Raw genomic sequence first — 72,089 nt, 5'->3', positions numbered from 1 at the left:
GTGATGTGTTGATGCTTTCCACACTGTGTTACTTTCCTCCAAATAATAGCGGTGATGAGATGGGTGTCAGATGCGGTGGTATCAAAGGCAATGCGCCGAGGTCGATCTGTGCTGGAGAGGGGATGCATTGAGTCTGATCCACGCAATGGGACCAAAGCGCTGGTTCCGATCCACACAACAGCGGCCATGTGATGGTTCTGATCCACACAGAAGTGGTGATGCATTGGTTTGGACTGGAGCAGCACTTTATAACCACTTGGAAGGGCCCAGGAATGGACTGCCACCACTTGGTAGGGCAGGACTCACAGTTGGCAGAGTGTGGGTGCTGTGGCAGGTAAGTAGGAAGTCTTTTGTGTCCCTGAGTCTTCAGAAAACACGAGGCAAGCCAGCAAGCCATTGGAGTCACTTTGATCTGGGTTGGAGAGAAGCAGGTCCAGTCCTTCTCACTCCCAGGCAAGGAGGGCAGCAAGCAGCAGGTCACCACAATAAAGCAAAAGTCCAGCAGAGTGGCAGTCCTTTCAGCCCAGCAGCCCTTCTTCCTAGCAGAGTATCCACAAGTCCAGAAGTGTACTGAGTTGGTGATGTCTGAGGTCCAGTACTTATACCTAGTTGTGCCTCTGAAGTGGGGAAGACTTCAAAGAGAGGCCTTTGAACTCCACAGAATCCTTGCCATTCCTGCTGTAGCTCCGGATGCACTGCAGAGAGGTATGCAGCCCTTTGTGTGGGGACAGGACACACCCTATTCAGGTATGCCAGTTCCTCCCTCCTATCCTTCCCAGGATTGGCCCATCAGGCTGTGGATGGCCATCAGCCACATCTAAGCTCCCTTTGTATATGGCTGTCTAGAGCGAATGCACAAAATCCAGCTGTCACCCATTCCCAAACGTGTCTTCAGAGACAGGTATAAGGCACCAAATGGTTCAAGAAAGACAATGCCAACTTTCTAAAATTGGCATTTGCAAAATTTAAATTTTAAATTCGACTTCCCCCTTACGCTGTGACTTTAAATTGTGATTTGAGAGACACCAAACTTGGGGTCCTATCTCTTCCCACGTATAAAATATAAAAAGGTAATCCCAATGTTATCTTACAGGAGAAATAGGCCTTGCTGTAATGAAAAATGAATTTAAGAGTTTTTCATTAATTGGGCATGTAATACTTTACAGGACATGTCCTTCTTTTTAAATACACTGCACCCTGCGCTTGGGCTCTCCAGGCCCTACCTTAGGGAAATTTTATAAGAATTAAAAAGAAAGGTTTGGGCTTGGCAAGAGAGTTAATTTGCCAGGTCAACATGTCAGTTTAAAACGGCACACACGGGCTCTGCAATGGCAGGCCTGAGACATGTTTGAAGTACTACTGAAGTGAGTGGCATAATCAGTGCTCCAGACCCACTAGCAGCACTTAATTTACAGGCCCTAGGCAAAGGTAGTTTACTTTCTGAGGGACTGATGAATAAATTAACTATGCCAATTGTAGATAAGCCAATGTTAGCATGTTTTAATCAGAGAGCACATGCAGTTTAGCACTGGTTAACAGTGGTAAAGTACCCACAGTCCTACGGCCAGCAAAAACGAGGTTGGCATGACAGAAGGTCTGAAGTCAGGGGATGCCAGGTCTAACAGGTAAAGTTGAGAGAGATCTGTGGGTTCAGTGTATGGCCCTAACAAGACCAATACAAGTGGTTTACCAATACCATGCACGCCCTTTAAAGAGTGCCCCACACAATTTGGGGTAGGCAGGGAAAGAAAGTCAGAAGAAAATGCCAAGTCAAATAAAGGCAAAAAAATGTGAAGGGAATAAGGAAAGTAAACATAATAAAGTGGAGTCAGTGGTAGTGGATGGAAATGGTAGGGGTGACAAGGGTACCAAGAGTAAGAGTTTGCTTTTTATTGGCAAAACCATGCCACTTGGTGCACAATTGTTGCAGTACACTAAAACTACGAAATGAAAAGGTGAGTCTGTAGATGTTTTAGTTACTACATAGAGAGAAATATAAGCAAGGAGAACTCCAACAAAGAGGAGTGGGAATTGGCCAGAAAACTAGGGTTGCCATGACAGTGGAAAATTGGACATCTGCCTTTTTAATATATGCAAGTGTATACTGCAAATGGATGTTTTGCAAAGAGTGCAGACAGATTTCATGGGAATTTCTTGGCTTCAATATGATGAGGAGTGTAGGGTGGGAATGATGGCTAATCCCAAGAAACCATGGGGTCTTGTTAGAAATTGGGTTTCTGATTTGCAGAGGTAATCAATTTGTACAAGCAGTAACCAAACAGACACACCCTACATTAACCTGAGCACCCCCTCAGGTAGTTTGGCACAGAGCAGTCAGGCTCATTTTAAGAGGCAATGTGTTAAGTATATGTGCAACACTTCAAACACCACACAAAAATATACCACACCTGGTTAGAAAACTATAGCTTAATTTAATAATTAAAACCTGACCCAAATGGCAAAAATCTAATTGGTAGAGTTTAAGTTATGAATTTCTAAATAATAAACTGTAAGATAGTGCTAAGAAGCAAGAAACCCCAACAAATTCAAGAGTTCTGGCCGAACGTGATAAAGCGCAGGCCCCTACAAGGACCTAATGAGGCCCACTGAATAAAAGTACCTTAATCCTCATTGCATCGATGACAAGAATTCGGGAAGCAGGCTGAAATTATGTGTCACTGTCAATCCCTGCAGTGGAGGTGATGTGTTGATGCTTTCCACGCTGTGTTACTTTCCTCCAAATAATAGCGGTGATGAGATGGGTGTCAGATGCGGTGGTATCAAAGGCAATGCGCCGAGGTCGATCTGTGCTGGAGAGGGGATGCATTGAGTCTGATCCACGCAATGGGACCAAAGCGCTGGTTCCGATCCACACAACAGCGGCCATGTGATGGTTCTGATCCACACAGAAGTGGTGATGCATTGGTTTGGACTGGAGCAGCACTTTATAACCACTTGGAAGGGCCCAGGAATGGACTGCCACCACTTGGTAGGGCAGGACTCACAGTTGGCAGAGTGTGGGTGCTGTGGCAGGTAAGTAGGAAGTCTTTTGTGTCCCTGAGTCTTCAGAAAACACGAGGCAAGCCAGCAAGCCATTGGAGTCACTTTGATCTGGGTTGGAGAGAAGCAGGTCCAGTCCTTCTCACTCCCAGGCAAGGAGGGCAGCAAGCAGCAGGTCACCACAATAAAGCAAAAGTCCAGCAGAGTGGCAGTCCTTTCAGCCCAGCAGCCCTTCTTCCTAGCAGAGTATCCACAAGTCCAGAAGTGTACTGAGTTGGTGATGTCTGAGGTCCAGTACTTATACCTAGTTGTGCCTCTGAAGTGGGGAAGACTTCAAAGAGAGGCCTTTGAACTCCACAGAATCCTTGCCATTCCTTCTGTAGCTCCGGATGCACTGCAGAGAGGTATGCAGCCCTTTGTGTGGGGACAGGACACACCCTATTCAGGTATGCCAGTTCCTCCCTCCTATCCTTCCCAGGATTGGCCCATCAGGCTGTGGATGGCCATCAGCCACATCTAAGCTCCCTTTGTATATGGCTGTCTAGAGCGAATGCACAAAATCCAGCTGTCACCCATTCCCAAACGTGTCTTCAGAGACAGGTATAAGGCACCAAATGGTTCAAGAAAGACAATGCCAACTTTCTAAAATTGGCATTTGCAAAATTAAAATTTTAAATTCGACTTCCCCCTTACGCTGTGACTTTAAATTGTGATTTGAGAGACACCAAACTTGGGGTCCTATCTCTTCCCACGTATAAAATATAAAAAGGTAATCCCAATGTTATCTTACAGGAGAAATAGGCCTTGCTGTAATGAAAAATGAATTTAAGAGTTTTTCATTAATTGGGCATGTAATATTTTACAGGACATGTCCTTCTTTTTAAATACACTGCACCCTGCGCTTGGGCTCTCCAGGCCCTACCTTAGGGAAATTTTATAAGAATTAAAAAGAAAGGTTTGGGCTTGGCAAGAGAGTTAATTTGCCAGGTCAACATGTCAGTTTAAAACGGCACACACGGGCTCTGCAATGGCAGGCCTGAGACATGTTTGAAGTACTACTGAAGTGAGTGGCATAATCAGTGCTCCAGACCCACTAGCAGCACTTAATTTACAGGCCCTAGGCAAAGGTAGTTTACTTTCTGAGGGACTGATGAATAAATTAACTATGCCAATTGTAGATAAGCCAATGTTAGCATGTTTTAATCAGAGAGCACATGCAGTTTAGCACTGGTTAACAGTGGTAAAGTACCCACAGTCCTACGGCCAGCAAAAACGAGGTTGGCATGACAGAAGGTCTGAAGTCAGGGGATGCCAGGTCTAACAGGTAAAGTTGAGAGAGATCTGTGGGTTCAGTGTATGGCCCTAACAAGACCAATACAAGTGGTTTACCAATACCATGCACGCCCTTTAAAGAGTGCCCCACACAATTTGGGGTAGGCAGTTTTGGGAGTGGACAGTTACTGAGAAATGGTGCATACTGGCCATTTAATAAAGGGGTTATACTAGCACACAATGTAAGTTTGTACAATGTAAGCATGACTGGCAAGTTGCAGTGGGAAACACCAAATCATGCAATGGTTCAAACAATTATCTTGTGCAGAACATAACACTATAATGGTTGAGCAAAACAAACCATGTTGGGGAAAGGAGCATACTCGAGCTAGCCTAAAAGTGCTGTATTAACAAATAGAGTATAATCCATGTGGAGAAGAAGCTAAGGCATTTTTCTGGGGTCTTAGAGAAAGTTAAAGGTTATGCAATCAGTGGCCCTGGCTAATGAGATGGGCAAAGAATTTGAAGTATGTCAAGACAAATATGGAAGAAGTACAGAAAAAGCTGTTTAAGGAGGTACAGAAACAGGAAAATTGGAGGTCCTTTTCAATTTTGATATTTGGAGAAATAATTAATTCTCCTTTGGATCTATTTTCAAACAAACAGCAAGGTGGGTTCAGACATACACAGCTTATCTTAGCCTGAAGGCAACTCAATTCACTCTTGTTTGGTTGCCTAAAATTTAATATTTTGTTCAGGACAAGGTATGTACATGGGACAGACACAAACATCGCAGATGCATTATGTTGTTCACAGTGGCTAAGGTAATGTGAGCTGGCAAAGGGAGCAGAGTGACTGAAGACTAGGGGGGTTATTACAACTTTGGAGGAGGTGTTAATCCATCCCAAAAGTGACGGTAAAGTGATGGATATACCACCAGCCGTATTATGAGTTCCATAGGATATAATGGACTCATAATACGGCTGGTGGTATATCCGTCACTTTACCGTCACTTTTGGGACGGATTAACACCTCCTCCAAAGTTGTAATAACCCCCTAAGATTTTATAAGTCTGAGGAGAGACCATGATGTGGCTTTACAGGATAAAATAAGAACTTGGATGCAGAAGAACAAAACTATTCAGTTATTTATTGAAGGGAGAGGAATTTGTATTGAACAGTTTGCCTGATGAATTGAGCTTCTCTATGAAGGGTTGGCACTCACTTCTATAGATGAAAGGTGCATTTTTAAGCAAGATATTTAAACATGGTGATGGTTTGCCTTTGACACAATATCAGGTTCACCAAGGTTTGTATAATGTTCTGCCTAGTGTGTGTTTGACTGCCAGAGATTTTGCTACACATTATTTTTGGAAGTGGGGCAGCAACAGAGACGAGTGGGTTGTGTTTCTAAGAAGAAAGGCTATAGGTTAGGTGGGTGGAAATCTCAGAGTTGCAGGAGGTATGTGTCTTTAAACAAAATATGACAGGCATGTAGGACATTTGAGCATGCATTTTGTCGGTTGTAACGTACAGGTTGTGTTGCAAGACTAAGGGCCTAATTCAGACTTTGGCGGGCGGCCGAGGCCACTCGCCAAAGTCCCACCGTCAAATGACCGCCCCGCGGTCAAAAGACCGCGGCGGCCATTCTTACATTTCCGCTGGGGCGGCGTGCGCTCTCCAAAAGAGCGCCCGCCGGCCCAGCGGAAATGCCCCTGCAACGAGGATGCCGGCTCCGAATGGAGCCGCCGGAGTTGCAGGGGTGCGACGGGTGCAGTGGCACCCGTCGCGATTTTCACTGTCTGCTCAGCAGTCAGTGAAAATCATGGTGGGGCCCTGTTAGGGGGCCCCTGCACTGCCCATGCCTGTGGCCGCCAGAACACCGCACAGCGGTCGTTAGACCGCTGCAGTGATTCTGGGTTTTCCACTGGGCTGGCGGGCGACCGCCAAAAGGCCGCCCGCCAGCCCAGTGGAAAACAACCTTCCCACGAGGACGCCGGCTCTGAATGGAGCCGGTGGAGTGGGAAGGTGCGACGGGTGCAGTGGCACCCGTCGCGTATTTCAGTGTCTGCAAAGCAGACACTGAAATACAAAGTGGTTCCCTCTTACGGGGGCCCCTGCAGTGCCCATGCCATTGGCATGGGCACTGCAGGGGCCCCCTGGGGCCCCACGACACCCCATACCGCCATCCTGTTCCTGGCGGGCGAACCGCCAGGAACAGGATGGCGGTATGGGGTGTCAGAATCCTCCATGGCGGCGCAGCGAGCTGCGCCGCCATGGAGGATTCATTTGGGCAGCGGAAAACTGGCGGGAGACCGCTGGTTTTCCACATCTGACCGCGGACAAACCGCCGCGGTCAGAATGCCCTGCGGGGCACCGCCAGCCTGTTGGCGGTGCTCCCGCCAACCCTGGCCCCGGCGGTCCATGACCGCCGGGGTCAGAATGACCCCCTCAGTTTGGACAGAGAATTCTGCACAAAAAACATAGGACAAGCCTACTTTTTTATGTGTGAGTCCCCCCTCTTGTAAATGGTGAATCAGTCCCATTGTTGGTAAAGAGGAACATTTGCAAAAAGCAACTAGGAAACTAAGACTGAACAGAGAATGATAGTGAATCACATAATTAGGGCTTTTTGTAATAGCTGTCTGTTCTGAAGTAGGTTGATATCCTTCATGAGCACCATATGCCATTTAGACAGGATGGGGCACACTTGTCCTTTTTAGGAAATTAATATTTTGTGATGGAATTGAGGTTGACTGTGGAGCAGTTGTTGGGGCTCTAATCAGGAATCAAGGGGATGAATCAGATGAGGGCAACATGGGCTGACAGGACCACGTCATGACTGGGTATCTCTGTTAGGAAAGGGCTGGTGTGCACTTGTGGTGGGTGTTTACAGGGAGGGGAGCAGGTTAGGTTTTTTAAAGGGGTCGCATATTAAGATATTTTGGGCTTCATTATGGTGTTGGCAGTCAGTGGCCTGCCACGGTGGAGGTGGCGGTCGCACCACCGCGGGCCTGGCGGTGAAGACCGCCATATTGCGAGTACTGGGAAGGCACCTGTAGAACACAACCAAGTTTCCTTTCAAATCGCCACAGTGGACTGACCGCTGCAGCCGGTGGAAGGAATCTCCAGGCTGGCAGCGAGGCTGTTTCCCATGACCGTATTACAAGGTTGCAGATCGCCAGGATTTCCAGGGTGGTCTCACCGCCATAAAAAGCCTGGCTGGAAACAATATAAAAGGGAACTCTCACCTTCAGGAACACAGGCATGTCCGTAGGCACCATTGCACACGAATTGCAAGTCTTCCCAATGCTCCTGCTGGCCATTGACCTCCAGGACCAGAGTCGCCGATTGAGACACCAACTGTAAGTACACCAGCCTAGCACACACAGGAGGGAAGGACATTAGTGCCCACATTCAGCACACACACAAAATCACACATCCAACACACATACATGTAGAAGGAAAGCCAGGACATAATTGGCACCATTGCCACCAAAGTTGCCGTGGTGCAGATGTAATCGCGGAACAAGTATAAAAAAAAAATACCTATATACAGTAGGCCAAAGGGCCAGTCCAAATGTTTCACAGTGCCCTGAGAACAGTGGGCACAGAATGACACCCCAAATTTACTCCTCACTGAAATGTGCTGACCTCCACAGGGCCGGGACATCAATGGGTCATGAAGGCACCTCAGGGATGAGGGGGGGCAGTAGGGGTGGTTTGGTCTTGGAGAGGCATTCCTTCATTCTGGACTTGGAGGGGGTCTTTGGTGGTGGATTTGCAGGGGGGGCTCATTTGACTTGCCCTTGGAAGGTGTTGGTTTAGCCAGGAGGGCGGTGGGCCTTCGCATAGCCTTTGAGGTGGAGGGAGTGTGTTTTGGCTTGGGTTCGGGAGGGGCAACTGCAGACTTTGTGGGGTGGAGGTCTCAGGTGGTGGAGGGGCATGGCAAGAACCAGAGGAGGACTGGGAGGTGGAAGGCAGAGGTCTGGGAAGGGTAGCAGGGCGCTTGGGTGGTACAGGTACTGAATCAGTAGGGGGAGCAGGGAAAACTCTTGAAGGAAATGTTTTTTAGGGGCAGAAGGTAGGTCATGGGAAAGGTGTTTGGGAGTGAGGCAGAGGGAATGGTTTAGATGTGTGTACGTGGAGGTGCCTTGGATGCAGGTGCATGGGTGGATGACATGTGTGTGCTGGGTTACTGTTAAGTGTGTGAGTGAGGGCGTTTAGGTGTACTGGGAGGAAGGGGAGGAGACACAGGGAGATGGTAGAGGAATGTGTGAGTGAATGTTGGGGTGTGTCTGCAGGTAGGGTGGATGTGCTGCATGTGGTTGTGTTGACAGTTGTGTGTGCACAAGTGGTGTATGGGGTGCATGTGTTGGGGTGTGATATTGTGGTGAGGGTGGCAGTGAGAGCACACATGGCAGGATCTGGGACTGATGAGGTGGTGACTGCAGGCGTGAGTTGTGATGTGACTGGGAGGGGGGTGGGGGTGGGGAAGTCTGTGTAAGGAGTGGATGTTGTTGGGTCTGCATGTGTCTGTTGCGTGTGTGCATGAGAGTGGTGTCTCCTATGGAGCTTGTGTTTGTCCTTGTGATCTGGGTCTGTTGATGTTGGTATGATGGTGTGCCTTGGATGGGTGATGGGAGAGGGATGTGGGAGTGGGAACAGATAGTTGGAGGGGGGACAGAAGGAGTATGTACACGAGGAGGCCAGAGCCTGAAATGATCTCTGCAGGGCAGCCATGGCACTGTGAATACCTTCCAGAAAGGCATTTGACTGTTGCATCTGGGATGCCAGTTCCCGGATGGCATTACCAATGGTTGTCTTCCCCACAGGGATGGAACTCAGGAGGTCAATAGCCTTCTCATTGAGGGCAGCAGGGCTGACTGGGCAGGGGCAGAGGTGTCTGTGGTGAACAAGATGCTCACCTTCCTGTGAGAGCAGGAAGGGGCAACTGGGTGGGAAGCTAAATGGAGGGCAGTGCTGGTAAGGGGGGTGGCGGATAAGGATGATGCAGGCAACGGCCCTGGTGAGTACACCACCGCCAGGAAGCCATTGGAGGAGGAATCCAAAGATGTTGTGGTCAATCCCATCTCCCCTGTGGCACTCCCTTCACCCTCCGTCCCACTGGTTCCCTGTGCTCCGCTGGATTCATCTACTTGGGTACCATGGGCTGCAGCTTCTCTATTCACCGGTGCCCCTTCTCCTTCGCCAGATGATGCTGAGGCACACAAAGACAGATGAGGAGAGGGAGGGAGGGAGGGTGGGAAAGAGAGAGAGATAGGGTGAAATCAGTCAATGCCAGCACAACAGTCACAAACAGTAACTACAACATCATCTAAAGCCATGCCATGACACACCATGCCCTCACTTACACATGCTACAACAATGGAACACCATGGGGGAAACCACAGCAATGCTCATGTGTACCGCTGATGATGACACTGATACAATCGTGTACATGATGAGAGGCATACCCACCACAGCAGCACAGTACCTGGCCACTTCCCATACCCTCTGAGACACACAATTCCTGGACTACCGAACCAACTGAATCCTTCATGGATAGTTGTCATGCCATCTAGACCATACACAGATTGCACTGTGACATCTTGGCCAACCTTACCTCACTACACATACACTACCTGCCTGCACATTGAGGAATCTACATTCACCCCTCACACCGTGGTTGGCAAGAACATATTACAATGGTCTGACACCCCAGATACAATGACCCTGTTGCCATGAGCTGCCAAGCTCATCTTGGTAGTGGGTGACAACACAGATACCACATTGTGGATAAGTGACCCTCAACTCACTGACTGCATGGCTTGGTCAGACATCTATGATAATATCATTCCTGGTTGTCTAATACCCATAGTGGACATGTATCACCCTAGCACCCACGCTACAGCCTTCCAGTAGTGCATATCCTGAGCCACTAAGGCAACATATAATGCAAGTGTGAGAGTGTACTCACCCCCTTGTGGCTGCTGTGCTGCCCTCCTGCCTCCATCCACCTCGGGGAATGCCACCTCCAAAATGCAGGACATAAGCGTGGTCAGGGTCCGACGGGAAGCCCCTCCCTCATTGAGAGGAAATCCCCAGCTGGGCCACCGCGGTCTACCAGGCCCAGCATCTCAGGTCCTTCCACTGCTTCAGGCAGTGGGTGCTTGGCCGGGCATGGACCCCTAGGGTCCACACTTGCTTGACGATGGCACGCCATAGCCCCTTCTTCTGATGGGTGCTGAACTGCATGGTTAACACAGACAGAAGGACAAAATCATGTAGCGTGGCAACACAAGGACAGCAGTGGACAGCACACATCTCACTTCCACACGGAATTTACATAAATCCACGTATCCTCTGTGTAAGGAAATGCCTCCTTGGCATGGTTACCCCCTGACTTTTTGCCTTTGCTGATGCTAAGTTATGATTTGAAAGTGTGCTGAGGCCTGCTAACCAGGCCCCAGCACCAGTGTTCTTTCCCTAACCTGTACTTTTGTTTCCACAATTGGCACACCCTGGCATCCAGGTAAGTCCCTTGTAACTGGTACCCCTGGTACCAAGTGCCCTGATGCCAGGGAAGGTCTCTAAGGGCTGCAGCATATCTTATGCCACCCTAGGGACCCCTCACTCAGCACAGACACACTGCTTGCCAGCTTGTGTGTGCTAGTGGGGATAAAACAACTAAGTCAACATGGCACTCCCCTCAGGGTGCCATGCCAACCTCACACTGCCTACAGGTATAGATAAGTCACCCCTCTAGCAGGCCTTACAGCCCTAAGGCAGGGTGCACTATACCATAGGTGAGGGCATAAGTGCATGAGCACTATGCCCCTACAGTGTCCAAGCAAAACCTTAGACATTGTAAGTGCAGGGTAGCCATAAGAGTTTATGGTCTGGGAGTCTGTCACGCACGAACTCCACAGCACCATAATGGCTACACTGAAAACTGTGAAGTTTGGTATCAAACTTCTCAGCACAATAAATGCACACTGATGCCAGTGTACATTTTATCGTAACATACACCCCAGAGAGCACCTTAGAGGTGCTCCCTGAAACCTTCACCAACTACCCGTGTAGGCTGGCTGGTTTTAGCAGCCTGCCACACACCAGACATGTTGCTGGCCACATGGGGAGAGTGCCTTTGTCACTCTGTCGCTAGTAACAAAGCCTGTACTGGGTGGAGATGCTTATCACCTCCCCCTGCAGGAACTGTAACACCTTGCGGTGAGCCTCAAAGGCTCACCCCCTTTGTTACAGCACCCCAGGGCACTCCAGCTAGTGGAGTTGCCCGCCCCCTCTGGCCACGGCCCCACTTTTGGCGGCAAGGCCGGAGGAGATAATGAGAAACTGGCCAGTCAGGACAGCCCTTAAGGTGTCCTGAGCTGAGGTGACTCCGGCTTTTAGAAATCGGATGTGTCCCCCTCCCCTCAGGGAAGAGGCACAAAGAGGGTGTAGCCACCCTCAGGGCTAGTAGCCATTGGCTACTAACCCCCAGACCTAAACACACCCTTAAATTTAGTATTTAAGGGCTCCCCAGAACCTAGGAACTCAGATTCCTGCAACCTAAGAAGAAGAGGACTGCTGAACTGAAAAACCTGCAGAGAAGACAGAGACACCAACTGCTTTGGCCCCAGCTCTACCGGCCTGTCTCCCCACTTCTAAAGACACTGCTCCAGCAACGCGTTCCCAGGGTCCACCAACCTCTGAAGCCTCAGAGGATTACCTGCCCCTAGAAGGACCAAGCACTCCCGAGGACAGCAGCTCTGTTCACCAAAGACTGCAACTTTGCAACAAAGAAGCAACTTTGAAACAACACTCGTTTCCCGCCGGAAGCGTGAGACTTTGCACTCTGCACCCAACGCCCCCAGCTTGACTTGTGGAGAACAAACACCACAGGGAGGACTACCCAGTGACTACGAGACCGTGAGTAGCCAGAGTTGACCCCCCTGAGCCCCCACAGTGACGCCTGCAGAGGGAATTCCGAGGCTCCCCCTGACCGTGACTGCCTGCTTCAAAGACCCGACCCCTGGTAAAGACTCTGTACCCTCAGCCCCCAGGACCTGAAGGATCCGACCTCCAGTGCAGGAGCAACCCCCAGGTGGCCCTCTCCCTTGCCCAGGTGGTGGCTACCCCGAGGAGCCCCCCCCCCTTGCCTGCCTGCATTGCTGAAGAGACTCCTTGGTCTCCCATTGATTCCTATTGCGAACCCGATGCTTGTTTGCACACTGCACCCGGCCGCCCCGTGCCACTGAGGGTGTACTTTCTGTGTGGACTTGTGTCCCCCCGGTGCCCTACAAAACCCCCCTGGTCTGCCCACTGAAGACGCGGGTACTTACCTGCTGGCAGACTGGAACTGGGGCACCCCCTTCTCCATTGAAGCCTAAGTGTTTTGGGCACCACTTTGACCTCTGCACCTGACCGGCCCTGAGCTGCTGGTGTGGTAAATTTGGGGTTGCTCTGAACCCCCAATGGTGGGCTACCTTGGACCCAAACTTGAACCCCGTAGGTGGTTTACTTACCTGCAAAAACTAACAAACACTTACCTCCCCCAGGAACTGTTGAAAATTGCTCTGTGTCTAGTTTTAAAATAGCTATATGTCATTTATGTGAAAACTGTATATGCTATTTTGCTAATTCAAAGTTCCTACATGAAATACCTTTCATTTGAAGTATTACTTGTAAATATTGAACCTGTGGTTCTTAAAATAAACTAAGAAAATATATTTTTCTATACAAAAACCTATTGGCCTGGAATTGTCTCTGAGTGTGTGTTCCTCATTTATTGCCTGTGTGTGTACAACAAATGCTTAACACTACTCCTTTGATAAGCCTACTGCTCGACCACACTACCACAAAATAGAGCATTGGAATTATCTCTTCTTGCCACTATCTTACCTCTAAGGGGAACCCTTGGACTCTGTGTATACTATGCCTTACTTTGAAATAGTGCATACAGAGCCAACTTCCTACATTGGTGGATCAGCGGTGGGTTACAAGACTTTGCATTTGCTGGACTACTCAGCCAATACCTGATCACACGACTAAATTCCAAAAATTGTCATTAGAAACTGATTTTTTAAATTTGAGCTATTTTTCTAAATTTTTAAAAGTCCTGGCAGGGCCTTGTGTTAGTCCCTGTTAGCATTTCTTTTAGAGTTTAAAAGTTTTGTAAAAGTTTGAATTAAGTTCTAGAGATAGTTTTAGATTCTTAAAAAGTATTCCAACTTTTAGAAACATAGGGGGTCATTACAACATTGGCGGTAAAAGGCGCTTACCGCCATGCAGAAGACCGCCAATACACCGCCGAGGACATCAGGAAGAGGTGGAACGACCGACGGGGGAAGGTGCGTTCAACGGTCTCCAGGCACAACATCGCGGTACAGCGGACTGGCGGCGGACCCCCACCTCCTCCCCCACAACTAACATCATGGGAGGAGCAAGTCTTGACCATCTTGCATCCTGAGGGCCTCGCAGGAGTCGGTGGAGGATGGGACACTGGTAAGTCAAATCTTAACTACCATATCCCCGACCCTACCTGCATGCTATCACACACCCCCTCCCTCACCCCCCGCTATCACTACAACTCCTCACTAATGTACCCATGACACAAACCACCCATCCCAACACCAAGCCCTGCATGACACAACTAAGCATGGACACCCATCACTAACGCATGCCCACTGCACATACCCAGTACACCCCCCCAACCATCACCACACAAACCCACACACAGGAATGCTTGCACTGGGGTACACAAACACCCACCCATTGCACACCATTACACACACACATGCAATAATCATGCTCTTATGCCCCTGCAGGAACCCGAAGGATCGTCACCACACCAGAGGGTCCAGACAACACCACTCCACCCCCAGAAGAGGCCCACAGTGACGAGAGCAGCTCTGCCCTACTGGATCCTGATGACCAGCCCGGGTCATCGTGGGCCTCGGGACAGTCGGTTCCCCTTGCATAGGCACTGCCCAACACCGACCTTCCACCCTCTGGTAACACCAGCACAGCACCCACCCAGCGGGCCAAAACCAACCTACCCAGGACAGGTCAATCAGCGGTGTGTCCACCACTACAGGGCACCCAGGGTAACCCACCACCCCAACAACAAAAGGGACCTGGGGGCAGTGGTAGTGGGCACACGGTCCAGGGGACGGAGGCACAGGAACACAGGGGAACTGGGAGGGCTGCTGTGCAACGGGGGCGGACAGGCCAAGGGAACCCACTCTCCACGAGGCCCTATCCTCCATTATGGGAGCATACCACCACTCCCAGGAGACGATAGCGACGGTCCTGGACAAGTTGCAGGAGACCCTGCGCCTGCAGGACGAACTGTATTTGGGGTTCAGGGAGGAGCTCAGGACCATCAGCTCCGCCCTGGGCACCATCGTAGGGGTGCTGAAGGACATACAGCAGACCTTGAGGGACACCATGGCACTCCAAGGGGCCCCTGACACTAGCCAGGACAATGAACTGCCCACCACCTCCGCCGGCGCTAGTGGACAGGACGCCCCGCCACAGGACCACCACACCAGCACCCCACACTCTGCAGACGGACAAATCCTCCACCTGAGGGAAAATGATGTATCTCCTTACTTGTTTCAGCAGGGCAGATAACACTCTGGACAGGACGTTGGAAAACATAGGCTGGGACATCCCTGATGCCATGGCCACAGTTGTCTGAAAAGACCCACTTGCAAGGAAATGGAGCACTGACAGCACCTGCACGTCAGGGGGGATTCCAGTCAGTTGGCGGATTGGTGACATCAGGTCTGGCTCCAACTGGGTACATAGTTCCTGTATAGTGGCACGGTCAAACCGGTAGGTTACAATGACATGTCGCTCTTCCATTGTCAACAGGTCCACCAGCGGTCGGTACACCGGAGGATTCCGCCATCTTCTCATATGTCCCAGCAGACGGTGCCTACGAAGGACAACAGCGAAGAACCAGTCATTGTTCTTCCTGGTATGTACCCACAGTCACACACAAGACTACACCACTCACAAAACCCTTCCTGTATGTGTGTTGAGTGTAGGCCTAGCTATGTGTGACGCAGTAGTAAATGAAGCCATGTGGGCCCCTGAAATGGCGGATGCCTGACCTCTAAACTGGGACAATAGGATTGTGGGGTAACAGCGCTGGCGTTACACACCGTTGCGGTAGGCGGTCGTAGACCGTGGCGCAATGCTGTATTGGTTATCTTTGGACCCTATGGGTCCCAGGAGCCAATAGACAGGTGTGCCAGCAGTGATGATGCGCACCGCCGCGGACGTCACCGCCGCGGACGTGACCGCCATTTTCTATCTGTTCAATCACTAGATACCTGACCTTCGACAGGAGAGGACCTACACTGCAAGTGCTGCTGTGACCCCGGTCTGGAAGCGACGATGGCTGCTGCGTCTGGGGAACGGGCCCCTGCCTTCACTGCCCAGGAGTTGGAGAAACTGGTAGACGGGGTCCTCCCCCAGTACACGCTACTCTATGGTCTTCCAGACCAACAGGTTAGTACAGAGGAAGCACGTTGTATGTGCTAGGCCTGGGTGGAGAGGGCTGGGTGGAAGAGGGAAGGGGGCAGAGTTCATAGGACATTAATGCATGGGAATGAATGGGCCACATGGCCAGAGTAGGGAGGGGGCCACTCACAACGACGGTGCAGTTGGTAATGACTGTTCCTCTTTCCTTGTGCATGTCATGTAGGTCAGCGCCCACCAGAAGAGGGACATTTGGCGTGCCATCGCGAAGGAGGTCCGGACCCTGGGGGCCCACCAGAGATAGGGCACCCACTGCCGTAAGAGATGGGAGGACATTCGCCGCTGCAGCAAGAAGATGGCGGAGGCTCCGCTGGGGAGGGCCTCCCAACGTGGGAGGGGTGCCCGTCGCACCATGACCCCCCTGATGTTCCGGATCCTGGCGGTGGCCTACCCGGAGTTTGATGTGCGCTTGAGGGCATCACAGCAAACACAAGGGGGTGAGACCAACCTCAGTCTGCTGACTTTGCGTGCAGTGGAGGTGTCTGGGTGGGGGAGGTGGGCTGTGGGTGTCCCTAGGCCAGGGCGAGTTCGGTAGGCAAGGCCCCTCCGTAATGTAGGCCATGTGGCACTCTACCCCACCTCAGCAGAGTGCCAAGTCTAGGTATAGTTGCCCCTGTGGCATCCATGTGCGCCGATGTCCACCATTGCCATATAGGCCATATCCCAGAAATTGCATATGCAGAGGACAGGAGCACGGCGTAATGCAGGGGGCTGCTGCGTTTGTCATGTCCGCCAACAGTAGTGGTATGCCATGCACTAAAACCCTCTTTCATCTGTCTCCCCCCCTTTTTCTGCTCTCCCTGTCCTTTTGTCCATCAGCATCAACAGGCGGAGATAGAGTGGCACCGGAGCACGAGGGAGCTGCATCCCACATGGCCATGGAGGGCCACACCACGGACTCTGAATGCACCAGTGGGACGGAGGGCGAGGGGAGCTTCACGTTGGCCACCGGATCACCAACCAGCAACACAGACTCGTCCGCCGATGGGAGCTCCCTTGTGGTGGCGGCACCATCTGTGCCCCCCACCTCTACAGGTACAGCCGCCACCTCCCCTACCAGCACCGCCCTCCCAGCAGCCCCTCAGCGTTCGCCCCGTGCCCGCTCACCCAGGAGGGTGGGCATCACCTTCGCCCCAGGCCCCTCAGGCCCTGTCCCAGTCACCCCTGCTGCCCTCAGTGAGGAGGCCATTAACCTCCTCAGGTCACTCACTGTTGGGCAGTCTACCATTGTGAATGCCATCCAGGGTGTAGAACGAGAGTTGCAACACAGTAATGCATTCCTGGAGGGCATTCATTCTGGTCAGGCTGTCCTTCAGCGAACCCTGCAATCTTTGGCCTCAGCACTGATGGCAGCAATTGTCCCCGTGCCTAGCCTCCCCCCTCCAACTTCCTCCACCCAGACCCAATCTCCTGTACCCCAGCCCATCCCAAGCACACCTACAGACCATCATGCACACAAGTCAACACACACAAGTAGCTCAAGCAAACATAGGCACTACACACACCACAAGCACTCACACAAGCCTCACCCACGTACAGACACAACAACATCCACTGCCTCCACTGTGTCCCCCTCCTCCTCTTCTCCCTCCTCCCTCCCAGTCTCGTCTACACACACTTGCATGCACGACATCTACAGGCACCATGAATCGCACCAGGACACCCAGCACCACAAGCCGCTCACCTGCACTCACCACCTCCACTGCCATTTACAAGTCCCCTGTGTCCTCTCCCAGTGTGTCTGTGACGCCCCCTCCCAAAGTACACAAACGCCGGCAATCACTCACCCAACATCCATCCACCTCACGACAGCCTCTAGTACCTGCACCCAAAACAGCTAAAGTGACACCTCCGACAACCACCTCCTCTTCCTCCACTCCCAGACCCCCTCCAGCTACCCATCCCAGTGTTCGTCAGAAATTGTCCCTCTGTAAAGTTGACCTTTTTGCCCCCACCCCACCCCCTCCAATTCATCAGTCCCGTCATAGCGCCTCAGCCAAAAAGCCTCCAATACCAGTGGTGCCTGTTCAAGGTTTTTGGAGTGCACTGTCCACCAGGCAGGCAGTAGGACCTGTAGCCAAGGCACTGGCAGCCCACCCCCTGTAAAGGCTCTAAAATTGGAGAGTGGACGACGGGACCGTGTTAAGACTCCTGGTGGGAGAACAACTGACATGGGTTCCAAGGGGATTGGAGAGTCAGCTGTGACTCCACCAAAGGTGGGGAAGGGCCAGAGGAAGTCTGCCCAGCCTGTTTTGAAGTGTCACAGCGGAGAAGTGCGCCATCATTTCTGTCGGTCGAGACACAACCCGCCAGCACCGTCGTTAGTGGTCCAGAGACCACCGCCAGAGTCACAGCCCAGGAGGGCCCAAGTATCATCACTGGTCAGGAGACCACCGCCAGAGTCACAGCCCAGGAGGGCCCCACTATCGTCACTGGTCCGGAGACCACTGCCACCGCCAGAGTCAAAGACCAGGAGGGCCCCACTATCGTCACTGGTCCAGAGACCACCGCCAGAGTCACAGCCCACGAGGGCCCCACTATCGTCACTGGTCCGGAGACCACTACCACCGCCAGAGTCACAGCCCAGGAGGGCCCCACTATCGTCACTGGTCCGGAGACCACTGCCAGAGTCACAGCCCAGGAGGGCCCCACTATCATCACTGGTCTAGAGACCATCGCCAGAGTCACAGCCCAGGAGGGCCCCACTATCGTCCCTGGTCCGGAGACCACCGCCACCGCCAGAGTCACAGCCCAGGAGGGCCCCACTATCGTCACTGGTCCAGAGACCACCGCCAGAGTCACAGCCACAGCCCAGGAGGACCCCACTATCGTCACTGGTCCAGAGACCACCGCCAGAGTCACAGCCCAGGAGGGCCCCACTATCGTCAATGGTCCAGAGACCACCGCCAGAGTCACAGCCAGGAGGGCCCCACTATTGTCACTGGTCCGGAGGCCACCGCCAGAGTCACAGCCCAGGAGGGCCCCACTATTGTCACTGGTCCAGAGACCACCGCCAGAGTCACAGCCCAGGAGGGCCCCACTATCGTCACTGGTCCGGAGACCACCGCCACCGCCAGAGTCACAGCCCAGGATGGCCCCACTATTGTCACTGGTCCAGAGACCACTGCCAGAGTCACAGCCCAGGAGGGCCCCACTATCGTCACTGGTCCAGAGACCACTGCCAGAGTCACAGCCCAGGAGGGCCGCACTATCGTCACTGATCAGGAGACCACCACCCGGAGTCAGTGCCCTGGAGGGCCCCGGCTGCCACAGCCCCGCTGGGCAATGATGAAACGTCATGCCACACACCAATGTCCTTATCAGAACCGCCATGGCAAAGCACCGCTGAACAGGGCAAAGACCGCCATGTCAAAGCACCGCGAACAGGGCAAAGACCGCCATGTCAAAGCACCACTGAACAGGGCAAAGACCGCCATGTCAAAGCACCGCTGAACAGGGCAAAGACCGCCATGGCAAAGCACAGCTGAACAGGGCAAAGACCGCCATGGCAAAGCACCACTGAACAGGGCAAAGACCGCCATGACAAAGCACCGCTGAACAGGGCAAAGACCGCCATGGCAAAGCACCGCTGAACAGGGCAAAGACTGCCATGGCAAAGCACCGCTGAACAGTCCTGAACCGCCATGGCAAAGCACTGCTGAACAGGGCAAAGACCGCCATGGCAAAGCACCACTGAACAGGGCAAAGACCGCCATGTCAAAGCACCGCTGAACAGGGCAAAGACCGCCATGGCAAACCACCGCTGAACAGGGCCAAGACCGCCATACCAAAGCAGCGCTGAACAGGGCAAAGACAACCATGGCAAAGCACAGCTGAACAGGGCAATGCACCGGGTAGGAATGTATGGCCCGCCACCTCAGGCATCCTTATCCCATGTGCAGCTGGGACAGTGACAGGACACGACCTTTCACGGGGAGACTCATCCAGTCTGGGCAGCAGTCCCCCCCAGTACCAGTAGAGACCTGCATCAACTTGAGAGACTGTGGCTTTGCACTCCCCAGGATGGTACAGTGGGCAAGCCACCCACTGTATAGACTTCAGAGACTGTGGCTTTGCACTCCTCAGGATGGAACAGTGGGCAACACACCCACTGTATAGACTTGAGAGACTGTGGCTTTGCACTCCCCAGGATGGAACAGTGGGCAACCCACCCACTGTATAGACTTGAGAGACTGTGGCTTTGCACTCCCCAGGATGGCATAAATGGGCATGGAGCCCCGTCGTGGATGTGGCTTTGCAGTCATCCAGCTGAGGTGCCCCCTCTTGCCTTCCCCCTGAGGTGCCTGTAGTATTTCTATCTGATGCCCCGTCAGTGTTCTCTCCGATTGTGGTCAGGTATCGTTTGTGGGCCTCGCCCATGCATTTTTGGACTGATGGTGCACGGACATTGTTATGTACATAAATGCACTACTTCTCGTACTGTATATAATTTGGACTGATTTTAAAATATATATCTGTATATTTTTGTTTGACATGTATATTGGCACATTACAATGTTTGACCGATTTTCGCTTTGTGTTTTCATTCTTCCGGGGGGATTGTGGGTTGTTACTGTGATTTTGGTGAATGCATTGGTGTGTATGTTGTAATATGCGAGGGTGGGGGTGTTTGGTGGGTGTCCCCCTAACTTTTGACTCTCCACTCCCCATGTCGTAGGTGCAGTACTCACCATTGTCTGCGGCGCCTACGTAGCTGTTGGTCGTAGAGGAGCAGAAAGACAAGGGCAGGGAGTATTTGTAGTTCCGGCTCTATGGATTCCTCGTTCCTCGTGGGATATGTTCAGGTGAGCGTTTTCCCATTGCAAAAGCTGTTTCTGCCGTGTTTTTATCCACGGTGAATCCGCCCCGGAAAAGGTGGCGGATTGTCAGGTTGTAATACTGTGGGCGGTACATTGTCTCCCACCTGTCTGTTGGCGGTGACCGCCGCGCTGCTTGTCTGTACCACCGTGGCGGGCGATGTGTTAAAGTGGCTGCCTTTGTTGGCGGTTTCCGCAATCGTCATAATTCCCTTTTTTTTCCGCCGGCCTGTTTGCGGTATTACCGCAGCTTTAAAAACGTCCGCCAGGGTTGTAATGACCACCATAATGTCTAATTCAGAAGAGAATGTGATGGAACTGGACATCACCCCTTACCTACATCTTAGGATGAGAGAGTTAAGGTCTCTCTGCAAATTAAAAAATATGAAAACTGGTTCAAACCCTACCAAATTACAGCTCCAGGAGCTTTTGGCAGAGTTTGTCAAAAACAACCCCTCTGAGGATGACCTCCCAGAGGAGGAAACTAGTGATGTGGAGGAAGTCCCACCTCCAGTCCTAGTTAGGGAAACCAGGGCTCCTCAAACCCTGGTTCCAAATGTAATAGTCAGAGATACTGGTTCTCTCACAGGAGGGTCCAGCAACTCTGGAATCACTGAGGACAGCCTCAGTGAAGATGACCTACTGTTAGCCAGGATGGTCAAAATATTGGCTTTAGAGAGACAGCTCCTAGCCATAGAAAGGGAAAGACAAGAGATAGGTTTTGGTCCCATCCATGGTGGCAGCAACATAAATAGGGTCAGAGATTCTCCTGACATGTTGAAAATCCCTAAAGGGATTGTAACTAAATATGAAGATGGTGATGACATCACCAAGTGGTTCACAGCTTTTGAGAGGGCTTGTGCAACCAGAAAAGTAAACAGATCTCACTGGGGTGCTCTCCTTTGGAAAATGTTCACTGGAAAGTGTAGGGATAGACTCCTCACACTCTCTGGAAAAGATGCAGAATCCTATGACCTCATGAAGACTACCCTGATTGAGGGCTTTGGATTCTCCACTGAGGAGTATAGAATTAGGTTCAGGGGGGCTAAAAAATCCTCGAGCCAGACCTGGGTTGATTTTGTTGACTACTCAGAGAAAACACTGGATGGTTGGATTCAAGGCAGTGGTGTAAATGATTATGATGGGCTGTACAATTTATTTGTGAAAGAACACCTGTTAAGTAATTGTTTCAATGATAAACTGCATCAGCATCTGGTAGACCTAGGACCAATTTCTCCCCAAGAATTGGGAAAGAAGGCGGACCATTGGGTCAAGACTAGGGTGACCAAGACTTCCACAGGGGGTGACCAAAAGAAAGGGGTAACAAAGCCTCCCCAGGGGAAGAGTGTTGAGACATCCAAAGGGAAAAATAGTAAAGAGTCTTCTATAGGCCCCCAAAAACCTGCTCAGGAGGGTGGGCCCAGAACCTCTTCACAATCCAATTTTGGATACAAGGGTAAAAACGTTGATCCAAAAAAGGCCTGGTGTCGCAGCTGTAATCAGCCTGGACACCAAACTGGAGACAAGGCCTGTCCCAAGAAAGGTTCCACTTCTAACTCTACTCCAGCTAACACTGGAATGGCCAGTCTCCAAGTGGGATCAACAGTGTGCCCAGAGCAAATCAGGGGTCACACTGAAGCTACACTAGTCTCTGAGGGTGGGGTGGATTTAGCCACACTGGCTGCCTGGCCCCCTAATATGCAAAAATACAGGCAGCAACTCTTAATTAATGGGCAAAGTGTAGAAGGCCTGAGGGATACAGGTGCCAGTGTCACCATGGTGACAGAGAAACTGGTTTCCCCTGGTCAATACCTGGCTGGACAAACTCATCCAGTCACCAACGCTGACAATCAAACTAAAGTACATCAAATGGCTATGGTAACTTTAGAGTGGGGAGGGGTCAATGGCCTGAAACAGGTGGTGGTCTCCTCAAATATCCCTGTAGACTGTTTGCTTGGAAACGACCTGGAGTCCTCAGCATGGGCTGAGGTAGAACTAAAGACCCATGCAGCCATGCTGGGTATCCCTGAACTGGTGTGTGTCAAGACAAGGGCACAGTGCAAGGCTCAGGGTGAAAAAGTGGTGTGGAGCCTGGAAAAAGGGCCCAACCCTCCAAGAGAAAAGGAAAGAAGACTGGGGAACCAGCTTCAACACAACAAGAAAAAGAGAACCCCTCTTCCCAGGAAGAAGTTCTGCCTTCTGAGGGAACTGAGCCTCTGGAGTTAGAACCTTATCAGGTTGAGCTCCTAGGCCCAGGGGGACCCTCAAGGGAACAGTTGTGTAAGGGGCTAGAAACCTGTCCCTCTCTTGAAGGCCTGAGGCAGCAAGCTGCTGAAGAGTCCAATGGAAAAATAACAGGAACACAAAGGGGCATATTTATACTCTGTTTGCGCCGGAATTGCGTCGTTTTTTTTAATGCAATTCCGACGCAAAACTAACTCCATATTTATACTTTGGCGTTAGACGCGTCTAGCGCCAAAGTCCATGGAGTTTGCGTCATTTTTTTGCGTGGACACCTACTTTGCGTTAATGATATGCAAGCTAGGCGTTCCCGTCCAAAAAATTGACTCCGAGGCATGTGCGCCGTATTTACACTCCCGGGCAAAATTCACGCCTGGGAGTGGGCGGGTCAAAAAAAATGACGTACGGCCGCTTTTGCGCCGTTTTTTAGCGCCTGGAAAAGGCAGGCGTTAAGGGACCTGTGGGCTCGGAAGGTGCCCAGAGGTGCCCTCCCATGCCCCCAGGGACACCCCCTGTCACCCTTGCCCACCCCAGGAGGACACCCAAGGCTGGAGGGACCCATCCCAGGGACATTAAGGTAAGTTCAGGTAAGTATATATTTTTTTTTTTTTGTGGCATAGGGGGGCCTGATTTGTGCCCCCCTACATGCCACTATGCCCAATGACCATGCCCAGGGGACAGAAGTCCCCTGGGCATGGCCCTTGGGCAAGGGGGCATGACTCCTGTCTTTGCTAAGACAGGAGTCATTTCTATGGGGGTTGGGAGTCGAAAAAAATGGCGCAAATCGGGTTGAGGCGAAAAATTTGCCTCAGCCTGACTTGCCCCATTTTTTGACGCCCAAGCTCCATATCCCCCTACGCCGGCGCTGCCTGGTGTACGTCGTTTTTTTCCACGCACACCAGGCAGCGCCGGCGGCTAACGCCGGCTAACGTCATTGATTAAATACGGCGCCCGCATGGTGCTTCAGAATGGCGTTAGCCAGCGCTAATTTTTTGGACGCAAAACTGCGTTAGCGCAGTTTTGTGTCAAAAAGTATAAATATTGCCCATAGAGTCTATTGGGAAGATGGACTCCTTTACACTGAGGCAAGAGATCCCAAACTTGGTGCCACTAGGAGAGTGGTAGTGCTTCAGGAGTTTAGGGAGTTCATTCTAACCTTAGCTCATGAAATTCCTCTTGCTGGGCATTTGGGACAGACCAAGACGTGGGAGAGACTAGTCAACCACTTCTAATGGCCCAACATGTCCCAGAAGGTCAAGGAGTTTTGTGTCTCCTGTGCCACCTGTCAAGCCAGTGGTAAGACAGGTGGACACCCAAAGGCCCCCCTCATTCCACTTTCAGTGGTGGGGGTCCCCTTTGAAAGAGTGGGTGTGGACATAGTGGGTCCACTTGAACCTCCCACAGCCTCAGGGAACCAATACATACTAGTAGTAGTGGATCATGCTACTAGATACCCTGAACCAATTCCCCTTAGGTCGACTACTAACGCTGCAGTAGCCAAGGCACTAATTGGTATTTTTACCAGAGTGGGTTTTCCTAAGGAGGTGGTGTCTGACAGAGGTACCAGCTTTATGTCAGCATACCTGAAACACATGTGGAATGAGTGTAGGGTGACATAACAAATTCACCCACCATACCATCCACAAACCAATGGTCTTGTTGAAAGATTTAACAAGACATTGAAAGGCATGATCATGGGGCTCCCTGAAAAACTCAAAAGGAGATGGGATGTCCTCTTGCTATGTCTGCTTTTCGCCTACAGAGAGGTGCCTCAGAAGGGAGTAGGGTTTTCCCCCTTTAAACTTCTGTTTGGCCATCCTGTAAGGGGACCACTAGCTCTTGTGAAAGAAGGCTGGGAGAGACCGCTTCATGAGCCTAAGCAAGATATAGTGGACTATGTACTAGGCCTACGTTCAAGGATGGCAGAGTATATGGAAAAGGCAAGTGAAAACCTTGAGGCCAGCCAACAGCTCCAGAAGTTTTGGTATGACCAAAAGGCTGCTATGGTTGAATTTCAACCAGGGCAGAAAGTCTGGATTCTGGAGCCTGTGGCTCCCAGGGCACTTCAGGACAGATGGAGTGGCCCTTACCCAGTGCTAGAAAAGAAGAGTCAGGTCACCTACCTGGTAGACCTAGGCACTAGCAGGACCCCCAAAAGGGTGATCCATGTGAACCGCCTCAAGCTCTTCCATGACAGGGCAGATGTGAATCTGTTGATGATAACAGATGAGGACCAGGAAGCTGAGAGTGAACCTCTCCCTGATCTCCTCTCCACAGACCCTAAGGATGGCTCAGTTGATGGAGTGATCTATTCAGACACCCTCTCTAGCCAACAGCAATCTGACTGTAGGAAGGTCCTGCAACAGTTTGCTGGGCTCTTTTCCCTAACCCCTGGTCAGACACACCTGTGTACCCATGATATGGACACAGGGGACAGCATGCCTGTCAAAAACAAAATATTCAGACAGTCTGACCAAGTTAAGGAAAGCATCAAGGTGGAAGTCCACAAGATGCTGGAATTGGGAGTCATTGAGCACTCTGACAGCCCCTGGGCTAGCCCAGTGGTCTTAGTCCCCAAACCTCACACTAAAGATGGAAAGAGAGAGATGAGGTTTTGTGTGGACTACAGAGGACTTAATTATGTCACCAAGACAGATGCCCATCCCATTCCAAGAGCAGATGAACTCATTGACAAACTAGGTGCTGCCAAATTCTTAAGTACCTTTGACTTAACAGCAGGGTACTGGCAAATCAAAATGGCACCAGGAGCAAAAGAAAAGACAGCATTCTCCACACCTGATGGGCATTATCAGTTCACTGTTATGCCCTTTGGTTTAAAGAATGCCCCTGCCACCTTCCAAAGGTTGGTGAATCAAGTCCTTGCTGGCTTGGAGTCCTTTAGTGCAGCTTATCTTGACGATATTGCTGTCTTTAGCTCCAGTTGGCAGGATCACCTGGTCCACCTGAATAAGGTTTTGAAGGCTCCGCAGACAGCAGGCCTCTCTATCAAATCATCCAAATGGCAGATAGGGCAGGGAACTGTGGTTTGCTTGGGTCACCTTGTAGGTGGAGGACAAGTTCAGCCACTCCAGCCTAAGATCCAGACTATTCTGGACTGGGCAGCTCCAAAAACCCAGACTCAAGTCAGGGCATTCCTTGGCTTGACTGGGTACTACAGGAGAAAAACACAGCTGTCAGGGCACCCATGAATATGTAATTCCAAGTGAGTAATGTATCAATATGTAATGTATAATGGCATTAATACCATGGAGAGTTTCAAGCTCAATTTATTCTTCAACAGAAAAGTTCATCATAGTAACCACAGAATTGTCCTTTGACATCCATGTTCATGTAGTAAACACAGTATTGAAGTCAGTATCCATGTAGCACATACAGCCACAGCCAACACGTGTTTCGTCCTATGAGAACAGTACTCTCACGGACTTCTTCAGGGCTGAAAATAAATGAGAACAGTCACTACTTCATAACATGTGTACAGAACCGTCAAGAGCAGACCATAAAATATATCTTATCGTGACAGTCTCATCCTCTTTCGTTTGGGGGTGGGGTTGTGTAAGGAAATGCCTCCTTGGCATGGTTACCCCCTGACTTTTTGCCTTTGCTGATGCTAAATTATGATTTGAAAGTGTGCTGAGGCCTGCTAACCAGGCCCCAGCACCAGTGTTCTTTCCCTAACCTGTACTTTTGTTTCTACAATTGGCACACCCTGGCATCCAGGTAAGTCCATTGTAACTGGTACCCCTGGTACCAAGGGCCCTGATCCCAGGGAAGGTCTCTAAGGGCTGCAGCATATCTTATGCCACCCTGGGGACCCCTCACTCAGCACAGACACACTGCTTGCCAGCTTGTGTGTGCTAGTGGGGATAAAACGACTAAGTCGACATGGCACTCCCCTCAGGGTGCCATGCCAACCTCACACTGCCTACAGGTATAGATAAGTCACCCCTCTAGCAGGCCTTACAGCCCTAAGGCAGGGAGCACTATACCATAGGTGAGGGCATAAGTGCATGAGCACTATGCCCCTACAGCGTCCAAGCAAAACCTTAGACATTGTAAGTGCAGGGTAGCCATAAGAGTATATGGTATGGGAGTCTGTCACGCACGAACTCCACAGCACCATAATGGCTACACTGAAAACTGTGAAGTTTGGTATCAAACTTCTCAGCACAATAAATGCACACTGATGCCAGTGTACATTTTATTGTAACATACACCCCAGAGGGCACCTTAGAGGTGCCCCCTGAAACCTTAACCAACTACCCGTGTAGGCTGACTGGTTTTAGCAGCCTGCCACACACCAGACATGTTGCTGGCCACATGGGGAGAGTGCCTTTGTCACTCTGTGGCTAGTAACAAAGCCTGTACTGGGTGGAGATGCTTATCACCTCCCCCTACAGGAACTGTACCACCTGGCGGTGAGCCTCAAAGGCTCACCCCCTTTGTGACAGCACCCCAGGGCACTCCAGCTAGTGGAGTTGCCCGCCCCCTCCGGCCACGGCCCCACTTTTGGTGGCAAGGCCGGAGGAGATAATGAGAAAAACAAGGAGGAGTCACTGGCCAGTCAGGACAGCCCCTAAGGTGTCCTGAGCTGAGGTGACTCTGGCTTTTAGAAATCCTCCATCTTGCAGAGGGAGGATTCCCCTAATAGGATTAGGGATGTGCCCCCCTCCCCTCAGGGAGGAGGTACAAAGAGGGTGTAGCCACCCTCAGGGCTAGTAGCCAGACCTAAACACACCCTAAATTTAGTATTTAAGGGCTCCCCAGAACTCAGATTCCTGCAACCTAAGGAGAAGAGGACTGCTGAACTGAAAAACCTGCAGAGAAGACGGAGACACCAACTGCTTTGGCCCCAGCTCTACCGGCCTGTCTCCCCACTTCTAAAGACACTGCTCCAGCGACGCGTTCCCAGGGTCCAGCAACCTCTGAAGCCTCAGAAGACTATCCTGCATCTAGAAGGACCAAGAACTCCCGAGGACAGCGGCTCTGTTCACCCAAGACTGCAACTTTGCAACAAAGAAGCAACTTTGAAACAACACACGTTTCCCGCCGGAAGCGTGAGACTTTGCACTCTGCACCCGACGCCCCCGGGTCGACTTGTGGAGAACAAACACCACAGGGAGGACTCCCCGGTGACTACGAGACCGTGAGTAGCCAGAGTTGACCCCCCTGAGCCCCCACAGCGACACCTGCAGAGGAAATCCCGAGGCTCCCCCTGACCATGACTGCCTGCTTCAAAGGCCCGACGCCTGGTAAAGACTCTGCACTCGCAGCCCCCAGGACCTGAAGGATTCGACCTCCAGTGCAGGAGCGACCCCCAGGTGGCCCTCTCCCTTGCCCAGGTGGTGGCTACCCTAAGGAGCCCCCCCCTTGCCTGCCTGCATCACTGAAGAGACCCCTTGGTCTCCCATTGATTCCTATTACGAACCCGACGCTTGTTTGCACACTGCACCCGGCCGCCACCGTGCCGCTGAGGATGTACTTTCTGTGTGGACTTGTGTCCCCCCCGGTGCCCTACAAAACCCCCCTGGTCTGCCCTCCGAAGACGCGGGTACTTACCTGCTGGCAGACTGGAACCGGGGCACCCCCTTCTCCATTGAAGCTTATGCGTTTTGGGCACCACTTTGACCTCTGCACTTGACCGGCCCTGAGCTGCTGGTGTGGTAACTTTGGGGTTGCTCTGAACCCCCAACGGTGGGCTACCTTGGACCCAAACTTGAACCTCGTAGGTGGTTTACTTACCTGCAATAACTAACAAACACTTACCTCCCCCAGGAACTATTGAAAATTGTAGTGTCTAGTTTTAAAATAGCTATATGTCATTTATGTGAAAACTGTATATGCTATTTTGCTAGTTCAAAGTTCCTAAAGTTTCAACATGAAATATCTTTCATTTGAAGTATTACTTGTAAATCTTGAACCTGTGGTTCTTAAAATAAACTAAGAAAATATATTTTTCTATACAAAAACCTATTGGCCTGGAATTGTCTCTGAGTGTGTGTTCCTCATTTATTGCCTGTGTGTGTACAACAGATGCTTAACACTACTCCTTTGATAAGCCTACTGCTCGACCACACTACCACAAAATAGAGCATTAGAATTATCTCTTTTTGCCACTATCTTACCTCTAAGGGGAACCCTTGGACTCTGGGTATACTATTCCTTACTTTGAAATAGTGCATACAGAGCCAACTTCCTACACTCTGACTCCTCACCCATGTTCATTCTCCAGTCACACTGCCTCGTCCCAAGGCTCCCGTCCCCATTCCCATCACTCACAGACAGGACAGTGACATTGCAACTCACATGCTGTTCTGGTGCCCCATACAACTGTCCATACAGGGGTAGGACCCCATCCACGAGCTTCTCCAATTCCTCCTGGGTGAAGGCTAGGGCCCTATCTCCTGCAGGACGTGGCATCTTGGCAACCAGAGTCAGAACACAGCAGCACACGCAGTAGAGGTCTTCTATGCACGAATGTCAGGGGTCAAGTGAGCCTGAGCAACTGAAATGGCGGTTACATCTGCAGCGGACATCACCCTCACCGCCGGCAGAGATCAGCATTGGATCCTGTCTCCCATAGGCAACATTGTTAACCAATGAGGAGTTGCACTGCGGCTGCAACCGCCTACCGCCATGACATGTTACGCCTGCGGGATGGGCTAACTTCCGTCTGTCCTGTGCATCCAGGACAGGCTGCTGCCATTTTACATGTGCAATGTGAATTGAGAGTGCATTCTAGGTGTGTCATTGGTTTCATTTTGTGAATGGTGCACATCGTGATTCCTACTCCCTCCTATTCTCAGGTATGGTGGAAGGGTGAGGATGAGGAAAGCTCCGGTGTACAGAACCCTAGTTCACCTTGCCCCCCTGGAGGAGCGACCTGTCATTCAGGCCTATCGTCTGAACCGTCAGACCATCATGGAGCTGGTGAGCCAGTTTGAGCTGGATCTGTTGCATGCCAATCGTCATTCCAATGCCATCCCTTCACAGTACAGATGTTGTCAGTCCTCCACTTCCTTGCCTCAGGGTCGGTCCAGATTACAGTGGCCTTGGCAGCAGGGATGACACAGCCCATTTTCAGCAACTTCCTGAGGGATGTAATATGTGCCCTGCTAAAACATCTGCGCAGCTACATCAGGTTCACCCAGCGTGCGGATTTGGCCACCGTCAAAGCTGCATTTTACGAATTGGCACATGCACCTCATTGATGGCACCCACATCGTACTGGTGCCACACAGGAACAGTGAACAAGTGTATAGGAACCATTGAAACTTCCATTTCACCAATGTACAGGTGGTGTGTGTCGCTGACAAATATATCACACAAGTAACTGCAACGTTCCCTGGTTCCGTGCATGACTCATACCTTGTACAGAACAGCACTGTCCCAGACATGATGGCACCATTTTAGAGGGAGCGGGCCTGCCTCATCGGTATGTATCTTTTCAAATGTATGCACTATCTCCCAGAGATGTGGAGGGCTCAGATGGGTTGTGGCTGTTGGAAGGAGCCGGCTCGTGGGGGGTGGACTGATGCTGGATGGTGGTGAGCAGTCTGCAACCTCTGGTTCTCCTGCACGGTGGTGATGATCTGGCCCTTGGTGTCCTGGGTTTGGTGGTATGCACCCAGGATTTGGGTGAGGGTGTCCAGGACAGTCTGGTGTTTTGGTTGGCCCCTCCCTTGGACCACTGTACCCCTAGACCCCTGTGCCCCTGGCACAGTGTGCCGACTCCCAGTGGCCGCAGGCCCTTCATTGTCTGGGGTGTGTGCAGTAGACCCCGACCCCTCTACTGTGGTGCACATTTTTGATTGAGAGGTCCCTGGGGCACAGGTTTGTGGAGGGGGGGCTTACTGAGGTCTTGTAGACACATGGGAGGGGGTGTCCGGTATGTCCATGGTTGGGCTGTTGGGAGTGGACTGACCAGTCGGCTCTGATGGCCTAGGCAAGTCGACCCCAACCAGACATCTGGTTGGGCCTTCATCCTGGTGAGGGCTATCCTCTGCAGGGTGGCAGTGGCAGGGTCACCTGTGGATAGAAAGGTGGAGAATTTGTATGTGGGTGTGTAGTAGTCATTTCCATGGTGTGGTGCATGCAGTGGCACTGCAGACATTGATCTGGGAATGGGGATTATGCCATGGTTACCTGTGCCATGATGGGTTGTGGATGATGGTTGGCACTGCTGTCATTGTCATATGTGGGGACGCTGTTGTGGCAACCAGTATGGTTGCCCATGCAGCTGCTCCACTTTGATATAGGACTGTGCTTTTTGTTGCTGTGTGCGGATTGATGCATTGTGGGAGTTGTGGTTCTACACTTTGTGATTGTCACCCGTGCATGGGAGGGTTGTGTGTGGGGATGGTGGGAAACAGGTGGTTTGGCATGCATGTGAGAGGCGTAGGGTGATTGGGAGGGGTGCAGTGGTGTGTAATAGGGTGGACTGGGGAGAGGTGGGAGGCATGCTGGACTGAATTGTTCGGTGCCTTGGGGGGGGACTGAATGACTTACCAGAGTCGAGACCTCCGATGATACTAGTCAGGCCCTCTGGTTGCATGATGTCCAAGACCTTCTCCTCCCAGGATGTTAACTCAAGGGGAGGAGGTGGGGGTCCTAGCTGCCATGGAACAGACTTTCCCCCTGAAGTCGTTCCACCTCTTTCTGATATCTCCCCTTGTGCGTGGACAGGTGCAGTCTGAGTTGACTGTGTCGATGATCCTCTGTCATAACTCTGTTTTCCTCGCCAATGATGTTTGCTGGACTTGGGCACCCTTCAGTTGTGGCTCTCCTTTGACGATCTCATCCACCATGACCAGCAGCACATTATCTGTGAAACGTGGGTGCTTCTGGCGTGACATGTTGTTCAGGGGGTGTGCTGTGCAGGTAGGGTGCTGTGTGGGGGGATTGGTGGTGTGGGGTGTGTGAAGGTAGGGGGAAGATGGGTAGTGCGGGTGGTGTGTGCTAAGTGTGCAATGTGAAGGTGTTTGTAGTGCATGGGATATACTTAGTAGCTTGTGTCTCTGTGGCTGGTCGCGGGAGTCACAAGGGATTTTGGGTGTGGGGGGGGTTTATAGTACCATGAGCAGATGTGTGTGGTGTATGTGTTTCAGGTGTGGGGGATTCAAACTGTCCAATGTGGTGTGGGCTACTATTGGCAGTGCCTTTTTGTACCGCAGCGATGCAAACCGCCAATGGTTTACTGAAGTGCAACTGCCACTGTGCTGGGAACCGTCTCGTAATGGGGTGGTCAGAATGTTGTTGATGTAGCAGGATTGGTGGTTGATCTATTACTCTTCTACTGTAGGTAGGGCTAGCGGTGTTGGTTTTGTGGCTGGATTTGGGCATTTACTTCTTTGTGATTCATAATACGGCGGACACTGTACCGTCACCACTAGCGGTATGGTGGCGGCATTTCGCATGGCAGTCTTGCCCCAAAACTGCCCAAACCATAATGAGGGCCTTTGTCTTGTACAAGTTACGAAGTTTGGTCTGTAACACCTTTGCCTAGGGTTCTATGTTAATTTTATTATTAATCTATTCTGTTAAAGCTTTTCCTCTTAACGTGGAGTGAAATAATTGCGTTTTCTTGATCGATTTAAATTGAGCTTGGTGATCAAGCTTTTATGTGAGGGCTGTGTTTTGCGAAAGTGCTGTTGTTCTTTTTGCTGACCCATGCAGGAACATAAAGCTTACAAAGCAGCATCATAGAAGATGATTTTCTGGTGCTGTTTTTGAACAGGAAACCTATAGTAGTCTGATTTCACACTGATATCTTTCAAATTGATGCTGCCATCAGGAAGATAGGGGCATATTGATACCTATTGGTGCAAAACTGCACTAATGCAGTTTTGCACCAAAAAGTTGAGCATCGGCTTGCGCCATTCCGGAGCACCAGCTGGGCGCCATATTTGTGGAATGGCACAAGTTAGTGCAAAGGGTGGGTTAGTGAACATAAAATGGCATTAGCCGGGTGGGGCTGGTGCATTGGAAGAAGGGGGTTTTGCACCAAAAAATCACGTTAGACTGGTTAGAGTAAAAAAAGATGACTCTAACCAGCCTAGCGTCATTTTCTGACCCAAAACCATCCATACCACATGACTCCTGTCTTAGAAAAGACAGGAGTCATGCCCCCCACCACAATGGCCAGCACAGGGGACCAGTGTCCCCTGGGCATGGCCATTGCACCCTGTGCCACGCAAGGGGCTCCAGGTTGGGCCTCCGATGGCACTTTAATTAAAAACAAATTACATACCTATACTTACCCTACTTACCTGAGATGGGGTCCTCCATCATCCGGTGTCCCTCTGGTGTGGGGGAGGTGTTCCTGGGGCTTGAGGAGGGCACCAGTGGACCCATTCCATGGTATTTAATCATGGAAATGGGTCCACAGGTCCCTTAATGCCTGGTCTGACCCAGACATTAAATAATGGTGATTTAGCCACACCTCCCACCCGTGTATCATTTTAGCACAAGGGGATAAATATGGCGCTATCGGGTTAGCACCATTTTTTAGATGGGAACGCCTACCTGGCATCTCATTGACGCAAGGTAGGTTTACGCATCTAAAAAATGGTGGAAACTCCAATATTTTTACGTTAGACTGGCCAAACGTCAAAATATAAATATGGAGTTAGTTTTGGGACAAATTTGAATTAAAATAAATGACGCAAATTCGGCACAAATGGGGTATAAATATGCCCCATAGGACCCACATTTATATCGTGGGTGCTCCTATTTACAGCGAAAATACCCATAGGCCCAGTTCCAAATCCTTCTGTCACTCAGTAAATCTTGCAGTTCGAGTCTAAGGACTAAGCAATCACAGGTATAATGGTAGAAATCCAATAAAAAGGAACACTAAGAAAACGTGAAAGGGAAGTAAAGACCCACGAGTAACGTAATTATCAAAATTAACTTGCAAAGTAAGCTTTAATGTGTTTACCTCAAGGGAAACAATATACAGATGCAAGACTCATAATGCTGCAAACGACAACCTGGCGAGGTTTAAGTGAAACTAAAGGGGACGCGGTAATTGGCAACAGTGACGGATTCAATGTGATATATCATTGACCAAGCCCAAGCGAAGCTGAAATTACATTCAAGGAGAGCCGAAGACTGATGCAGTGCAATCTTTTTCTCATTAAATGGACAATTAAAGTGATGGCTTTTGTCACTAAACAAGACGGAGTATGTACTTATCTTGTTGGTATTAGTGTGTGAGGGAACCAGTGCATTTTAAGGGACGCTTTTTTCTTTATTCCGTGCTCACAAATTGTCACCCTGGGTCTCCTCATTTTCTAAATCCGACTCTGGTTAATTGGAACTGCCATTATTTGAAGTGAGGCAGCTTTAAAAAAGAATACTCTTGCGACAAAAAACAATATAAAGTGAGAAGAGGAAAGCCATGAAAGGGATCTGTGAAGCCCCATTTACAAAACAACACACCATGCTCTGAAAACACGTCTGATGATTTAGAAATGCAAAAGAGATCAATAATGGGAGGCCCACTCCCTTACACAATTGAAACCTAAGGATAATACAAAATAAATAAATCAAAGTCTGTGCAAGAAGAATGACACCGAGAGCGCACAGGAGCCGGAATTTACATTTTCCTCCGATGGACCTTTTTACGTTGGTCCAGAAAAACGAGAGTTACAACAGCAAATTTACAGTGACGTTCATTTGGCCCCACCATAAGGACCAGAAGTCAATAAATGAAATTGAAATATCCTAATTGATTCAGTCTCAATAGATTAAGGTACAGAGCAATTACAATTACAGCTTTACAGAAACTCAGAATTAAAAATACATGTTCCAAAAATAAATTCTACTCTCTCCATTTAACATGAAGTCATTTAAACATTTTTTAGTCAGGTTTTAAGCAAGGAATGAGAATAATTCAGAAATAAATCTTAAGGATTGTTGGAATAAAGGTGCCCGGAAAGTTGCTTTGGAGCAATATGGGAAGGCGTGTAGGTGCCAATATGGAAGTCTTTTAGAAAAGGAACAAGGGGCATATTTATACTCCTTTTGCGCCGAATGTGCGTCGTTTTTTTCGACGCAAATTCGGCGCAAAACTAACGCCATATTTATACTTTGGCGTTAGACGCGTCTAGCGCCAAAGTATGGGCAAATAGCGTAATTTTTTTGCGTGAACGCCTTCCTTGCGTTAATGAGATGCAAGGAAGGCGTTCCTGTCTAAAAAAATGACGGCGACGCAAATGCGTCGTATTTATACTCCCGGGCAAAAATCACGCCCGGGAGTGGGCGGGGCAAAAAACCCCGCATTTGCGCCACTTTTTAACGCCTGGGTCAGGGTAGGCGTTAAGGGGCCTGTGGGCTCAAAATGAGCCCACAGGTGCCCTCCCCTGCCCCCAGGGACCCCCCCTGCCACCCTTGACCACCCCAGGAGGACACCCAAGGATGGAGGGACCCATCCCAGGGACATTCAGGTAAGTTCAGGTAAGTATAATTGTTTTTTTTTTTTTTTTTTTGGGTTGCATAGGGGGGCCTTATTTGTGCCCCCCTACATGCCACTATGCCCAATGACCATGCCCAGGGGACATAAGTCCCCTGGGCATGGCCATTGGGCAAGGGGGCATGACTCCTGTCTTTACTAAGACAGGAGTCATGTAAATGGCGTCTGGGCGTCGTTAAAAATGGCGCAAATCGGGTTAAGACGATTTTTTAGCGTCAACCTGACTTGCGCCATTTTTAAGACGCCCTAACGGCATTTTTCCCTACGCCGGCGCTACCTGGTGTACGTGGTTTTTTTCCACGCACACCAGGCAGCGCCGGTCTGCTTGCGCCGGCTAACGCCATTCAATAAATACGGCGCCCGCATGGTGCTTCAGAATGGCGTTAGCCGGCGCAAAATTTTTTGACGCTAAACTGCGTTAGCGCAGTTTAGCGTCAAAAAGTATAAATACGGGCCCAAATATTTAGCATAAACCTTCACGCTTGCAAGAATAAAGGGAAGCAGAGAGGTCTAATTCCTTCGGATTCCGAAGGGAATCTGCCTTAACACCTATCAGTGCAAGCCTTAATTAGAACAAACAGAACCAGGGGTGTCTCCTCCGCTAAGGCGGAGGAGCGTCACCCCACCAGATTGTGGGGAAAGAAAAAATAAAATAATAATAATGCAATGTTATTATAATTTTATTTTTCCTGGGTGTAAGAGGCAGGGTGGGGCTGGGCTGGAGGGAGGGGGCCAGAGGAGGGCTGTGGAGGGGTGTTGTGGCACAAAGTGTGCATGTCTGGTTGGCCTGCCATGTTGGGCTGGCCAAACAGACATGCACACTTTGCATGTTCTCTACCCGGCTGTATTGCACAGGTGAGCGGAGAACATGCACAGGCTCCCACTCCCAGTCTGAACGGTGAAACAGGCCACTCAGACCAATCATGCCACTGCTGTCATGCTGGTGACAGCAGTGTCGTGAATAGCTGGGAACTTGTGTGCAGCTGGGAAGAGGACGGAGACGAACAAGTCTCCCCCGAAGATAAGTGTTTTTTTTTATTTTTAAAAAGTTTTCACCCCCCCTTCCCGCCACTTCCGTTGAGTGGCAGCCACCACTGAACAGAACTTTGAACATCAGTGGAATTTTCCTTTCCCTTTCAGGAACCAATGGTTTGCGTGTCCATTTCGTAAATTTTAACATCATCCAGGTTTCTCATCTTACAGAACTCGAACAGTGTTTGCGACCTTGAGTGTCCCACGTTCCTGGTATGATGAATAGGAGAATTCAGCTGCTCATTAAATCTTCACTTCTCATGCCAAGACTTTGGCCCTCATTCTGACCTTGGCGGGCGGCGGAGGCCGCCCGCCAAAGTCCCGCCGTCAGGTTACCGTTCCGCGGTCGAAAGACCGCGGCGGTAATTCTGACTTTCCCGCTGGGCTGGCGGGCGGTCGCCTTCAGACCGCCCGCCAGCCCAGCGGGAAAGAGGCTTCCACGATGAAGCCGGCTCGGAATCGAGCCGGCGGAGTGGAAGCTGTGCGACGGGTGCAGTTGCACCCGTCGCGTATTTCACTGTCTGCGCAGCAGACAGTGAAATACATGTAGGGGCCCTCTTACGGGGGCCCCTGCAATGCCCATGCCAGTGGCATGGGCACTGCAGGGGCCCCCAGGGGCCCCGCGACCCCCCCTACCGCCATCCGGATCCCGGCGGTCAGACCGCCGGGATCTGGATGGCGGTAGGGGGGGTCGGAATCCCCGCGGCGGTGCAGCAAGCTGCGCCGCCGTGGAGGATTCAATGGGGCGGCGGTACACTGGCGGGAGCCCGCCAGTGGTGCCGGTCCGACCGCGGCTTTACCGCCGCGGTCGGAATCCCCATTGGAGCACCGCCGGCCTGTCGGCGGTGCTCCCGCGGTCCTCCGCCCTGGCGGTCTTTGACCGCCAGGGTCAGAATGAGGGCCTTTATCTTCCCAGGCATTGCTATCAATAAAACTAATACATTAACCCAAAAACGTTTTCTTTAGCTAACAGGACCTTGAAATGTACGAGCAAAGAAAAATACTATCCAAACAGAAACACATTTCAGATTTAGGGGCATAGTTTCAAGAAAGTGGTGCATTGTAGACGATGTGCCACTTTCTTGCACCCCCCCCACTGGCACTTAACAAAACCATGGTTGCACCATATTTACAATATGGTGCACCATGGTGGTCGTTAGCACAATAGTCTCAACATTTTTATTGCTATTGTGGCACATTTCTATACTAGTGTCAAACACGTTGACGCTAGTGCAGCAAAGCACAGGGTGGCCCATTGAATATAATGAGTGTGCCATTTTAACACCTGCTCAGAGCAGGCGTTGAAAATGATGGAAAATATGGCACAATGTTGTCAATTTCACTGTTCCATTTTTCAGGCCTCCCTGCACCAAAACGTCCCCCTTGCATACATTATGCCTGATGCAGGCTTAACGTAGTGCAAGGGGTCGCAAAGTAGCGGAATGCAAGCATTGTGCCACCTTGTAAATATGGCTCTGTGGAAAAGCCACATAAGCGCCCCCTCAGCATTAAAGAAAATGCCGCCATTGTGGCACAATGGGCTTGTAAATATACCCCTAAAGGTCTTTAGTCATGCTAACTTCAACTCAACCTTAAATGTGCATTTCATACAAGGTTATACAAATGCACTTTCAATTTTCGTAATAAATGCAAAACATGAAGACAGAAATACATGTTATTTCAACTAATGCAACTTAAAGTATATAGGTAAATGCGAATAATGAATACATGAAAACATTCTTAAATGAACATTAGTGTGCATATTTATAAGGCTGCATACTTTGAGTGGTTACATTTCATTGCACATATGTTAACAATTTTAAAGCGTACAGTAAATACAATGCAAATATAAATGAGTTTCTGTGCAATGACTGACGTGTAAAGGATAACCCTGGTCTTTTCATGCCAGCCATTGTGCTGATTGAAGTGAGTAAACTGCAGCGCCAATACTGTTATAGTTCATCCCAACACAGTACATGTGAGTATGTTTATGTGAGTAGGTGTGCTCTATTCACATGGAGTGTAAGTAGACCTCATTAAATTTGCTTTATATTCAGCACACCAGGAAATGTTTTGTGACTTCCTTTGGGTTACAGTTCGGTCACTGGTAGCACTTTGATGGATATTTTTTCACATTGTTGGGGTAGTGGAACCTGCACAAGTGCAGCTAACAAAGTGAAGCTCGGACAGCTCTTAGACAGAACTGCACTTGCACACACCTACTAGTGGTATTTCACTACGGAGGTGGTAATCCTGGAGCAGTGAACCAATTTTAGCTGATTCACTGTATCATACTGAGGTATATAGCTTATGTGATCTCATCAGGAGTGGAATGCTCACAAAGCTTTGCCTCAGGCTGAGGTCACATATGACCTCATCATAGAATGTGGAGTGTTGATTATGTTGGAGGAGAGCAGAGAAGAGAGCTGGTTGTACAGGGCTGCTGGTGGATGGGATGCTTCAATAAAGGACCTACAATATATTCTTGAAGATTCTTGTTCATCTTTTCTACACTTGCGAAGAGGGTCTTTGGAGCATCTCAACACAAACGGTTACCTCAAAGAACTCATTTTCGGACTCTAACAAGGCCTTTCTGCTGTTCTTGGGAAGGTACTTTCATTTTTTAACGGAATTTTTTATTTTTTTTAGTACTTTTTCATCAACCATTGCCAACGGTCTTCCTTGCCTCGCGCTCCCTCAGCGCGCTCTCTTTGCTGCTACGGCTTGCGCTGCACTCACGCTGAAGCCGTTCTGCCACTCGCGCTCCGGAGCGCGCAAGTCCTTTGAAGTTATTACGGCTTGCGCTCCACTTGCGCCGAAGCCGTATTGTCCACTCACGCTCAGGAGCGCGCAAGCAATATTGGATGGAGTCGTTTGAAGTGTTTGCAGTTTGGGAACTGCACCGACTCCTCTACCGGCTCAGCCAAGTTGTTCGGGGTCTTCCTCTCTCGGGGTTGTCACATGCTCGCAGTTGATCTTCGTCACTTCAGGAAATAAACAATTAAAAAAAAACTTAAGGAAACAAGGGCTATTTCCTCAAGAAAAACAACCGAGTGAAACAATTAAATACACAGATATCGATCTCTCTGCATGAGAACTTTAGTCTACTTTCCAACTAAGACTGTTGAAGCTAAAGAAGTGTCTTAATTAATTTTAAGTTTGCAGTACTACTGGAATTTTGTTCTAATTTCTGCAATTTTCCATTTCAGAATAAAGAATAGTGGGAGAATATAATAGGAAAACATAAATAAGAACTTACTACAAATTTAATACAAACCTAACATAATGCAGAATATTCCTCCACCCCCTTTCTTTTTAACCATACCTGGCGAACCACCGATAAAATGGTCCAAATGCAAAAAAAGTTTCTCCATTATTCCAGGGTCTGTGGAACTAATTTATCCAATGAGAGAAAGGCAGCACTTCTTATGCATTTGTCTTGGTTGTGAGGGTCAGGAAATATTCGAAAACCTGCCGGATCCTGGTGAAGAGGCTACAGATCTTAATGAGTTCGAGATGTGTTTGAAGAAACTTGATTTATTCTGGAGCGTTATCATTTTGGCATGAGAGAACAAAGACCAGGTGAAAGCATTGAGGAGTACATTACTGCCCTTAGGAAACTTGCTTCTACATGTAAATTTGGGAGCACGATTGAAGAAAGGATCCGTGATCAGTTTATGTTAAGGTGTGCTAGTGACAAAATCAGACAGGAGTTATGGAGCAAGGATGATCCAACGTTGCAAGAAGTCATCATCCTTGCCAAGAGTGTGGAGCACACCTTAGCTTGTGTTGAGGAACTGGGAAAGGGAAAAAATATAGATGTGAACAAAATCACCATGAAAAAAGAACCAACTGGTGCAAAAGGCAACAGCGTTGAACGAGAGGATGACCAAGTTGATCAAGGAGTAGTGAGCAGGTACAAGGATGCAAAGTGTTTCCATTGTGGGAACATAGGACACTATGCATAGTACAGAAAATGTCCAGCTATGAACTCAACCTGTAGGTTATGCAACAAGAAAGGACATTTTGGTAAATGTTGCAAATCACAAAGAAGTCAGACGACAGTGAAAGTAGTCGAGGACTGCATATTATCAGTCTCTATGGGCATGGAAAAGAAGAAACATCCCAAAAATATAGTCACCATTTTAGGAGTATCAAGTGAAATGTTATTCGACTCTGGGGCCTGGTTGACATTGATCTCCAATGAGGTTTTTGATGAACAACTGAGTCACAAAGTAAAGTTAAAAGATCCTGACGTTGTTCCAGGGGGTTATGGAGGTCAAGTCATTGATCTGAGAGGTTATTTTGAGGCTGAGATTGCTTTCAAGTCAAACACTATCCGTGGGAAGGTTTATGTTCCCATTAAAGGAGACAGTGTCTTGAGTTGGCCTCATCAGAAAGGTCTGAGAGTCATTCTGGATCCTAACTCTCCTTCCCCTGCCATGATCAAGGAAGACTATGTTAACACTTTGCATCACATATGTGAGCTGGATGTGCAGGAGCAAGTCCCTTTACCAGGATTTGTTGAGGAGTTCAAGGAAGTTTTTAGCGACAAATTATGCTGTTTGAAAAAATACACTCATCAGATAAGGTTGAAAGAAGGCACGGTTCCGGTGGCGGCTAAGGTGCGTCCTGTCCCTATTTCTCTAAAAGATAATGTTGAGAGAGAAATTAAGAGATTGAGCGATGAGGGAATCATTGAGCCGGTAGAGTCATCTGAATGGATTTTGCCAATTGTTGTGGCAAGGAAACAGTATGGAGAGCTGAGACTGATCATTGACCTGAGGAACCTCAACAGATGTGTGGTCAGCGACCAGTTTCCTTTGCCTAACATCTCAGAAATGGCCACGATGCTATCCGGTTCCAAATACTTTAGTAAATTTGATCTAACTTCTGTGTACCATCAGATTAAATTGCACCCGGATTCGCGTGACTACACTACGTTCATCACTCTGTTTGGCACATTTAGATTCATAAGGATGCCTTTTGGCTTAGTCTCAGCAGCTGCTGTATTCCAATGACTTATGTACAATCTGTTTGGCTCCAAACCTGGAGTGAAGTGTTTCCAGGACGATATTTTGATACATGGGAGCACTTTGGATGAGCATAATTTGAGAGTTAGGAAAGTTCTAAGCAGTCTCAGAGACCATGGTTTGACTCAAGTTAAAGAAGTGTTTTTTTGGGAAAACTGAAGTTGAATATCTTGGACATAAGATCACAGCAGGAGGGTTATGTCCAAAGGAAGAATTAGTAGAAAACTTTTTGAACCTGTGTGTTCCTGAGAAGAAGGAAGAATTGTTATCTTTTCTTGGGATGATAGAATTTCATGCTACATTTTTGCCCAATTTAGCATCAAAAACGGTCTGCATGCATAAACTTTTGAAGAAAAATGGCGAGTTCTTGTGGGACGATGAGTGTCTGAGAGAATTTGAGGATATCAAGGCAGAGTTATCTTCAATTGGGTCTTTGAAATCGTTCGATCCTGACAAGAAGTGTGTGATAATGACTGATGCATGTGAGAGAGGACTGGGGGCTGTGTTGTTACAGGAAATGGATAATCATGATCTAAAACCCATAGTATTTTGTTCCAGGATGCTGCGGAGACCAGAAGTCAACTACTCCACCATAGAAAAAGAGGGCCTGAGTGTGTATTGGGCGATGAATAAACTCAGGAATTTTGTGTGGGGAAGAGAGTTTCAAATCTTTACAGATCACAAGCCTTTGGTGGAGGTGTTTATGAGGAAGGGTCTGGACATGATTTCAGGAAGAATTAGTAGAAGGGTTATCAGTCTACAAGATTACAATTATACTGTGCACTATGTCCCAGGGTCTTACAACAAAGTTGCGGATTGTCTTTCCAGATTAAGTTCAGAAGTAGAAGAGTTTCCTGAGAAGGAGGGACAAAAAGATATATGTGTGTGCAGCGTAACTGGAAGTGTGGTGGAACAAGAAGAGTGGGTGAAGGCTGTAGCTGAGGATAGGGTACTACAACAGGTGTGTGAAGAAATCACATTCGGTTGGAGAAGGATAAGGATCTATGTGGTTTCTGGAAAGTGAAAGATGAATTGTCAGTGGAAGATGGTATCCTGTTGCGTGGATTAAGGTTGGTAGTTCCAGTAGAGTTGAGAGGAAAAATTATTGAGCTTGGGCATGAAGGGCACCAAGGTATGAGTAGAACGAAGGCAAGGATTCGTCTTAATTATTGGTGGCCAGGAATGGATTTGATGGTTGAGAGATTGGTAAGGGAGTGCGCAGACTGTTGCAACAGTGACAAAGTTTACAAGACCAGGGTGCCTCCTATGTGTGTAAGGGACATGCCGCACAAACCATGGGAAATAGTGGCTGCTGACATTGTGGGACCTGTGCATGACAGAGGTGGTTTTAACTATCTTATAGTTTTGATTGATCAATTTTCTAGGTGGGCAGAAATTGGTATTTGCAGTTCCACTGAGACCAGAAGGATAATCACATTTTTCAAGGATATTTTTGGTCGTGAGGGTTTGCCCAATACTATAGTGATGGACAATGGACCACAGTTTGTTTCAAAGGAAATGGAGGAATTTCTTCAAAAGTTTGGCATTAAGCATAAGAGGTGTTCACCATATCATCCGGAAGGGAATGGTACGGTGGAGATATTTAACAGGTGTGTGAAGGAATGTATACAGTTAGAGGTTGCGTCTAATGGGGACTGGAAAGACGGTCTGAAAACATTTCTTCATGCTTACAGGGTCACACCACATTCTACCACGGGTAAGGTTCCTTTTGATCTTTTCAGAGGTCGCAAATGCAATACTCCTCTTTCACCTGCGTGGGTGTGTTGGGGTAAAAATGATAGGGCACCTAAGAGTGTTGTGGGTGAGGAGAATGAGTATGAGAAGGTATGTGTACAGAAGAGGAAGGAGTACTATGATGACAAGAAAAGTACACATTACATTGATGTGAAAATTGGGGATCAAATTCTGGTTAGAAAACCAACTTTGTGTAAAGGTGGGAGTAAATTTTAAGGACCGTTTGAAGTTATTAAACTTTTTAGGAATGCTGTGAAAATTAAGGATGGAAGAGTGTGGAACCTTAATAGAGTTGTCAAGTCTAAAGGGAGAAGATAATTTTGTTGTCAATAGTTTTTAATTGTTTTTTTTGTGTTCTTGTTCTTTATATTCTTATTTATCTCAATGTAAATATATGCAATTAGTTTCCTTATGGGGTTTCAATGTAAAGAGGGAAGGTGTGTGGTATATAGCTTATGTGATCTCAGCAGGAGCGGAATGCTCACAAAGCTTTGCCTCAGGCTGAGGTCACATATGACCTCATGATAGAATGTGGAGTGTTGGTTATGTTGGAGGAGAGCAGAGAGGAGAGCTGGCTGTACAGGGCTGCTGGTGGATGGGATGCTTCAATAAAGGACCTAAAATTTATTCTTGAAGATTCTTGTTCAGCTTTTCTACACATACCTTACCAATGAATTACCATAATAGGAGCAAAATTATGCAAGCTATGGAGGTGTGCAGAAAGAGAGGGTGGTCAATTTGTGACTTGCACATCCAAGTGGGTATTTCTGCTCAACAGAAATAGTGGTGTGCAAGACTTAAAAATGACCTGTCAATGCAATGAAATACCATTTTTAAAACACATGCAGTCAACGCGTCCAGCACATTGCTTCTTTGAAAAGTATTAGGCTCATTCCTTTTGTGAATTGTTATTCTGTAGATTTGCATGGCTGAATGGAAAAAAGAGAACTTTAACTGATCTCTGTAAAATACCCAGGTACATTGCAGGGAAATGCCAGCCAATGTTTAAGTTCCATGGAATCTGGAAATTCACACACAGAAAGAGGGGATGCTATAATGAAAGAAAAGTTGCCCCAGTCTATAGGCTGAAGTGAGTGCCCCATCACAACAATCTTAATTTACAGACCCTTCAAGGAGGCATACCTTCAAGGGATCAAATAGAGGTTCTAAAAACCAGCAGAAACAAACTAAGATCTCAGGGAGAAACTGTAAAATTCTCTGCCAGCCACAAAACAATAACTATTAAGGAAATACCCATAAAACCGATTCACAGTCTTCATCCCCCTCCCCCCACCTTAGGTATTTTCAGTATTCAGGGTACACCCTGAGAGGTCCATTACAACAACTCTCTCTAAAAACTGAATATGGCAAGTTAGTTTTCACTCTCAACGTTATAAGTCTGAGGATCCAAAAAATGTTTTAAACAGTTATGAGTATTGCCGATATGTCCTGAAGATGAAGGCCCACCAGAGTGCCTTCACTGTACAAATCACAACAGAACTTTGAATGGGTTTGTTGTCCTAGAAAATGAATAGGTCATTTGCAGAAATCTGAAATGTAATTTAAGGTCTCTGTTTTGTATGTTCACCCCCAATATTTTGGACTGATGCTACTAGTTTATGCAATCTGTGCACTGAGATCCTGCCAACCAGGCCCCAGTGCATGTGCTCTGACCCATCAAAGATTGTGTAATTTGACACAAAATCCTGATTGGTACATTTAATTTACCTGTAAGTCCCTTGCATTTGGTACCCAGTGTACTTAGAGCCTGTAAGGTAAATGTCACTAGTAGACTGCAGTACTTATAGTGCCACCACTAGATTGTCCATGTAAAACATGATCCTAGGCATGCCAGAGAAGCCTAGCTTTTCAGTTTTGCAACTGCCCTTTTGAGCTGCTAAAATTAGCCTTTCAACAGGCCTAAACTTTCCTGTTTAATATGTATAAGTGACTGACTTATATAACAGCTTTTGCATGACTTCAGTTTGGAAATAACCACAACCATGGTTCAAAAACTCACATTTTTAGAAATACAATCTGATGTAATGTCAAATTTTAAATTACACTTTTGAAAACAGTTTTCGAAAGTTGGCTTGTTCCTGCCTAGAGCCTCTGGCAGCCTTTTCAGAGTTTAGGCCTTATAATGGCGGTTCGACCACTGAACCGCCAATACGGCAGTCGGGGAGACCCCAAAGAGCCGACCGCCTTTCCACTGCCATATTATGATCACCCCGCTGGACTGGCCGGTGGAAACAGTGCAGCAGCATTGGCTTTAGCTCTAAGGGAGAACTGAGGCCAATGCCACTGCACTGTTGGTGCTGCCAGCACACTCAGAATGTGCACTCTCTGCCAAGACAGACAGAGTGCATTCTGAGTAGCTGCCAGGGGGCCTCTCCACTGCCCACAACATGGGAATAGGCAGTGCATGGGCCTCCTGTGGCCCTGTCTCTGCTTATCTGACGGCCTTTTCATAGCGGTGTCCCCTCCATGGAAAGACTGGCAGAAAGGCAAGTCATGATCAGCATGTGGGTGCTGACATCGGCACCACCTTGCTTGACCATGACTTGCACCACTGCCAACCCACCAGGATTCATGATCCTGTCGGTGGTCTTGTGGCGGCCTGACCACCAGCATCCTAACCTGGCAGTCAGACCGCCAAGGATGTGGCAGTCAGACACCTATGATGGTACGGCGTTCTGTACTCATAATCAGGCCTTTAATCCACAATGTATCACCTGACAGCCTATTGAGAGGATCAAAAGGAACTTGGCTAGGTATGACCTCCTCCTGATAAGATGGGTTGTTCCCACCAACTGCACAAGCTTCAAAGGGAGAGTCCCTAATTTCCCTAGAAACACCTCAAGGGTGTGCTCAACGTTCTGGCCAGGGCAAGTGGGATAGTTGAGGGCCAAACCTCTAGGAAATTATATCAAAGTCGGTAGGGTTGCCTCTGAGATTTTTTCCCCTATTGGTCAGGAAGTCACCACCACTAACAGGCTAGTGCCAGGCATAAAAGGGCACCCTGAGGAATATAGGAGGACTGCACCTGCTGAACCCTGACTTATTTTGCTAAAAGAACGACCTTAGGTCAAATGGTGGCAGTTCCCATTAACCAGAGTCAGATTCAGAAAATGAGACAATTTTGAGTTCAAAATAAATTAAAATGTGCCCCTTTAAAATGCCTTGGTTCTCTCAGAAACTAATGACACTGGTCTGGGTGAGCTCTATGAGTTCATGATTGGAGCATGAAAACATTTGGCAGATATATATCATGGAACAAACATAGGGCCTGATTACAACTTTGGAGGAGGTGCTAATCCGTCCCAAATGTGACGGATATACCACCAGCCGTATTACCAGTTCCATAGGATATAATGGACTCGTAATAAGGCTGGTGGTATATCCGTCACATTACCGTCACTTTTGGGACGGATTAACACCTCCTCCAAAGTTGTAATCAGGCCCATAGTGTAAAAATATGATACAATCTTATCAAAATTCAACAAAGAATATTTCTTTAAAATGAGTAAGACATAGATTATATTACTAATATAACATGCCTTAGTACATTAGAATATGTTACTGGATAGAGAGGCCTTCATCCAAATGATAGCTTTTAGAAACATTCATGGTTCACGATCCATAGATAATGCCATTATTGACAAGTCAGTATTCATGTAAACCAGAAACATGGCTTAGACATGGTCTAAACATGGTATTATAGATGGAACAAAATTATAGCCTATTAAATCAAACATCAAAAGATCTTGTTGCATTTGGAACTCAAGTATTTAAATGTGCTCTCATATGTGATAATAGTGAAAAAAGGTGCTTGGTGAAATAAAATATCCGCGTAGGATCACACACTTTGGTCAAGCAGGGAAGCAGGCATTGATTCTACGTTGTCTGGTCTCACATTTTGAAATGTAGTCACTAGATGGGTATATATATTTTTCTCCTTTTCTTTTTCTCTCTCTCTCTCACTCCCCCCTCTCTCCACGTGCCTGCTTGCAAAATGTAACCCATTGGAGCATGATACCAGGATGAGGGTTTCAAGGGGATCTTGACTATCTCTAGATAGCCTGTCAACCATCCTATGGAATTCTTCCTTTTCATACCCATAAGGGGGTCTTTCCAGGAAGGGTGTACCTTCTCTGCAAACAGATTGCTGGTGACCACTCCATTCTGCACATTGTAGGGTATTGGATATTGGTGCTGAGATAGGGCCTCATTACGACTTTGGCAGTCAGAGGACTGCAATGTTGGCGGGCACACTGCAGCCAGCAAACGCACACATGCTACACGTCGATCAATACAGAGTTACGCATGGCAACACAGCACGGACCCAGCCTCACACAATCCCATACAACATACAAACTTGTCAAAATAACATAACAACCACACAAATATAAACACATGTCAAACACACACAATCGACATTGGCCAGCGAATCATATAGCACAATGTAAAACCATCTGTGATGGAACACATACAACTACAGCATCATGCAACTGAGCAATCAACACACACATTACACACACACACACACATAATTTCAGACCTATGATACCATGCACAATACTCAACAGTCCAAAAACACAAAGCTACTCAGCACAACAACAAACATACTAACACAAACACAATACCATGACAACAACATTTAAGCTACATACACATGCCCATCAAACACACAAACCTTATCCCTGGGGGACAAAAGCACTGCACACAATCTCAGAGACTGCTCACGCAACACAGGAAGCTTCAAGTTCCACACACACACAAATACAGGCAGACTACCAATGTCAGCCAGGATCAACTCAAACCTAGGAAAAGAAATGCAGGACAAAGATGTAACCACAAACACCAACAACTGGTTGGGTTTAGTTTATATAAATATATAGATAAAAGTTAGATAACAATAAGATCGTCAAAGGCCATAGGTCAGTCCATTTTCCACAATACGCATGCCAAATGCACTGAATTGTGCCCCTAATTGACTCCTGACTGCCATGTAACCTCCACAGGTAAGGGCATCAAGGGGGCAGGCAAGTACCTCAGGTACTTTTGGGAGGTGGTGAGGGAAGTGGGGCTGGGCTTAGGCTGGGGAGGGGGGTTGGGCTTAGGCTTGGGAGGGGGTTTTGGGTTTGGCTTGGGTAAGGGTTGGCTCTTCTTAGGAGGGGTCGACTTCTTGGTGGGGGAGGGGCATGGTTACTAGCAGAGGGGTAGGTGAGGCTTTAGAGGTGGAAGGGATGTCCTTCAGGAGGAAAAAGTGCTTTTAGGGGTGTCACGAGGGGAGAACAGTAGGGAAAAGATAAAACTCTGAAAGGAAAGCTTTTTTACACACATGGGAACAGTTATAGCAAAAGGGTTTGGGTGTGGAGGTAGAGGGAGTGCCTGCGATGAAGGAGCTGCTCACCCTCTTGTATGGGCGGGCAATACCAACTGAGTGGGGAGCTACAGGGAGGGTGGTGATAGAAAGGGGGGTGGTGGATGAAGATGGAGATGGGGTGGTCCCAGATGGGTCTATCACTGCCAGGGAGTTGACACTGGAGGAGGATTCTAAGGATTAGATACAGGATCCAGTCTCCCCGTGGCACTCCCCTCACCCTCCAGGCCACTGGGTTCCTTGGTGTCAGAGTTCTTGAGACTGAAGGTCCCGTGGCCAGAAGCTCCCCCACTCGGCTGTGCCCTGTCTCCTTCACCTGCCAATTCCGATGCTACAACATAGAAAGTGGAGTATGGTCATCACATTCTCTCCATAACACTTCTGTCATACTTTACACATCAGCAACATTATATCCAATTGACCTACACCCGCAGGGAGTACCAGTTAAGTGGCAACATCATGTCACAACAAGATAGAATGTATGTCCCTCAATAAAAAAAAATGTACACACCGGCTAAGGTACTTATCTCACACCTACAATACCATGATATCAGTAAACCTATCAAACGGACCATTCCATGACAAAGTGTCTCTGCCACATGATACAGGGTCCCTATCTACAGCAACATACTCAAGCAACAATCAAGCTATAGTTCAGAAATGTGATATTGATTTCCACAATTCAAATACACAAACTCAACACTTACTAACAAATAAGTCTAATGCCATGTACCAGGCAACAAAACATTGTATAGTACACTCTAGACAGCCTAGTGTACAGAAGCCATAACCACTTCATGTCACATAATTAACAACATGCACCATGGGTATATACAATCATGCAACTCCTCTGATTGCCATACTCTAAGGGGCATATTTAAGATCCCCTAGTGCCTTTCTAACACCACATTAGTGTACTTTTTTTTATACTAATGTGGTGTTAAAAGGCCAAAAAAGATGCACCATATTTACTGAGTGGCACAATACATGCATTGCACCACTTTGTAACCCTTTGCACGACATTCTGCCTGTGCCAGGCATAATGTATGCAAACGGGGCTTTCCCCCATTAGGAAGGCCCAAAAAATGGTGCAAGGAAATCTAACAAATTTCCTTGCGTCATTTTTTTGGTCACTTTTAACACTTGCTCCAAGCAGGCGTTAAAAGGGGGCATGCCATTGCATATAATGGGCCCCTATGTACTCAGCCGAAGTAGCACCAACATTTTGGTGATACTCTTGCAGGATACATCAATAGCGAGAAAACAATGTCACTATTGCCCCCTACCCTGTTCCATGGTGTGCTGTATGTTAAATGCAGTGCACACGTGTGGGGGGTACGGGTGCCCTACAGTGCGCAAAAAAAAGTGGTGCTGCACTGTTTACACTGCTACTTTTCTTAAATAAGCACCTAAATCTTTGTAGATGAAAGAGTCTAAACACATGTTACGTACACATGTACCAATAGTGGTGTATGAAAAGATTGTAAATACATTGTGGACCTGTCATTGTCTTCCTAAACGTATATTAGCCATTTAAGGGCCTAATAAGCTCTGAGCATTTACCCACACACAACAACAGCTATTATATCTTCTGTTTCTAGTCAATGGACCACTTTCATGTGCATGAAGGTGACATTCAGAATGACCTAATCATGCAAGACATGACTACCCTTCCATCTGTCTGTGACAAATTTCTGAGAAACAAACCACATATGATGCTACCATGACAGGTACACCCACCATGATGCAAGCCAAATGTCTGAATACACATGCCATGCCACTCGTATGTGTATGTGAACTACCACACCAGCACCACATTGGTGTCAGTGCAAACAATAGGTTTCCATACAGCCGGGACTCCATAAACATCACTTATTTAGCAACAGAAAATAAAAATATGTATGTAACTCCTTAAAATGTAGAATCATGACATTACCTTTTAATTTACACATGATGTTGGCAAAAAATGATAAGATTCTAACTGGGAATAAGATTTGTTTGACTATTTATCATGCCTACAGTACGGCTAAGTAAAATGCTGGGTAGGCACTTACCACCTACTGAACATGAACATGGTACTAACATTCATTGTCCTAACACCAATGTATGTGATCCAAAAGGACGCTAGCAATACCTCCATGGCTCCCAACATGTAGGTTGTCCACTCAGAAGAGACATTACAAAGGTCTTTATACATCCCTCTCTTACCAAGGGGGTTCATCTTGTAACAGGTCTGAATAAGTGAAGCAAGTATGTCATGTGAAATGTCAGCTTGCCATCATAGCCTCATGTGATGTTGTCACTCATCTGTAACCTTTTGAAAAGTAGGAATGACTTCAAATTGTCAGACTCAATGTTGCACATAGATATAGATTGAGGGACATTGCAATGGACAGTGAACATCATGATATTGGGAGTATTGATCTGTAATTGGGAATGAACAACCACCAGGGTATGAAAACCTGTATCGTGGTACACATATGACAATGTCAAATGTGCATCATCATATGCTTTTGTACAGAGGGGACAACATAGGTGAGTAATATGTCTCTATACACATTAAAATGTGCACACCTGTGTACCATTGTTGGGGACTGTACATCAATGTACTGAGTGAGATCTTTGAGCCTTTGCACTTACCACATTGTCATAGCTAACTATTTGTCACATCACACAATAACCTGCTAAAGGGGTGAAATTGCGTTAGGTCTGTACTTACCCCCTTGCGGCTGCTGTGCTGACCTCAAATGCCCATCCAACTCTGGGTAGGCCTCCACCAATATGTGGGCAAATAGGGGGGTCATGATCCGACAGCAACCCCGTCCTCATTGGGAGGACATCCCCAGCTTGGCCTCTGCTGTCTTCTAGGCCCAGCGTCTCAGGTCCTCCCCCCTCTTCCTACAGTGGGCGCTCCACCACTGTGGATCCCCAGGGTCCACACTTTCTTGGCGATGGCACGTCATATCCCCTTCTTCTGAGGGGCATTGACCTGCATGGATGACATAGACAAGAATAGATTGTCATGTCCACATGCACCATACCAAAACAGGCAGGGTGAAAAACAAGTTAGTGCACATAGCCATACACAGACTGTCTTTAACATCCCCTTCAATGGTAGATAAACATATGCAGTCAGGCCATGTGTGATGTTGGAAGAGGCATACAAAAAGCATATCTAGCAACAGGTGTCACCTTGTTATATATGACCAGACCACAAGCATATCTGCAAAAATTGTATTTCTGGCAAAGTTTGCCATACCACCTTCTGTTATCAGTGTGTAGGTGGGTCAGGGAACATACACCACATACTCTCTACTATGTCTAAGTACACAAAATCTATCAAAACGCATATGCACATGCCTAGCAACCCACACATATCACCACAGTCTTTCATTCTGCTAAATTTCCTGTACATCATCACAAACTTTACCCATCATCCATTGCTTCTCATAACCAGGATAGATGGGGAAATATACATATACCACTAACAATTTGGAATCAGTTTTATGGTTAAGGATGTTCTCATTGATATAGTAGTTAGCTCTCAAAGCTTTCCTAATTACCATTGTCTAGTTTCCAGATCCCTGTAATTTCAATTGCTTTCCTGTTTGAACTTGGTGATTCTGAGACTAATGCAGCAGTTAACATGATGATGAATTATTGCTTGTCAGGTGTTTTGACTGGGCCCAACTTGAGCTTCTGTTACTCTGACCTACCCTCTTTGTTCATTGACTAAAATCCTGACAGTACTCTTCATCCCCTGAGGAATCCTGCTAGAAGACAAGGCTATCTTGTATGTTAGTAAAACATTCATGAAACTGTTGGGCCAAAAAGGGTGCACACATGGCTGAATCTAGTTCCCAACATCTTTTGGAAACAGAAGAGGGAATATTTATGATGCTTTTATGTAGTGTAACATAGACAGCTAGCTTACTGTGTTATGTGAAAGGGAAAGGAGCATTCCTGTCCTTTCATGCAGGGATGTACTTCTAGCTGCCTAGCATCAACCAAAGCACATTTCCACCTTTGTGAAAGTGTGCCTTTGTTGTAAGTAGAATTGTTTTTGTGCAAGAGGGAACACATTCCTGCACAAAACAATCCTGAGAGCCATTTCCCTCATTCTATTTGTGCTGCAAAATGTAGCACACATATATAGAAGAAAAATGAGCATAAATAAATATATTTCTCCTTGTTACAGCTCCCATGGGAAGGCAAAGCATTTTGATGTATTCTTTTATCTACCACTAATCATAAATCTGAGAATGTGCAAAAATCTATGGATGAATGCTTGGGAGCACCCATGCTCCAACCATGGAGTACCACCACAGAGCACAGTAACACCAGACAGCGATTTGTGTTGCCTTGCGTTACTCCAGATTTATCATGCCAGGCAGGGCCAGGCAAGTTAGCCTTGCATGGCGTGATAAATCTGATTTCAGTGTTGCAGAGCCCTTAGGCCCCCTTGTGTGACACAAGAGAGATGCAACACTATGATAAATATGCCCCTTGACATCTTTCAGGCCATCAGATACGTGCAATGCCCATGACATATCCTAGAATCTACAAAGCACTGTACTTAATTGGCTGGTTAGTTGAGAGAGGGGAAACCCTTCTTAAGGAACCACCACTATCCTTGTTCACCGTGAACTACAAAAAGTCACTAACTTAACCTGTGTTTAATTTCCTGGTAACTTGGCAAAAAAGCAGTCAGGTTTAACTTAGAGGCAATGTGTGAAGTATTTATGCATCCCTTAAACAGTAACAGAGTGAAAACACAACACAAGAAAAATTCCAAACCAATGTAGACGAATAGATAAAATCGTTATGAGCAATCTGAGACAAAAATGAGAATAATACAATCAGTGGAAATGTAAATATTGAACTTCGGTGTTTGGAGAGAATTTGGAACAAAAATATTGTGATACAAAAACGTTGTGTCAAGAATATTGGTATGACAAAAATATCATCAACAGGAATATTGAAGGTAAAAATAGCAGTGTTATTTTTAATACTTATGCAAAAATTTGACTTGGAAAATATTGCTGTATGTAATATTTTTTGTAAGAATTTTTGTATGCACTTTTTTTGTTGAGTATTTTATTCCATATGTGTATTCATTTTTTATTTGTGTTTTAGTAAGATAATTTATTAATAATGACATTGTTTAAATATGTGTTTTTAGTTGTAATAACATATAAAAATAATATATTTATAATTTTTCTTAGTGGAGGAGGATTGAGTTTTCAGTGGATAAAGGTGGGGAGATTTTATAAAAGTTAATATTTTAAATTAAATGTATTGTTATTTTTGTTAATGATACACAAAATATTATTAGAAAATGTATAAATTTATTTGTGAAAACAATATTTTTATAAATAATAATTAGCAAATCATTAAATGATGTGTTATTTATCACAAATTAAAAAACATGTATTTATTGCAAATAACAAAATAATTTGAAAAGGAAATTGAAAAATAAGTATATACAAATTAACTTGAGCACACTAAGTCAATTAAAAAAATCATTTTATTTGGCCTAAGCCTTAAAAGTATAAAAACAATAAAATGTACAAATTCATTTAAAAAGAAAAAATCTATTACATACCACATTCACATTCACATAAAAAAAATTCTAAATCTTGATAACCACCTCTACTTACATAGCTCATTAATTTAAGGTTCAGATTCTTATAGTTTCATAAAGTGCAACGTGCCAACCAGATTATCCGACAGACAATTCTGATTAGACTCAGGTCCTTACAATCTCATAAAGTGCAGTTTCCGATAGAAAGTGCTCCTCATTTTATCATGTTTCATTAAAGCGTGGCAAAATTTTCTAGAGTACCATCGACCAATATAATTTTAAAATAATCAACTATAATGAAAAACTATTCATTCCTCTTTACTTCCTACAAGGGTCAAGTTCTTACAGTTTCATAAAGTGCAACGTGCCAACCGGATTTATCCCACATACAGTTCTAATTGGACTCAAGTTCTTACAATCTCCTAAAGTGCAATTTCCAATATAAAGTCCTTATAATCTCATAAAGTGCAATTTCGGATATAAAGTACTCTACATTTGAATTCTTGCCTCGGTATATCGTGGCGCAATTTTCTAAAATACCATCAACCAATATAGTTTTAGAGTAATCAACTATAGTATTTAAAACTCTTCATTTCTCTTTACTTCCTACATCATACCAGACCCTATAAATCCAATTAAAACACCTCTTAGGCTATTTAATAATAGGTCCAAAGCACAGGTTATATTTAAAAATCTCATATCAATGAGTAACCTAAGTGCTAGGTCCCGATTAATTATATTATATTCCTTAAAAATTGGTTTTAAAAGCTTTTTATGTACTTCTAAAAACCAGTGCCAATCCAAAAGTAGGTGTTGCATAGTATATTTCTGTTGTAAGCCACATGTACATAAACCCTGGGTATCCTTAAGGAATCCTTTTACTTTAGGGTCTCTATAGCCTGGATTCAGCCCAATTCGGAACTGTAAAACTGAGTTTCTTAATCTTGGGTTAGGTAGAGCCTCTATATTGGGGACATTCCTCCATCTGACAATCATAGCCTGAGTTGATATTTTACTCTCCAAGAACTTCAGGTCTAATTCTCTTGCTCTTTCCTTCACTATTATTCATAGAATGGGTTTTGGAATTTGTGCACCACACCACTGATTGCCGGGTAAACCTAAGAGGACACAAATCTTTTCTAACCGTCCTCTCACTTGTAACGCCCAATGTAACTCGCTTATTGTTATTTCTTTTTTACACAATCTCGCGATCTTACAATCCCCTTCATCTCTCATACTTAACCAGAACTTCAGTGTTGCTTGTAGTCCCTGGTAAATCCATGCCGTCATTTGACATTCTGCTCTTATAGCTTGTAACATACTTGAAGGGGGCAGTGAAAGCATACGCTTTACGCAAATGCTTTCTTCTGTCTCCCAATTTAATTTCCCAGAAAATGTTAAAACTTCCACTCCATATTGAAACTGGGGACGTACCATAGCATTAAAGGCAGAAATAACCGGCTTGAAGGAAGAACCCCCATATTTATTATTAAATTGTTATAATCCCCAAATTGATGACATAGCTTTATTTTTTAGGGCTTCAGTATGGACTTTCCATCTCAAATGTGAGTCAAACGATATACCTAAATATTTATATTCTTTTACCTTCTCTATTTTTTCTCCTCCTAGAAGGTAAATAAATGCACTTTTCTCTTTCCCTATAGACATTATTTTAGTTTTCTCCATACTTACTACCATTTTTTTCTTTTCACAATAGGAGTAAAACACCTCCAATTTCCTTTGTAGCCCTAACTCCATCATATCCATTATCACTAGATCATCAGCATATAATGAGCATGAAACATGCACACTGCCAATTGTTGGGCTTAAGTCTTTGACCTCCTGTAATAACCCTGGCAGATCTGACAGAAATAATGAGAATAATATTGGGGCCAACACGCAACCTTGGCGAAGACCATTCTTTATAGGGATCCTTTTTGAAAGTGAGCCACTCGTGTCTAAAATTACTTGGGCCCAATTTTGTAAATGCAGACCCTGAAGGAGAGATAATAAATCGAAATCAATCCCTAACTGTATTAACATATCCCATAGTAATTTCCTATCTACCAAGTCAAATGCGGCACGAAAATCAACGAAGCAGCAAAATAGGCTGCCTCGCATTTCCACTGATTTTTTGCTAATGCCCTCAGACTAAAGCAGTGGTCGATTGTCGAATGCCCTTCTTTAAAGCCACCTTGTTCTACTGGTATCAAATCATTATCATCTGCCCATTCTTTGATTAGCCCCAGCAATATCTTTGTAAACACCTTTTTACTTACATCTAATAGACTTATCAGCCGATATTTTTTTGGTTGAGTTGGATCCTCCTTTTTATAAATCGGTCTTATCATGGCACCCTTCCAATTCTCTGGAAAACGGGCATGATCCAAAATTTTACAAAACGTAACATGGAAAAATGTTGTCCACCAATCAATATTCTTTTTTATTATTATTGTTGGGAGATTATCTGGGCTTACCGCTTTGGTTAATTTTAATGCTGCAATAGTTTCTTTTATTTTTTGTGGGGCGAAAGCTAATCTCATATTCTCGCCAAGCTTCCTAGTGATACCATAACCTTCTTCCTCATCGGTACCTTTATATATTGAGGACAAATATTTAAATCAATCTTCTTCTCCAACCAAACACCGCATAATTCCTACCTTTTTCCTCTCCCTTACCAGCTGCCAAAAGCCCCTAATATTCTGTGTTCTTATCACCTCAATCATTGTGTCCCAGTTTGTACTGACATATTCTTGTTTCGTCTGTCTTATCAGTATTTTATAGCCCTTTATGCTTGATGGAGCATCTCTTCCATAACAGCGGATGGTCTTAGCTTATATTCCCTTTCTAATCCTCGCATCATTTGCTTTTTCCACCTACGTTCCCAATGAAACCATATTTTGCTATTATTTATCTTATATGGTTCACCCTTTAACTTTCCCTCTTGCGATATTTTTAATTTACTTTTTAAGCAGTTAACCATTAACGCAATGCCCTTATTATAGCCTTTGCATATATCTTTTGGGTCTTCTTCCACACTAAGGATTGGGTAGTTTACTATCAGATTATTAAGTACTTCTAGACTACTTTCTGTAAGTCGAGTCGTTATCCTACGAGGATACTCAACTATCAGTGCCTTTTCTCTTTCTTTTTGGGTTTTACCAGCTGAACGTATTGCTAAATGGAGTGGCCAGTGATCACTGCCTTCTATATGCTCAACTTCAAAGTCTAGCACTACTCCAAAGAACCAGGTGTTTATAAAAGATTAATCAATGGAGCATTCCTGATTACCTATTCGAAAAGTCTTTTTTGCCGGACGATCCATCTTCATACGCCCATTTTAAGAAAACATGCCTAGGGATCCCAAAGTTCTTACTAAGGAGAAGTCACAGGCAGAACTTTCTACATTGGGAACTAGGGATTTGTGCAGCTAGCAGTAACTCCTTATATAAATTGTCACTGCTGTTAGGATTAAGTTTATGGTTAAAATCTGCCAGCATTAAAGTCAAGTATCCTGCTTTACCAGTACATAGTTGTTCCAGATCTTCCTCAAATAGACCCCACTGGGTATTATAACCAAATATATTCCCCGGTTGTATATAAATATTGATTATCAAAACCTGTTTGACACCTCCAATTTCATTGTAGAGATCTACCTGGCCTACCAATAGCCAGCGACATTTAGTTTTTATTTCTGTGATCTTGTTCGCTATTCTATTAGAGGCTAGCGTTATTAGGCCCCCTGATGGGCGTCCTAACCCTTGCCGTGTTGCTCCTCTGAAAAGCCTCATGAAACCATCTACTGGTTCGGATTCGTCGCACAGCCAAGTTTCCTGGAAGCACATTACATCATATTCTTCAAACTCTCCTTTAAATAGCTCTTGTTTTAAATGTTTATTGTAACCTCCCAAGTTCCAGGATAAAATCAAATGGCTGTGCGCGGGCTTAATTCCTAGTCCACATCACTCAATTCTCCCCTATTATACTTGTCACAGGGGTTTACAATGGACTCAAAATCATTCCTCCACTGTGAGTCGTTATACTCTGGGGCTACGGTTACACTTAAACTACCATTGTTTCCGTCTACGCACCTTCTGCGATTTTTATTATATAACAAATTACACTGCACTTGATTTTTGAATAATCCTGCATGGCACCTGAGGGCTCGCCTATCTTGTGTCTCATCCTCTGTCACATTTCTCTTCACTAATCTTGTACCCTCCTTCATTAGCTCCACCTCTGCTTATAGTACTAATTGTCTAATGCAGTCAGAATAAAAGAGTGCTTTGGTCACCTCTTCCCTCTCCGGGCTTAATATAAATCCTATTTGCTTTATATCATCTGACTCAATCTCACATAGGCTTGGGCACAAGGCCATAACTTCTAAAAGGCAGGTACGATTCAAGGATTTTAACTTCCTTTGCCGTTTCCTCCCAATCTCTCTTCCGACACCGGACCCACCTACCTGAACACCAGACTCAACTTCTACGTTCCCTCACGTCAACTACGCTCTGCCAACCTTGCCCTCGCCATCGTCCCCCGAATCCAGCGCAAGACCTCTGGCGGCAGATCCTTCTCCTACCTCGCCGCCAAGACTTGGAACGCACTCCCGACCTCACTACGCCAGACCCAGGACCTCCTCACCTTCAGGAGACTCCTCAAGACATGGCTCTTCGAACGATAGCAGCACCCCCCCTCCCCTACCCCCTAGCGCCTCGAAACCCTTACGGGTACATAGCACGCTTTATAAATTATTGATTGATTGATTGATTGATTCCCCAAGGCTTCAAATAGATCCACCTACCTTTACTCCCTTTACCCCCCCTAGGGCTTTCTCGCTCCTTCTTGTTCTCATAGTCATTAGGTGACAAAGAGACCCCGCTCTTCGTTGGACTAATTGGGTTTACTGATTCTCTACATCCCCTACTTCTCACTGATCTCTTACTATTATTCTCTCCCTCCAAACCACCACTTTCTTTTCTTTCTTCTATTTCTTCTACTACTTCCATTTCCTCTTCCCCTCCTTGCCTGCCCTTCTTTCTTTTCCCTTGTTTACTGACTTCTGTATGGGGTATACTAGATACCTTCTGCGACATAGCCCCTTGTACTCCAGTTATTGACTCCCACCCTCGGTAATGGCTTATCTTTAAGATATTGTCCTGAGCTGTCTGCGCTACCTTTCCCTCTCCCCTTTCTGATGTTTTGTTCCCAACGTTACTTTGCTTACTTTGCTTCCTATATTTTGGTTGGTAGGGGAGACTACGCAGACCATAGCCCTTTATCCCCCATTCACGACTTCTTTTTATCACCAACATTGGTTGTTTGGAAACATATACTAATGGTTTACTTAGTGTCTGTAATTTGGCTGTTTCCCCTCCATCTTTATTTTGTTCGGGGGTGTTGAGGGTATCTGTTTCTTGATCCCTTTTTTCCGATATAAGCCGCACTAGAGCTGCCATACTGCTAATAATACATTTCAACTCTTCAGTTATCCCTTGTAATTGATTTTTGTGTACTTCCCCAAACTATTATTTGCTGTCAGTACTTTTAGAATTGCTTGCAGGGTCTTTTGCATTAGGAACATTACATCTAGTAGTGACTCAGCGGGTACTGCAGTAGTGTCCAACACAAGTGCAGACTGCCTGCCCAGTGGGGTAGATGGCAATAGAGCGCCCATTTCACTCTCCTCTATGACAGGCCCCCCTTAAACCTCCTATAAAACCCTCCCTCCCTCCCTTCCATTATCTCAGAGCCAGGGCTGGGCGGAAAACCCACTTCTGATCTTATACTACCCCTAGCTTGTGGAGGGGGCATGGAGATGGGGAGTGCCTAGGTTCCAGTGAGGCCTTACGCCCACCCACTTCCTCAAGCCCCTCCCCTAAAAACAAATCCTCTATCTGCGATGAGTCTGAGGCTTGAGAGTTGTTCCTCATGGGTCAGCCTATTTCACTCTGGTTAGAATCAAACATGTTGTTTCCCTCTGACGCCTGTGACATGCTATGAGTCTTTTTGAAATATTTCCCAACAAACTCTCTAATTGAAACCCCCAGAGGGGTCCCTGAGGGTTTTGCACCACTGTCACCATTGTCCCCATTTTCTATAAGGGAGTCCTCCTGGTCCAACAACTGGGGTACATTTCCTCCTTCACCTTCTTCATAATTTCCATGCGATACCCCTGAGGGCTGGTGTGTCCCCAAAGTCTCCCTTGGTTTTGAGCTTATCTTTGGACCCTTTCTGATGCCACGCACTCAAGCTTTGGTTACCGGAATTCTGTGCACTGTGCACTGTATACTATATACTATATACTGTATTCCAGGTATATACCCCGTATTATACTAGGTCGTAGTAGTGGTGGATTTCCACAATAGATCGCAGCACTCCACACTACAGGGACTTCGTTGTAGGAGTTCCTTTACTTCTTAATCCGGCACAGGAGGGGGGCAAGCCGCACTGGCCTGGCCTAGTACCAGGCATTTCCGCATCACAACCAGTGACTAACCATGAACTACTACTGGCACTAGATTTTTTTACCCTGCAAAGTTTTCTCAGGGCTCTCCAACTAAGGTCGGGAGCCTGTGCTACTCACAAACTGCTCACCCAAGACCACTGAGCAGCTAAAAGCTGACCACACTGTCCAACGTACGCCACAGTATGCCACAGTCCGCAATATACACAATATTCAGGGGTTTTCTACATATTCAAAAGGGGCTCAGAATAAACTTGCCACAGGATTCCACCCTTCTGCAGTGACTTCTCTTGCTTTGATGGCACTTGATGGCTGCAAGGAGTAGAAGGAGTAGAAAGATGAGACAAAAAAGTTAATTAAGAAGAAGGCTAGCAGATTACCCGTAAGCCGCTTCCACGCCGATGGTAAACAGCACCTGAATTGCACCTAAATTGCGCATTTTTACACTCTACACCCTGGTCCTAGTTTCAGGACCTAGTCCAAGAAAAAAGGACTGCTGCAGTGGTCATGGCTTAAACTATGGCTGTGGTCGCAATGACAGTATCCATTCTCATTAGGGCCTCCAGGACCACTTGAATCCACTTGAGCCACTCACGCCCACTTGAATTCAATCTGGCCAAAGACCAAAGACAGAAAACAACGAAGTTCGAAATTCAAGGTTCAAGTCTAAAATTAGAGCTGAGGTAGAGGATGGGTCTCTAGGATGGAGGGGTGAGGGTAAACAGAATCAGCAGTCTCACCTAGGCTCACTCTCAATGCCTCGCTGCCTGCTTCGCCTCACTGCTGGCGTCTTGGCCTCACGACGTCCTCTCCCTGGCTGCGGCAATGCAACACACTTCCTTACTGATGCAGCCACCGAGCCACCTCAGTTTGTTTCCCACTCGCTTTCCCTCCTGGTGCTTCAGCGCGGGTGTGGGAGTCTGCGTCTCCTCCCTGCAGCTCTGCCGCATATCAGTACATCTCTGCCGTGCTGTGCCTCAATACGGGAGGGCCGTGCAGCTATGCCGGGGGTTAAACACTTACAGCGGGACCAGTCTCGTCCAGGTGAGGTTCGTACCACTGTGATCACGGGCCTCTGCCGGGCCCAAAACTGGCTCCGCGGCTCAGTTTCGTCTGCCACTTGCTGCCAGCTGCCCCGCCGAGCTCCGCTGATCCGCCGAGCCAAATCCTGCTTCCGCGCCGAACCTGCGCCTGCTTCCGTTTCCGGGTGAGTGCTTCCATTTGGTGAGTGCTTCCACTAAGTTATTTTTTTTAATGTATACATAAAACATGTCATTTTTATTTTTTTTAAAGAAATATCATTTAAATATTTAAGAAAATATGTTTAAAAGTATAATGCGATTGTAATTATTGTATTATGTTTATATTTTCAAAAATGGTGTTACATATTTATGATAGATAATTTTGGAATATGATTTTATTTTTAATTTAATGTTTCCAAGATTTGGAGTGGTAGGTCATGATTTAAACAAATACCTTGATTATTAATAGTGTTACACAATTATTTTATATTTTAATGTTTACATAGGAATAAATAGGTTAGTGTGTTTTTAAAATAAGTTTCAGTTTATTTCATATTTCCTACATTTTGGGGCTCATTCTGAGCCCGGTGGGCGGCGGGAGCCGCCCGCCTGGAGGGAGCCGCCAAATGGCCGCTCCGCGGTCGAAAGACCGCGGAGGCCATTCTGGCTTTCCCGCTGGGCTGGCGGGCGACCGCCAGAGGGCCGCCCGCCAGCCCAGCGGGAAACCCCTCCCCACGAGGAAGCCGGCTCTGAATGGAGCCGGCGGAGTGGGTATGTGCGACGGGTGCAGTGGCACCCGTCGCGTATTTCAGTGTCTGCAAAGCAGACACTGAAATACAAAGTGGGGCCCTCTTACGGGGGTCCCTGCAGTGCCCATGCAATTGGCATGGGCACTGCAGGGGCCCCCAGGGACCCCACGACACCCCTTACCGCCATCCTGTTCCTGGCGGTCGGAGCCGCCAGGAACAGGATGGCGGTGAGGGGGTCGGAATCCCCCATGGCGGCGCCGCAAGCTGCGCCGCCATGGGGGATTCCCAGGGCAGCGGAAAACCGGCGGGAGACCGCCGGTTTTCCTTGTCTGACCGCGGCCAAACCGCCGCGGTCAGAATGACCCCCTTTGTGTCAGTATGGAGTAATGATTGTGTATATAACATGTTACGTTTGTACTATCTTGCATAACATTTTTTCGATTGGAGTGGAAATAGTAAAATTCACCACTTTAGTGTCACAGATCATTCAGCCCACATCTGGCCTTTACAAACTTGTATGAGAAGCATATAAACACTTCAGAGTGCCACAACCCACAATGATGATGACCACATGATATGCTGTCATGCATGGAAGTGAGGGAACTGTGATTGTTATGTAGGTTCTGTATGCTCAGCCTGCAGAGACCAGGGCCTGCCAATTGTATCTCCTTGTATGCTACCTAGTCCAGGCTGGGGTAGAGTTACTGTGGCTATACAACTGTGGCACTGTGCACACTCCCTGTTGACCTGCAGATCCTGGCCTGCGGCTAAAATGAGTCCCTGTGGCAAAACCTGGCCTGAAGGCCTTATCCATTGATTAGATTAGGAATGAGCCTAATCCCTGACCTAGTATACATGTGCATTTTGCATAATTGTCAATGTGTGTCATTGACTTATGACAGGTCCCTTACTTCCAGAGCTCTTTTCGCACTTTCACATATGTCATATTTGTCCAGTGCAGGCGTATTGCACAAGGGACAAACCTACAGTGCAGAGAGTTGGTTGATTCCAGGGAGGGCATGACATGTGACTCATTAGCTTGGTTACGTGCAAACAATCATACCTAACATACCTTTGCATGTTGGAAGTCATCTCTGTAGTTTTGCTACATATGGTCAAAAGTGTGTTCTGTGCGATAAGTACATACCACACAAACCCACTCTAAAGTGGCATGTGTTTACATTGAGTAGGCCACATGTCCACACATGCACAGGGAAGAGACTTTCAGAGACCCCCATGCAGCTCAGGTTTTATGGTGAAGTATGTACTATGGTAGTTGCCTGTAGGGACTGTGTGCAGTGAGTCAATGTTGCAGAATGTAAATTTGGCTGTCCAGTCAGGCCCAAGGAGTTTACCCTTCAAAGGCCACAATGGTGTGTTGTGTTTCATTATGGCTCACATCACAGTACATTTTGCTTGAGCCTCAGCTACCTGATGTCAGTAGGCTTGCTTAGTCAATGTAGTCTTTGAGCAGGGTAGTGGGTTGGTCAGCAGATGAATCCAAAAGTGTGTAGGCATGTCCCTGTACTTATCAGCATGTGTGTTGTACACTTGTAGTGTGTAGACAATTGGATTTCTTTTTTTGCTTGGTGTTTCTGAAATGTGTGTGACACAACCATTTGGCAAAACTTTGTATTTGTATACTTTTGATTTGTCTCTTGCATGCATACCCTGCGGGTCTATAGCTGGGGGAGCACCCACTGTCGGAAGAGGTGGGAGGACCTGAGACACTGGGCCTGTAAGATCACAGAGGTCCAGCTAGGGCTGTCCTCCCAAAGTGGGCGGGGCACACATCAGAGCCAGACCCCCCCTAATGGCCAGCATTCTGTTGGTGGCCTACCCAGAGATTCATGGGCATTTGAGGGGAGCACAGCAAGTACAAGGGGATAAGCCCAGGGCATTATCCTGCCTGTAATATTGCCAAGTTGATGTGTTAGAGTCTGCCATCTCCCCCTGAAGATTGGATATGGGCCATGTGCGACAGCAAAGATGAGTAAATTTTTGTGTAGGTATGGAAGTTGGTGCATTTTGATGTGCCTTGCCTATTATTCCAGTGAGCTAGGACACAACGAGTACAGTCCACAACCAATTAACTCTCCTGGGCCTACATATGGCTGAGTACAGTGATCAATCAGGTCATGTTGTTTGTTGGTTTGGGTGTAATTTGTACACAACAGTCCATTTCTCTTCAGTATAGCAGCCTAAACAACATAAAGTAATAGATTACTGTCCTCAGCCATGTGTCTGCTTAAGTGAGTATATTGGCATCTGTCTCCCACAGACCACTTGTCAGAGTGCCATGAGTTCTGGTGCTTCACTACTGTTTGCCATGTGAATATGGCCATTATACATGTGACAGAGCATATATTGCTCTTTAAGTGCAGCCTCAGATCAATCCTTTTCCTTATCTAGTAGTGAATGTCCAGTGACATGATTTTGGGAAAATCACTGTTGCTATCACTCCTTGTGCCTACATGTTAGCATTTGTACCTTTCACTCTTGCCATATCATTTTCCCTGCTGTTTCATGCAAGGTCTACCTCTCTTCATGGGATGATGCCTGATTCCTTCACATATATGTGCATGTCAACATGTGTTTGGAATTGGACATATGTTATGGGAATACAGTCCATGTGCTGCCACAGACAAGAATGTGTCACCAATAATTGGTGACTCACACATACCCTAACCCGTCATTGCCTGTAATTTGACATGTACAACTGCAGTAGCAATGAAGGACATGACAGGCAGGGCTACCGTTTTTACCCACAATGTGCATTTCCAAGCCATTGATGTAGAATCATTTGGAAAAGTGCTAAGCACATGTTAAATGGTGAAGGTTATTTACCTAAGTGTTGACATGCATCAGGGAGTGATGTGTAGTAATGTGGGAATGATATGTGGTTGTGTACAACCATTCATCCAAGGGAATCTCTGTTTGCATGACAAAAAGAAACAGTGAAATGCCTTCACATTGAGCAACATGTTGAGGACCTTCGACAGGTACTTGAGAATCCCTGGCCCTCTACAACATTCAAAGGACTATTGGCTTCTACTGATGCAATCGGAGTATGGTATTGTAAGTACCAATCAGGAGATGTGATTTCCCTGGGGTAAGCTGATTTATTGTGGTGTAGATTTTGGAGACAAATCTCCCTGTGATATTTTGCCCAACTTGTCTCCAGTGTACACTTCTGTACATGATGTGTTATCTATCTGAGCAATATTAGTATAATCTGAATGAGTCCATTTAGACAATGTACATATAGTGAAATGACCATTGTTGATTTTTTCCAGTGTGACATCGGTATTTTCATGTCACCTTCTTCTGGGTACTGTACTTCTTTCAGTCATATGGCTGGATTATTTGGACATCATTTCTTCATGATGTGGCATTGGGTATGTGAAGATTAGCCGGATGCATGCCCTTGTGTAGGATCTGTGGAATTGAACTTGGCATTGCCATACTACTTCGTGAAAACAGCTTACTGAGGGATGCCACATGAGGCAAACCATTCAAGGTGATAAGGTCTCCTACTTGCTCCATGGGTACTGTGATTGAACAAATTCATCCATGCAACTGGAGTTGTCTGTGATTCTGAATTTCCTGTGGGCAACTGTTGACATTTCATGTAGAATGCATGCATATGGTGTTGCAAATGTTGGAGCAAATTTGCTGGAGCTCGTGGCTGGGGGCTACTGTACCTCATTGTAATGTTTGCTGATCAAAGCTGTTGCTCACCCTTATCACAGCTGTTTTTGACCCTCTTTGTTTTTATAATTTCAGCCTCATCCCAGGGAAGCAGAGAAGACAGGGGTAAACCAACTGGGAGGAAGCAGCTGGCTATGGTACCTCCAATCATGAGGCAACTGACACAGATGGACCCAGCGCCATGAAGGACACAGAATCAACGTCATTGTTTTCATATTCTTCCTCCTGTGGCCACTCCCTTAGGGTGGCAGACCCATCAGGACCTGCTCCTGTTCCAGCCTGGTCCACCACTCCTAGTTCCATTGCCACCCTCCCTGATGCTCCCCGCCCAGTTGGCTGTGCCCACTCACTCAATAGGATAGGCATCTCCCAAGCCAGAAATGTGTCAATCTTTGGTTGTAGGGGTGCCACCTGGCCACTCCCCACCCCACTAGAGCATGTTTTCTGTGCCTCATAGAATGCTTCTGTGGTGGCACCTCCCTTCCTGCTGCGACTGAGTCTGTTTGGGCACCTCCTCCAGTTCAGCCACCTGTTCTCCTGTAAGCTCTGGGGCATCCCTCCTCAGATTCAGCCTCCTCCCAGACCATGGGTACATCTGCGGTGGGTTTCCTATGCCCCTTGCCCTTCCTCCATCTGACAGGAACCTGGGATACTTTTTCAGGCTCCAAGGCCTCCTAATCACCCTGATGGGCTGCCATTGACCGAGTGGACACAAACACCCACCCAGGCAGACCTAACATCTCCAAGTGAGACCTGTGTTCCAACTCCTTCCAGGTCATTGCCAAGCAGACAATCAACAGGCATGGTTGGACTCACAGCTACCCTCAAGGAGCCTGAGACCCCCCACTCAAAGGCTGCTTGAGCCACTTTGCACAGGCACTCATTGTTGTCCACAACAACTACTTGGCAAAGTACATGGGGAGCTACCTGCTCTTCGGACACCAGGTGACTTCTCACAGTAGTCACACTGGCTCCTGTGTCTCTCAGAGCCCCTAACCTCTGTCCATTGATGGTCACCTACTGCCTGTATTTCTTAGTGTTCTCGGGCATGAGGGTCCTCTGGACCATCTCACTGTCTCCTAGTGAGACAAAGGTCATCTCAGCTGGCTCCCACCCACTTGAAGCCAACTCCTCTCCAAGAGCTACACTGGCCAAACCCTGTGACTAAGCACCAGTGGGTGCCTGTGTCCCTTTGGGGTATTTGGGATCCCCCCTCATGTGACCTAACTGGTCACATGCATAGCACTTGTGGTGACCCCACCTCTGTAGGTTTCCCTGTTGAGACCCATGGTTTCTTTTTAACTGGAGGCTAGGAATCCTTACCCTGGGAACTAGGTTGGGGCCCTTTAGAGAATCCCCCCTATTTACCCTTAACCCCCCCTTCTTCTGATGGGGACCCTGCCCACCCTTGGTGGAGTCTCCCCAGTACCTCTTTTGGACCCTGGTGCTTTTCCACCGGTCCGCTTCCTGAGCAAGCTTCCTGGGGTCAGTCAACTTGCTGCCAATTAGGTGCTGGTGCAGCTCTGGAGAACAAGACTATATAAGTGCTCCCAAGCAATGAAATTGTACAGCCCCTCATAAGTTGTCACATAACTGCTCTTCACCCAACCATCCAGTGACCTGCAAAAAGAGTCAACACAATCTAACAAGGTTTGTGATTCCTTTTTTTTGTGGGACCTGAACTTGTCCTTGTACTGCTCAGGGGTGAGACAATACCTTGTGAGTGGTGTGTCCTTTATTATAGAGTAAGTGACTCACTGAGGATCCTCTAAGAATGTCAGATTGTCCCTCCACTGTGCCTCAAAGTCCTTCCACAGACCCGCCCCCAATGTGCTTCATGGACCATGTTCATGTGGAGAGCAGACTCATACCCTTTGAACCACAGATAGATGTCATTCTCTCTCTTGTAATCCTTCACCAGGTCTGTAGGAATGTGCACCCTCCTTTCAGGCTACCCTGAGTTGCTGCTACCACCATCTCTGCTAGTCTGGCTCCTCTGATCCATCTCTCTCAAACTGAGCTCATGAGCTAAGAGCATCTTTTTCTCTTCTATGGCCAGCCTTCTCTCCTCCATTTATGTTTTAATCTTTTCTAGCTCAAACTGGTGCACCCTCTCTGCCTGTCTGCCCTGCAAATCGTCAGGAATCAGACCCTTGGTTGACACACTGCTACCTGCCCTGGAGACCCTCCTCAACAGACAGAACAGATACAGTCAACACACCACCCAGAGTGCTTTGCACCTTCCCACCCTCATTCTCCTCCTCTGTGTGCCCCCTAGCCTCCTCGGCTGCCACACAGACACTCAATTCCTTTTGCAGCTCCCCCTTCCTGACAGAGCTCCTGATGGGGCAGGCAAGATCCTTGCAAAACTGTTTTAGTTGAGCCACTGTATACTTCTCCAGTTTCTCCAACTCAAAAACAGCGTTTGTAGCTACAGCTGATGCATCTCCAACTTGAGACATGTTAGTGAGTACTCAAAAATGCAAAGTTACAAAGGTAGTTCAGAGAGATCCCAAGAGAACTTCAAAAATCACAAAAAAATAGAAGCAGAAAAAGTTAAAAAAGATAAAAAGCAAAAACAAGCATGTGATCACGTAATGGTCTGCATTGAAAACAGTAGTGTACACTTAATCACCGTATGTCAAGTACAAATACAAGTTCTATCCCACAGCTGCCACCAGTGTTAGAAATGGAGTCTGGTTAGCAGTCAGTTTGCACTCTCTCCAACCAGGGACCCTCACTATAGTCAGTGCAAGGGAGGCACTCACTTAAGATAATCCCTGCTCACCCCCTTTGGTAGCTTTGCACAAGCAGTCAGGCTTAACTCAAGGCAATGTATTCAGTATTTTACCAAAACACACAGTAATACAGTGAAAATACTACAAAATGGACACCACATCAGTTTAGAAAAATAGCCAATATTTATATAAATCAAGCAAGACCATACACAAGTCAAGATATGAGTTTTCTAAATAATAAAATCTTACTCCATAGAAAACAATGGAACCATTTTTACACAAAGTACCTGATTTGTGTAAAAAATAAACCTGCATGGGTGAGCATGCGTCAGAAAAATTAGCTATGTGGCAATTCCTCACTCGCAAGTGAGGCTGTACATCGTTTCTTCTCCGGTCGGGTAGACGATGCAACATTTTTCTCTCCTGCAAGAGAGATATGTGTCGATTTAAGGACAGGCACCTCGGGTCCAGGCAAGTTCATGTCGATTTTGATGCCCAACAACACTGCGTTTGAAAGTTGGTCACATGAGGAAGAGAATCCACACTGTGTGGGGTTTGCGTCGATTTTAGCAGCCACAAGCGGGTGTTGTGTCATTTCTCCAACTGTGATGCAGGTGATGTGTCGATTTCCCAGCCGTGATGCAGGTGGGGCATCGATTTCAGGCGCAATGCAGGTGGCGCATCGTTTTTACAGCCACGCTGCAGGTGGTGCATTAAACTTTTCCCCGCATGGCTCCTGTGTGTGGATTTCCACGTTGGTTCCACCAGCTTAACCTGTAAAGGGCTCTGGGACTGGAAACGGTACCACTTGGCAGGGTAGGAGTCTCAGCAGAGAGTCCAGCTGCTGGCAGAGGAAATCTTTGAAGGCCCTGAGACTTCCAAACAGGAGACAAGCTCAGTCCAAGCCCTTGGAGACACTTCACATGCACAATTATACCATAATGTCGAGTCTTTGTCCTCTTTCAGGCAGAAGCAGCAACTGCAGGCCAACCCAGTAAAGCACAGTCACAAGCAAAGGGGCAATACTCTTCCTCCAGCTGTTCAGCTCTTGTTCTTAGCAGAGATTTCTCTTGAATCTTTAAGTAAACTGAAAAGCTGGGGTTCTGTTTCCACTTTTCTTTTTACCCCTTTCTGCTTTTGAAGTACGCAAACTTCAAAGGAAAGTCTCTGTTGTTCACAAGATCCTGCCTTGCCCAGGCCTGGCTCCAGACTCACACCAGGAGGTTGGAAAATGTATTGTGTGAGGGCAGGCACAGCCCTTTCAGATGTAAGTGATCACTCCTCCCTCTACTCTAGCCCAGATGGCCCATCAGGATATGCAAGCTACACCCTAGCTCCCTTTGTGTCACTGTCTAATGGAGATTCACAAACAGCCCAACTGTCAGTCTGACCCAGTCAGGGAATACACAAGCAGGCAGAGTCACAGAATGGTTAAAGCAAGAAAATGCCTACTTTCTAAAAGTGGCATTTTCAAACTGACAATCTAAAAACCACCTTTACCAAAAGATGTATTTTTAAATTGTAAGTTCAGAGACACCAAACTCCACATCTATCTGCTCCCAAAAGGCAACTCCACTTAAAAGATATTTAAAGGTAGTCCCCATGTTAACCTATGTGAGAGATAGGCCTTTCAACAGTGAAAGCCGAATTTGGCACTATTTCACTGTTAGGACATGTAAAACACACCTGTATGTCCCACCTTTAACATATACTGCACCCTGCCCAGGCGGCTACCTAGGACCTCCTCCTCCAGCTTGTCAGCTCTTCTCCTTGGCAGAGGTTCCTCTTGGTTCCAGAAGTAATATAAAAGTCTGGGGTTTTGGGTCCACTAGTTATTACCTCTTGCTGCCTTTGAAGCTGGCAAACCTCATGATGTCGCTGTTGTTCACAAGATCCTGCCTTGCCCAGGCCTGGCCCCAGAAACACACCAGAGTGTTGGAGACTGCATTGTGTGAGGACAGGCATAGCCCATTCAGGTGTACGTGTCAACTCCTCCCTCTACTCTAGCCCAGATGACCCATCCGGATATGCAGGCTACACCCCAGCTCCCTTTGTGTCACTGTCTAGTGGAGATTCAAAAACAGCACAACTGTTAGTCTGACCCACACAGGGAATACACAAGGAAGCAGAGTCACAGAATGGTTTAAGCAAGAAAATGCCCACTTTCTAAAAGTTGCATTTTCAAACTGACAATCTAAAAACCACCTTTTCCAAAAGATGTATTTTTAAATTGCGAGTTCAGAGACCCCAAACTCCAGATATCTATCTGCTTCCAAAGGGAAACTGCACTTAAATGTTATTTAAAGGCAGCCCCCATGTTAACCTATTAGAGAGATGGGCCTTGCAACAGTGAAAAACGAATTTAGCACTATTTCATTATTAGGACATGTAAAAACATACCAGTACATGTCCTACTTTTAATATACACTGAACCCTGCCAATGGGGCTACCTAGGGCCTACCTTGGGGGTGCCTTACATGTATAAAAAAGGAAGATTTGGGCCTGGCAAGTGGGTAAGTTTGCCAGGTCGAGTTGGCAGTTTAAAGACTGCACACAGACACTGCAGTGAACGGCCGGAGCCATGTTTACAAGGTTACTCATGTGGGGGGCACAATCAGTGCTGCAGACCCAGTAGTAGCATTTGAGTTACAGGCCCTGGGCACCTCTGGTGCACTTCACTAGGGACTTACTAGTAAATCAAATATGCCAATCATGGAAAAGCCAATTACACATACAATTTACACGGAGAGCACTGACACTTTAGCACTGGTCAGCAGCGGTAAAGTGCCCAGAGTACCAAAACCAGCAAAAACAAAGTCCAGTACACAGTTGCAACATGGGAAGCAGGGGAAAAAGACAGGGGAGATCACGCCGAAGATGCCAGGTCCAACAGGCCCATAGTCTTTCATTTTGGTTTCATTAAGCGGCAATCATTTGCTTACAACTGTCTTCTATTTTGTGGTCCATTTTGTTGTTTTTAGTCTATATTTTGGGATCCCGGTCATGGTAAGGTGGTCCTGTTTGCCAGAGCAGGTAAGTTCTTTTTAAAGGTTTTTTTTAAAGGGTTGTATGCATGGGGTGTATAGGGAGAAGGTCTAGGGTTTAGTTATAGTATTGTCTTTAGATTGTTTGTATATTTAGTTGTATTAATAGTACAATTTTTTACTAATGTGTAGGTTTTTTTTGTACACTGTTTTACTAATATTTAATAATGTTACATTGTAGAATGTTGTTACGTA

Source organism: Pleurodeles waltl, chromosome 3_1 (genome assembly GCF_031143425.1).
Source record: "Pleurodeles waltl isolate 20211129_DDA chromosome 3_1, aPleWal1.hap1.20221129, whole genome shotgun sequence".
Taxonomy (NCBI): domain Eukaryota; kingdom Metazoa; phylum Chordata; class Amphibia; order Caudata; family Salamandridae; genus Pleurodeles; species Pleurodeles waltl.
The sequence above is the reverse complement of the archived record's forward strand: the minus strand, read 5'-3'. Positions refer to the sequence as shown.